The following is a 60,948-nucleotide window of genomic DNA, read 5'->3' on the forward strand; positions in this document are numbered from 1 at the left end:
TCACAGTACTCTTTATCAACTCCAATGACAACCTTCTTGCTTTTGGGCTAGTATCATCATCCATGGTCCTGCCAGAGGAAGTGACCTGCCCGATGTTACCATCGTTAAGGGACATCACTGCATTTATGACCACAGATTTCACAAGGAAACTCAGCAGTTCCCTGTTGTTTTCTCTTATTTTTTATTTTCATGGTTTGAAGTAATGATTTCAGTTCTTATTTCACCTCAAACATCTTAACCTCTTCCCCATTCCTGCTCTGAGCTCATGCCCTTGCCTCATGTTTTAATGAGAAAATGGTAATAATTCTCTATGATTCTTTAGGTTTCTCTCAAGCAAGCACTCCTATCCATCTGCATGTGTTATAGTGCATAGAGTTCTTGTTCATATCAGTTTATACAATAAGTGATTCAAGAGTTCCTGTTCATTCCCCCTTCACGTTTGCTCTGGTTCCCTCTCTGTCTCTCTGTCTCTCTCAACTTCCCAATAATTTGTCACCACTGTATCACTTTTTTTTCTGCCAAGACATCCCCAAGTTTTTTTTTTATCCTCACCTGAGGACATTTTTTTTGATATTTTGTTCAGATAGAGTGAGAGGGAGAGAGAGAGAGAGAAACATCGACGTGAAAGCGACACATCGAGTGGCTGCCACCCACTCGACCCAACGAGGGCTGGGGACAAACTGCAACCAAGGTACATGCCCTTAGCGGGAACCGAACCCAGGTCTCTCCGAACCGCAGGCCGACGCTCTAACTGCTGAGCCAAACCGGCCAGGGCTTTTTTTTTTTTTTTTTATGAGATCATTCTATCACGTAAACATGATCACATCCACTCCCTCCACAAAGAAACCGTCATTGGCTTATGTTCATTTCCAGCTTCAGCCTTGTTATCTCAAGAAAATTCTTCAGTGAAGAAGATTTACAGCCAAACACTAGAAGTCAGAGTCTCCATTTAGCATCTCAACATTCCTCCTAAACTCACTGCAGATTGACTTGGGTCCTGAGCACTCCACGGACTGTGCTCCCATTAAGGATGCCTATGGCGTCCATGTCACCACTCCAGATGTGCCTTGTCAGGTCTTATCTCGATATCTCTGTGATGTGGGACCAATTAGACAGACACCTTTTAAACACAGTTTCTAATGCCTTTGGATGTTAAAGTGTGCATACGAAAAACTCTTGGTTGTTTTTACAGCACAATAGGCCACTGCATCTCAGTCCAATTTATTGTGTTTTCCTCCTCCCAAGCCTCACATTGCTTAAACCGAACTCTTAATTCTTCCATCTCCTAATAAATCTGCCAGGCTCAGTATTCTGTGTCTGTTTGGAACATAAGCACTCAATTGTTAAATCTCCAAGTCTAATACATCCTTGAATATTCTTTCCATGATCATCCCTCCAAGTCAATGAGTTCTGTGTACAAAGTGTTAACCACACTTAGAATCATTTTTATCACTGTTACCTTTGTCCATGGCCCTTGTCTGGCTGCATATTTTCACTTACCTACCAAATACCTTATTTTTGCTTCTGATGCTGCCACCCAATCTATACTCTAGACATGAGCCAAATGGTCTTTTAGAAACACAAATCATACCAAGACATTATTCACTCAGCACACTCAAATGGCTTCCCAATTCCTAACTCAAGCTGACCAAATTCTCCTGGATCTGCCCTGTGTACCCCTCAGACATCATTGTCTTCTCACACAGTGTGATGGATGCACAGTGAATTTGTTTGATTTTGTGAACATGCCAAGCTCATGACCATTTCAGGCCTTTTGCATCCTCTGTTCCTTCTGTCTACTATGCCCTTCCTTTCATGCTTCCCACATGGGTCTCTTTGTGAATATTCTTATGTCAGTTTAGCTATTCAATTTTGAGAGAGGTCCTACCTGACCCACAGTGTGAAGCACGAACCTTCAAAACAACCTGTCTCACCAGGGACTGTCCTTGTTTATTTGTCCTTATTCATTTTTTTTTTTAAATACACTCCACATTAGTACCTATGCTACAGAAAACTACCAAGCTCTTTTAGTATTACATCTCTGCAGTCATGCCGTCCAAGAGAACCATAGTTGTGAGCCTCACATGTCACTTATGATTTTTTTTAAGTAAAAGAAATTAATTATTGTTTGTTAATTTTTACCCGAGAATATTTTTTTCATTGATTTTTAGAGAGAGTGGAAGGGGGAGGTAAGCAGGAGGAGAGAGAAACATTGATATGAGGGAGACACTTCGATTGGTTGTTTCCCGTATGTGCCAGGATAGGGACCAGGAATCAAAACTGAAACCCAGTTATGCGCCCTTGATTGGGATCCGAACCTCAGACCCTTCAGTCTGCGGACCGACCTTCTAACTACTGAGACATCCCAGCCAGGAGAACAAATTAATATTAATAATGTATTTTTTTAACTCAACATGTAAAGAATATTATTTGAACGTAACCAATCTAAGAATTGTCAATGAGATATTTTACATTCCTTTTTTATGCTAAGTTGAATATATCAAGTTCATTTTTGACTACAGTGCCCCTAGGTCAGACTAGCAAGAACTCAATAATCATATGTAGCAGTGGATTCTTACTGGAAAGCCCAGCTCTAGAGTCCACGAGGTATCTGCCACTGAATAGGTGGGCTAATAAAATTTTTTAAATGATCAAGCTTTGAACTCACCGTTAGCTGAGATCCTGTTCCTGTGTCCAGTTCCTGGCTTCCTGGGCAGTAACTCAGGCTGGAGGGTTTCAGCAGATGCTTTATTAAAGGACCTGGGGGAGGGACCGTGGGGCTCAACCAATCAGGGGACAGACACTCAGAGCTTTTTGCAAATTCCAGAGACTGTTCTAGATATGATGTCAGCTCACAGTTTTTAGAACCTTAATGTCTTAATACTCCCCTCACCTCATACCAGTTGTGGGAGACAGGAACTCAGTCCTCTCAATATTAAGGGTCAAGGATGATGGGTGTTGGGACCCTTTCTCTCTCAGAGATTCAGGGAAATGAAAGAAACAGGTGCTGAGGTGAGAAGATGGAGGTGAGCAATAAACACAGCTAATGGTTAAACAAAAACTTGTTTCTGGACTCAAACAATACTTTAGATACCATATGTCTATCTGGAATTAGGGTGAGATCCTACAATGTACAGGGCTTAGTGCTACAAGACTACCCCTTCTTCAGGTGCCACTTGGAGGCCATGGTTGCCAACTATACTAATGACTGACCTTCTATATATTGGGTTCTCCGGCTGCCTCCTCAGGTACAGTGATTTGCTGGGATGGCTCACAGAACTCAGAAAGGAATTTTTTTATGTTCAACAGCTCATTATTAAGAATACAACTCCCGAAAAGACAGAGCAAAGAGATGCATTGGGGAAGATATGAGGGGATATGTGTGCAGAGTTTTCATGTTTTCTCTGGGGGCCACCACACTCCCAACGTCTTGATGTGTTCAGCAACCTAGAAGCTCATCAAATCTTACATCAAGAGTTCAAATCTGTTCAAGAGTTTCTATATAGCTTCCCAACACTTGTTTCCTGACCTCATTGTGTTGAGCTTCTGAAATTCCTGAAGCTTTTATCACTTGGTCCCACTGAGACTACCTAGGGGACCACCCTCACTCACCTCATTAGCATACATCCTGGTGTGATCAAAAGGGAGAATCATGAATAAAAAGAGACTTCTATCATTCATGAAATTGCAAGTGTTTAGAAGCCCTGGCAAGAACTAGGGGCTAAGAACCAATATATATTTTTTGCACTTGAATACTTATTTTAAGTTCATGTTTTGCCAGCATATCAGGTTTTTATGCTACACAGTACATGAAATGTGTGATTATTTGCAGAAACCAAGAGAAAAGGCTGAGTACTATTGTAGATTGGTTTATTTCAAATCAAGATATCAGTCAACAGCTAGCCAGAGTACTTTATTTGAAACAGAAAATCAAAATGTGAGGTGTTCATAAAAATATAAACCACTTGACCCTTGGCCAGTTTGGCTCAGCGGTTGAACGTTGGCCTGCGGACCAGAGAGTTCTGGGTTTGGTTCCCGCTAGGGGCATGTACCGCCAAAATAAATAAATAAATAAATAAATAGATAAATAAACAGGGCCCAGTTCATTATTAATTGAGAATTCTTTTTTTGAATTTTATTTATTTTTTTAATATTGCTATTAGAGAGAGAAAGAGAGAGAGAGGAAGGGAGAGGGAGATAGAGATAGAAACATTGATGAGAGAGAACAGAGATTGGCTGCTCCCTCCATGCCCCCCACTGGGGATTTGGCCCACAACCAGGGAATCAAAGTGGCTGCCCCTTGGTGCTTGGGTTGAAGCTCAACCACTCTGCTACACTAGCCAGGCCAGAATTCATTTTTTTTTTTTTTATCCTCACCCAAGGATATTTTTCCATTTTTTGTACAGATAGAGTGGGAGGGAGAGAGAGGAAGGGAGAGAGAGAGAGAAACATCGACATGAAGAGACACATCGAGTGGCTGCCACCCGCACGACCAACCAGGGCCGGGGACAAACTGTAACCGAAGTACATGCCCTTAGCGGGAACCGAACCCGGGTCTCTCCGGACCGCAGGCCGACGCTCTAACCGCTGAGCCAAACCGGCCAGGGCCAGAATTCATTTTTTTAAAAAATATGTTTTATTAAATTTTTTTTTCAGAGAGAGAGGGAGAGAGAGATAGAAACATTGATGTGAGAGAGAAACATCGATTGGCTGCCTCCTGCACACCCCCTACTGGGGATTGAGCCCGCAACTCTGGCATGTGACCTAACCCAGAATCATACTGGGACCTCTCAGTCCATGGGCTGATGCTCAATCCACTGAGCCACACTGGTTGGCCAGAATTCCTTTTTTTTTTTTTTTACCATCAGTTAGAGTGGGAAGGAAGGAGAAAGAGAAAGACAGAGAGAAACTTCGATGTGATAGAACCACATCAACTGGTTGCCTCCTGCACACCCTGACCAGGGCTGGGACGAACCCCAACCAAGGTACGTGCCCTTGTCTGGGTCTCCAACCCGTGATTCATTGGTTCGCAGGCTGACGTTCTACCCACTGAACCAAACTGGCCAGTCACTTCCCAGCTTTTTTTTTTACATCTCTGGATGTAAAACCTGACATGGATGTTGGAGGAAAGGAAAAGAACAGGCCTGTCTTTAGATAAACATGAAATCAGAAATTCCACTCTAACCTAGTGAGATTAATTAGAATATACAAAATATATCATGACCCAGTGAAGTTTATTCTATGAACATAATGTAGTTTAGAAATTACAAATGAATATTGTTGCCCTGGCAGGTTTGGCTGAGCCTTTGGAGTGTCAGCCCAAGGACACAAGGGTTGCAAGTTTGATCCTTGGCCAGGTGGGTGTCCTGCAGGAGGAAACCAATAGATATGTCTGTCTCACATTGGTGTTTCTCTCTCTCTCTCTCTCTCCCACTTTATCTAAAAAGCAATGAAAAAATATCCTCAGATGAGGATTTTAAAAAAAAGAATATAGTTTATGACAGTGTAAGTAAATGTTAAAAATAATATGATCATCTTAATATCTGCAGAACATGCTTTTGATACACTGCAATAGTTATTTATGATTAAGGAAAGAAGAAAACCATTAGTAAGCTAGAAATAGGAAACTTCTGTGGTCAGATGAAAGACAGATAAAAACAATCTACAGGAAACATCTTACTTCATGTTGGAATACCAGTGTTTTCTCCTTAATATACTGTCTCATGTAAGCTTTACAGATTCCCCATCACTTTTTCTCTTCCCATCCCTGTATTCTTTCCCACTTCCACTTACCCCAGGGTGTCGCCTGAGGTGCCAAAACCAAAAATGACGGCAATTTCTGTCCCCCTAATCAGAGGGACCAAAGCATTTTTCATGATGAGTGTTTCAGTGTAGAGAAGAGTATTCACTGGTATGACCGCTGCCAGATTGTCTAGCCAGGTCCAGCTGGGTTCAGGCCAGAACAGAGACTGCTTCCCCAAAATCCTCTCAGAGATGGTCTAACCTCTCCCCTGTGTCCCAGGCATGGTTCCTGGAATGGGCCTTCAGCGTGCCCCTGGCAAGTATGTAAGGCACTTTCTTCTTATCAAAGATGGGTCTTTCTTCAGTACCCTAACCATCCTGCCCTGTCCTATAAACTAATCTCCTGCCATGTGGCATGGAGGAGATCTATGTTATCTTGCTACCTCCAAGGCTAGCCTTATCTATATGGTCCCTTAATAAACTCTTTCTGTGTTCTCTTAGCCAGGGAAATTATACCTAACAGTATGACCCAAGGTGAGTTGAAGCTGGAACAGGGAGAAGGGTCGGAGCAGGCAAAGCTCAAAAATGATCCTAATCCCCTCACATCTCCTGTAACTCGGCCCCTGTAGGAGAGGAAGCAGATTTGGTGGTTGTGTCACTGGTTGAGGCCAAGTCCTCGGTCTGGGCCCTCTCCAGACTGGCAGGCAGGGAGTGGATCAGTCTCTTTCGGAAGTCTCGACCCAGGAAGACATAGAGCATTGGGTTGAGGCAGCTGTTGAAGAAGGCCAGGGTGCTGGTTAGGTATACCAGGAGAGGAATGAGTTGATACTTTCCTTCAGAAATCTCTCTGGCATAGAGTGTGAACAGAAGAAGAAACAGTTGAAAGGGGAACCAGCAAATGAAGAAGGAGGCCACGACAGCAGTGAGGACCCGTAAGGGATGGTTGGAATTAGCCATGCCTTTGTTGCAGATTTTGGCAGCAATGAGCCCATAGCAGACGGTGATGATGGACATTGGCACAGTGAAGCCAGTGACAAACTCGTTGATCCCTATGATTGCAAATGAGGTGAAGATCCTCTGCAAGATCTGTTCTTCACTGATGTTACCCCAGAAGTGAGGGTTGAAACCACAGTATATATTGTCTTCTTCATCTCTTAATGTAGTAAAGAAGATGAGAACTGGCAAATTAAGGAGCAGTGAAAGAATCCAGGGTACGATGATCACTTTTTTAGCCAGCCTTACAGTGCGGTGGTTCTGGGCCCAGACTGGGTGCAGGACACAAACACAGCGGTCCAGAGCAATGAAAGCGATGAGGAAGACACTTCCAAACAGGTTTGTGTCGGTTGTGATGTGAAGTAACTTGCATAGGAACGAGCCATAAGGCCATTGTCCTCTCATGACATTTTCAACCATGAAGAATGGCATGGTGGCAGTGAAGAAGAAGTCAGCTAAGGCCAGGTTCAGGTAACACAAGGTGGTGACTGTGCGTGCCATCCGGAATCCAGCCACCCAGATCACCAGCTCGTTGCCCCCGATGCCGAGGACACAGGTGATGCCTTGCATCATCAGTGTGAAGATCTGTGGAGCAGTGTAGCCAGGTTCCATCTTGCCCACACCTGAAACATTTCAACAGGGATTCATCAGCTGTGAAACCATCTTACATCATTTCTATTCAGGCCAACATCAAATTGCCCTATAGCCTCCTCTCCAAACAGGACACCCACTCTATTGAACCTTGTGGCTAGTCACTACAAATTTGGCAGACTCTTGGCTGTCCCTTTGGGAAAGGACAGTTCTCCATATTTCCTTAATTATTACTATGCATTTCAACTATTAGGCTGATTACTTAACCAAGAAGGTGACAAGGCTCCTGTCCATGAGCAGAATCCTGAGCTCAGAGTATATAATCGATAGGAGGCATCTCAGCACAGTGAGGGATGCGCTACTCATAGGGTAACAGTTCTTCCCCCTGTGACTCAATGCATAATGGGGCAGGCTCTCCAATTCTGCCAGCCCCACGTTCTCACAGACTTTCAGTTCCTGTTCCTCCCCCTGTGAGGAAACTTGACCTATTGAATAATTAGTCTTTTAGGGTTTAGAGTGTGATTTGGGTTTATAGTTGAACAGTTACTGGTATTACATCCTGTGGAGTCTGTGCTGGAGGAAAGTTCAGGGAACAGGCCCTTCTCTGCATTCAACCCTTTGTTTTTCATTGTCTCTGTTTGATATGGAGCTTTTCTCTGTTTGAGATAGAAAGAATTTTCACCCATGGTGTAGTTTTCGCATCTGTGGTATAAAGAATATGAAAGTAATAATTTTAGTGAATATTGTGGGATTCTTATTAGAGACCATGCATCATTTTATCAAGCAGGGATCATGCGGTATGATGTGTGTGTGTGTGTGTGTGTGTGTATCTCCAGTGTGACTTATCTACAACTCTATATTTGTCATTATTTTCAAAAGAATAAATTTATGTTGAGAGCAATTTTGAGAGTTACAAAGTCAGTTATGTAATAAGTCATAGAGGAAGTACTTGTATACAGCTTGATCTTACTTCCAAGTCCTTCCTGTTTTGCACAACTGTGACAGACATTGCTGGATTCCCACCCAACATCCATTCCCACATTCTTCTCTGTGGACAACACCTCAATTATAGTTAGTTTCTCACTCTTCAGGAAAGATGTCCCTTTCCATCTTTGAGGGGAATATCCTGATAATTTCACTGGCAGCTGGAATTTGCTTTGATTTGCAAAGGAGTGTTTTAGCAGTGGGATATGATCAAATCCTGGACAGTAACACTAGGGGAAGATCACCCAGGAAGCTTTTGGCACAAATTTTCTTGCTGTTAAGAACGAGAATCCACAACAATCTAGTAGTGTCTTTCTCTGGACCAGGTCATATTATAACTATTATCTCCAGATTCAACCCAATGTCTGTGGGTCCATCTTGTCTATTCCAGTTGACAAAATGTTCTTATGCTGTCAGCTCTGATGTTTATCAAAAACATCTCAGGTGCCTGTTGAAATGCACATTCATGAATCCCATCCTAGAATCTCTTTGCATAAAATCTAGGGTAATTTTGTATGGCCTTATAATTGAAGAATCATCTTAGCCTAGTTTATTCTGCCTCTTGCAGATAAATAGTAATTTTTGAGCTCCCCTGTTCAAATATTATTGTGCTTTAATAATATTGCAAGATAGCCATTATGATCCCTCTTTCACCAGGGGGAAACCATGGTGCAAGGGCTGGAGCAGTTTATTCACTATCATGAGCCCAGCCAGTCAGTGTATACAACGAGCTTTGAGAACCTGAATGAACTCATCTAGAACCACTGCCTTCGCCCCCGTGAATGCTGCTTTTAAGGGTTCCCTTGCCTCAAGATTACCTGGAGAAGGTCCTACCCTTGTATAACAATTTTCCTCATTTCTTCTATTTTCTTTTTGTTCTTCTTTTCTCCCCATCTTCGCCAGTAACTTTTACCCAGTCGTCTATGTGATGTTGCCTAGTGTAGTTCAAGGTTTCTCATCTTGGCAACACTGACATTTGGGGTGGATAATTCCTTGTTTTGGGGGACTGTCCTGTACATGTACTTTGTAGAATGTTTATCGGCATCTCTGGCCTCCTTTTGCTAGATCCCAGTAGCAACCCCGTCCGGGTGTGACAACCCAAAGTGTCAAATGCCCCCTGGGAGAAAATCACCCCAGCTGAAGGCTATTGTTATAGTTTAGTGCTGGCCTCAGAGGTTAGGTCAATCTGTATTCTAATCTCCTCTCTGACACCCACCCAATACCAGTGTTTAGTTAGTGACATCTCTTCAAACTATAGTTTCTTCCTCTATAGGATGGGATGATTTTCTGGTGCTACTGTTTTTTAGGTGAGGATTAGATGAGAATGGACATGGAAGTCTTTTAGGCTAAACCGAGTGTCTTGAGTACATGGGGACTCTTGGTGCTCACCAGCCTTGGTCCTGTGTCCTGGGATTCAGTCCTGGTTTATACAGTGTAGAAGCTCAAGTTCAGGTCAAGCACTATGCTCATAATAATTGTAATTACTACTTAAGAACATTTTATATGTGCTAAGTCTTTTATTTTTTTTATTATTTTTATTTTTTTTAATCCTCATCCGAGGACATTTTTCCATTTTTTGTACAGACAGAGTGGGAGGAAGAGAGAGGAAGAGAGAGAGGGAAACATCGATGTGAAAGGGACACATCGAGTGGCCGCCACCCGCACGACCAACCAGGGCCGGGGACAAACTGCAACCGATGTACGTGCCCTTAGCGGGAACCAAACCCAGATCTCTCTGGACCGCAGGCGGACGCTCTAACCGCTGAGCCAAACTGGCCAGGGCTGTGCTAAGTCTTTTAATCCTCATCCAAACTCCTCTCCTATGGCTCTTGAGGATTTCATGTGTGAATATGCATAAATTACTAAAAATACTCTGTGACTTTTAAAATATGGAATCCTGGTAGTTATAATTAGTATAACCATTGTAGAGATGAGGAGGTGAAGACTTAAACTAGGTACATTAATTTTTTGTAAAGCCCCCAGTTAGACGTAGAGCCCGAATTTGCACTCAGGCAGATGGATTCCACCAGAATGTGCTCTTAACTTTCTCCCACCCCGTACTTCCTCCACAGGGTCTGATTCTCTCTGCCCCCAGTCAAAGACCTCAGTGGACATAATGAGCTCAGTAATATCTAAATTATTAGTTTAAAAATGTTGATGCAGTCCTGGCCGGCTTGGCTCAGCGGTTAGAGTGTCGGCCTGCGGTCCAGAGAGACCCGGGTTCGGTTCCCGCTAAGGGCATGTACCTCGGTTGCAGTTTGTCCCCGGCCCTGGTTGGGTCGTGCGGGAGGCAGCCACTCGATGCAGGGTGGGAGAGAACCTCTGAGTCACAGCTCGTATTTGGATGGATTGTGATTCGTGCTATTGGGTAGCTCATAAAAGATGCCAATTATAGTACAATTTATCAACTTGAATGACAACATCCTTGCTTTTGGACTAGTATCGGTCCTGCCAGAGGAAGTGACCTGCCCTATGTCACCGTTGTTAAGGGGCACCACTGAATTTATGACCACAGATTTTACATCGAAACTCAGTAGTTCCCTGTTATTTTTTCTTTTATTTCTTAATCATGTTTGCATTTTCATGGTTTGAAATAATTGCTTCAGTTATGCTTTCTCTTCTAACTTCTTAACTTCCTCCCCATTTCTGTTCTCAGCTGATGCCCTTGTCTCATATTTTAGTGAGAAAATGGTAATAATTCTTTGTGATTTTTTCAAACTTCTCTCAAGCAAACCCTCCTATCTATTTGCACCTGTTATAGTGAATAAGGTCTCTCGGGACCGCAGGCCGACGCTCTAACCGCTGAGCCAAACAGGCCAGGGCTCAATTCATTTTTAAAATATATTTTTATTGATTTTAGAGAGAGAGAGGAAGGTAGAGGGAAAGAAAGAGAGAGAAGCATCGATTGGCTCTTGCGTTCCCGCTACTGGGAATCAAGCCCGCACCCAGGCACGTGCCCTGCCTTTTTTATCCCCACCTGAGGACATTTTTCCATTTTTCGTTCCAATAGAGTGGAAGGGAGGGAGAAAGAGAGAAACATCAATGTGAAAGGGACACATCAACTGGTTGCCACCTGCATGACCCAACCAGGGCCGGGGACAAACTGCAACCGAGGTACGTGCCCTTAGCGGAAACTGAACCCGGGTCTCTCTGGACCGCAGACCAACGCTCTAACCGCTGAGCCAAACCGGCCAGGGCTGAACTGGTGACCATTTGATGCATGAAACAATGCTCAACCAATTGAACCACACCAGCCAGGGCACTAAATTCATTTTTGACTACAGCACCTCTCAGGTCAGACGAGCAAGAGGTCAGTAATCATATGGGGCAGGTGGATTCTTATAGAAAAGCCCAGCTCTAGAGTTCAGGATGTATCTGCCACAGAATAGATGTTCTAATAACAGTTTTTAAATTACCAGGCTTCCAACTTACGACTAGCTGAGATCCTGCTCCTGTGCCAATTCCTGGCTTCCTGTGGAATGACTAAGGCTGGAGGGCTTCAGCAGATGCTTTATTGAAGGACCTGGAGGAGGGACAATGGGGTTCAATCAATCAGGGGACAGACGCTCAGAGCTTCGTGCAGTTTCCATAAGGCACTCTCAATATATTGCCAGCATACTATCCTTAGACACTCAATGTCTGGGTATTTCCCTCACCTCCCACCTGCTGTGGGAGACAGCAGTTCAGTCCCCTAAATATGAAGGGTCAAGGATGCCAGGTGTCCTGGCCCTTTCTCTTTCAGAGATTCTGGGAAATGAAAGAAAACGAAAAGCCATTTACGCAGCACAGGGACTTGTCAGGTGTGTGCTTCAGGAAAACGAGGAAAGAAAAAGAACAGCCATAGAGTCCCGCACAGGGATAGATTTGAGGATGTTCCCAAGTGGAGGCAGAGATCTTAGAGTGGAGGGTGTCGCAAGAGAGCAAGGTGAAGCTGTTGAAGAGATGCCCAGCTCAGGAGCATGTGCTGGAGAGGAGGTGTAGCCTTGGAGGAGATTGTTCAGGTTTCGCCGACTGGCCTTGGAGACTGGGTGGCCGTGGGAAATGAATGAGGGAGGGAACCCACATTTCTTGATTGGGTTCCCAGTTAACTATTGCTACACAATAAAGCACCCAGAAACACAGCTATGTAAAACAGCTTTGTAGGGGGAAACTCCATTCTTCCCCATTGTGTGTTTCTTCCCGGATGTTTCTCCTTTACTTTTTACACAGAACGCTTTACTTAGGGTCACAAATGTGTGTGTGTTTCCCCTTCCCCACAACAACAAGCAAGTCTCTTCCACCAGCTGGGTGTCCTGCAGTTTAACTCAGTTTTGGAGATAGCATTAGATCCCACAGAGTAAGGGCTCAGTCCCAAAGACTGACAGCCCCTCCTCCACACACATACTGCAGATGTCAGTCACAAGTTCATGCTGTCCCGTGCTCCTGACCAACCAACTACAGATCAGAGGTTTCAATGACCCCCTCCCTAGGTTTAATTAGTTTTGCTAGAATGACAAGCAGGACTCAGGGAAACACACTTACCGTTTATTAAAAGATATTCAATGTTTATTTAATATAAATATAAATGTCATAAAATACAGATGAAGACATGCACGGGGCGAGGTCTGGGTATAGGCACTTCTGTCCCCATGCAGTTAGGGTGCATCACCCTCCTACTGTGGACACATTCTCCCACCTGGAAGCTTGGGAGAAGTTGTCTGCACAGTGAAGAGAGACGGTATAGCCTGGCTGGTGTGGCTCAGTGGTTGAGTGTCAACGCATGCACCAAGAGGTCTCCGGTTCGATTCCCAGTTGGGGCACATGCCCAGGTTGTGGGCCCGATCCCCAATGAGGGGCATGCAGGAGGCGGCCAATCGATGTTTTCTGTCATCAATGTTTCTATCTCTCCCTCTAAAATCAATAAAGAAAAAGTTTTTTTAAAAAAGAGAGGGAGACGGTGTAATAGTGCAGCAAGATGCTCCTTCTGCAGGAAGGACAATGAGCGAGTGGGAAGAACATGCACGGCTGTGGAGGAATCTCCAAGACACGATGTTGTGAGAAAGAAGCCAGGTGCAAAAGGAGATGTGCGGAAACGCGGTCACCTGTGCCTACTCGAGTTAGAGCAGTGCCTATCCGCGTGCGTGTGCGTGTGCATGTGTGCACATATGAGTATGTGTGTGTGTGCGCGTCTGTGAATATGTGCACGTGTGTGTGTGAATGTGTGCACATATGAGTATGTGTGTGAGTGCGTGCGTCTGTGAATGTGTGCACGTGTGCGTGTGAATGTGTGCACATATGAGTATGTGTGTGTGTGAGTGCGTGTGTCTGTGAATGTGTGCACATATGAGTATGTGTGTGTGAGTGCATCTGTGAATGTGTGCACGTGTGTGTGTGAATGTATGTGTGCACGTGTGTGCGTGTGTGTGTGTGACTGCAAGGGAGCAGGTGGGGATGTCCTGCTTCTTGATCTGGGGGCTGGTTCCATAGGTGTGTTAACCTTGGGAACATTGGCTGATGGGACATTTATATGTGCAGTGTTCTGTGTGTATATCGTACTTCAGTAAACATTTTACTCAGAGAGAAAGAAGAAAGAGGAAAGGGAAGGGAGACAGAGAGAGAGAAAGGTATTTGCTTGAATTATGGGTCTTAATTTCTCATTTTATGTGTTCAATTTAAGTCGAACCGCATTAAATTGCCGATATTTGGCTGCTCTTAACTGGCAAAAATGGCACTTTCGAATGGTTCATACCCCGAGGCCTTTGTTTACGTCACTTCCGGGGCCCAGAGCTGACTGAGTCGGAATATACGGGAGTGGTGCTCAGTAATCTGTATTTTTAGCTAGTGCACCCCGGCGACTGGGATGATTCTGTGCCCACGGACCCATCTGCAGAACACTTGGGTATGATGACAAGAGCAGAGGGTGGAGCTGGCTCCTGGTTGTGGGCTCTTGGGCACCTTCTCTCATCTCTCTGAGTCCCAGTTTGGGCATTTGTCATCACAGGGATCAGGGGAGCACGGGCCAGGATGGGGTCTGGATTGAAACCCACAGTGCTGTGCTGGCAACGGACAGGAAACCCTGGCCGCCTTCGTCCGCCTTCTCGCCTAATTGTGGTGGCGCCAGGGCCCTTGGGACCTGCAGCTCGGACCTCAGGAGGGGCCTCCTGGCCTCCCCTCCTCCGATTTCCTCTGTGTGGAGGCCCCACCTCATCTGTGCTGTGCTGTCACTCTGCTCCCCAAACTTTCCTGAGCTTCCTGCTAGGCCAAGCTCACCGAAGTGGCCTAGGGAGGGAGGGTCTTTGCACCCCACCCTTGTGACATGAGGAAGCTGGAGATCCAGTGGGTGGCCAGCATGCTGCAGCCATGCACATCCACACGGCAGTGGGCCCCCACTGCCTGCGAGGGGAGGCTACACCAAGGCAGGGAGGCGGCTTGCCTGAGGCCACCAGCCTTGGAAACCAGGAGAATCTGGCTCCAGAGCTCTGGCTCCTCCCAGCCCCCACCTGGCTGACTCCCCACAGCAGAGCTGAGGGGGCCAGGGTGGGTCAAGTGTCCCCCTGTTGCCGACTGAGTCAGTCATGGGGACCCTAATTTGCTGCTGGTTGAGGAACAGCTAACACCCAAAATTCCAGTGTGCCAGGCAGGCACTGTCTCCTAATCTGAAGGGCTACCCTGTGAGGGCCAGCTGGAGGTAGTCCCATTTCACACATGGAAAAAGAGAGGCTCAGGGGAATAAAACAGTAGAGCAAACGGTGCAGTAGGCAGATGATGTTATAGAGTGGTACACTGGAAACTGGTTTGGTTTTATTGACGAATGTCATGCCAATAAATTCAGGGGAAAGAAAGAAAAACCAGCTCCTTGCCAAGAACACGCAAGTAACCGGCACCTCCCGTCCCTTGGCAGTCCATTCTCGCAACCATCTTCTGACTCAGACTGTCGTGTGCCTCGCAGGGAGGCTTCTCAGGCCCTGGTCTGTGGTGAAGGCCCACGCAGGACTCAAGGTGGACCCCGGACCTCCAGCATGGGAGGAGGGGAGACACAGAGCCAAAGCATGTGTGCAAGAGAAATCTGGGTCTGCAAAATTTTCTGTCGGAGCTCAGAAGGTGGAGTCCAGGGGCCAGGCATCCTTGTCAGCACATGGGACTGCAGATCCCAGCCCCTCCTCCCTCAGACCCAGGAGTCCAGGCCCCCAGCCCCTCCTCCCTCAGACCCAGGAGTCCAGGCCCCCAGCCCTCCTCCCTCAGACCCAGGAGTCCAGGCCCCTAGCCCCTCCTTCCTCAGACCCAGGAGTCCAAGCTCCCAGCCCCTCCTCTCTCAGACCCAGGAGTCCAGGCCCCCAGCCCTCCTCCCTCAGACCCAGGAGTCTAGGTCCCCAGCCCCTCCTCCCTCAGACCCAGGAGTCCAAGCCCCAGCTCCTCCTCCCTCAGACCCAGGAGTCCAGGCCCCCAGCCCTCCTCCCTCAGACCCAGGAGTCCAGGCCCCCAGCCCTCCTCCCTCAGACCCAGGAGTCCAGGTCCCCAGCCCTCCTCCCTCAGACCCAGGAGTCCAGGCCCCCAGCCCCTCCTCCCTCAGACCCAGGAGTCCAGGCCCCCAGCCCCTCCTCCCTCAGACCCAGGAGTCCAGGCCCCCAGCCCTCCTCCCTCAGACCCAGGAGTCCAGGCCCCCAGCCCCTCCTCCCTCAGACCAGGAGTCCAAGCCCCCAGCCCCTCCTCCCTCAGACCAGGAGTCCAAGCCCCCAGCCCCTCCTCCCTCAGACCAGGAGTCCTGGCCCCCAGCCCCTCCTCCCTCAGACCCAGGAGTCCTGGCCCCCAGCCCCTCCTCCCTCAGACCCAGGAGTCCTGGCCCCCAGCCCCTCCTCCCTCAGACCCAGGAGTCCTGGCCCCCAGCCCCTCCTCCCTCAGACCCAGGAGTCCTGGCCCCCAGCCCCTCCTCCCTCAGACCCAGGAGTCCAAGCCCCCAGCCCCTCCTCCCTCAGACCCTAGGAGCAGCAGAGCCAGGTAAGGTCACTACAGGAGGAGGGAGCTGGGGTCTGAGGGAGGACGGGCTGGGATCTTCAGTCCCATGTGCTGACGAGGATGCCTGGCCCCTGCCTCTGGAGTCAGTCCATCCCTGGCTGAGCTGTGACAGGACATTTTGCAGACCCAGATTTCTCTTGCACTCATGCTGTGGCTCTGCCTCCCCTACTCCCTTGCTGAGGTCCGGGTTCCACCTTGAGTCCTGCATGGGCCTTCACCACAGACCAGGGCCTGAGGAGCCTCCATGGGAGGCACACGACAATCTAAGTCAGGAAATTTTTCTTTCTAGGCCTCAGTTTCCCTCTCTGGAAAATAAAACCACTCTTGTCTTGCTTTCCTGGGAAAGGCTAGAACTGGTAGCAAGGAAGCCTCTCTCTCCCTCTTCCTGGCTCTTTCTGTCTGTTGTCCTCTGGGGAAAAGGTAGGAGCGTGGAGGAAGCCGGGTGGAGGGACAGGGTTATGGGCAGAGACGGGGTCCTCCCCTCTCTGGCCCAGAGGTCTCTCAGCTCTCTCCAGAAGCAGAAGGTGGGTGTACCATTATTGCTGCCTCCCTTCCTCCCTCCTCCCTCTTTGGACTTTGGCAGAATCTTGGAGGCCTAGGTGTTTTCCAGAAGGTGGGTGTGTGGGAGGAACAGCCAGTGTAACTCCAGCCCGGCCAGAGCTCCACTGAGAGCCAAGCCTTTGAGTTCCTGGAAGTCTAGGGCGCGGTCTGCATCGAGATTGGGGATGTTGGCTGATCGGGGACTCCTGGCCCAGGTCCCACCTCCCTGGGAGCTCCTCACGCCATCCCTCTCAGGACTGGCCACTCAGGGGTGGCCACCGGGATGGTGGGTAGGGTCCAGGGCCCCCAGCTGCTGGGCTCTCTCCCTCCCACTCTTCTGTCTCCCCCCACCCCCTCCGCCCTCTTCCCAATCCTCCCCTTTCTCCCCCTCCTCCCTCCTCCCTCTTCTCTCTTTTTTCTCCTCTTCCTCCTTCCCCTCTCCACATACCATTCTGACCCACCGCCCCAACCTCACTCATTCATTTGACACATGTGCACGAGCACCTACTATGTACCGGGTACTGGTCCGGACCCTGAGGAAACATTGTCGTGAACGGAACAGGTGAAGACCGGTGCCTGGGCAGAGCTTGCTGGCTAACCAGGGAGATGCCACTGGACAAAACAGATAACAGATGGGCACGTTATACTTTACGTAGGAAGGCAGTGCTCTGGGCAAATGGGGAAGTGGAGGACAGTAGAGGGGATCAGGAGCCCGGGGTGGGGCAGGGTCCGTGTTAGGCAGGGGGGCTGGTGAGCCAGCCCACCATTCCCCCTCCGTCCGTGCCTCTCTCCTCTGTCTCAGTAGATACTCGGACCCAAGGCATTCCCCGCCTCCCAACTCTGGAGGACACCTTGCAGAGAAATCCTTCGCCTGGACTCAAGCATTTTTTTGTTTTGTTTTGTTAATCCTCACCAGAGGATATTTATTCCATTGGCTTTTAGAGAGAGTGGAAGGGAGGGAGGGAGAGGAAGAGAGAGAGAGAGAGAGGTTGAGAAAGAGAAACAGAAACATCAATGTGAGAGAGACACATCAATCAGCTGCCTCCCACATGCGCCCCGACCTGGGCTGGGGATCAAACCGGCAACCTAGGTACATGCCCTCGATCGGGAATCGAACCCATGACCTTCGGTGCTCGGGCCGACACTCTAACCACTGAACCACACCAGCCAGGGCTCAAGCATTTACCAAAACACAGACTTCCTCAAGTTACTTCCCTGGGCCCTTGCTCTCCTCGTTCGCCCTGGGGCGAGTCATCATTAAGACGATAAAACACATCTTGAAATGGTACAGACTTCATCACGACAGCTGGGTCCTCCCTGGCCGCCTGCTGTTCATCTCCCGTGTCCTTGCTACTCAGGGTCAACCTGGCTCTGCATGTCCATCCCTCCCAAGTGCTCCTCCTGTCCCACAGCTTCCAGGCTCAGACGGAGCTCACTCCAGCCCAGGGATGACCCTGGTATGACCTGCCACCCAGACGGCCTGGCCACAAGTCCCTAGCGTGTTCTTTCAGTGTGTCCCTCGCCAGTGCCAGAACTGTCCTGCCCCTCCCCCGCTCGAAGCCCTCCCGTGGCTCTCCAGCACCCCTGGGACAAAATCCTAGCCTCTGAATCTGCCATTCAAAACCCTGCTGGGGCCCTGGCCGGTTTGGCTCAGCAGTTAGAGCGTCGGCCTGCGGTCCAAAGAGACCCGGGTTTGGTTCCCGCTGAGGGCACGTACCTCGGTTGCAGTTTGTCCCCGGCCCTGGTTGGGTCCTGCTGGTGGCAGCCACTCGATGTGTCCCTTTCACGTCGATGTTTCTCTCTCTCTCTCTTCCTCTCTCTCCTCCCACTCTATCTGAACAAAAAATGGAAAAATGTTCTCGGGTGAGGATAAAAAAAAACACAAAAAAACCCAAAAAACCCTGCTGGGGGTGGACCTTGCTATGCACCCCACCCCCACACATCAATCTGCCCCTATTCTCCTGACTGGCCAGGACATTCCTTGCTTTGGATGGCCTTTCTGCATCACCACTCAACCCCCCTACCCCACACCCCTGCCCCTTACCCTGGCTAACTCTTCCAGCACAGCACTCCTCCAGGAAGCCCTCCGTGATTCTCCAGCGGGGTTGGTGCATTCTCAATCTGGTCTGTGGCCCTCTGTTTACACAGCTGTCTCCTCCACCAGACTGACATCTCCTCAAGTGTCAGGCCATGTCTGAGTCACCTCCCTGTGGCATCGGCCAGCTTGGGGCCCGGCCTGCTGGCCGTGCACGAGAGGTCCCTGCAGCGAGCAGTGTTCTTCCCTCTGCCTTGGCTACTCCTCTCCCCGCTCTCTGTCCTCTATCCTGGTAGCCTGGAAATCACACCCTGAGATTTTCTGATAATGATGGAAATCTTGGGAGGGCCACTGTGAACCCAGAACAGGGACTGGAGATCAGTCCCATTGCAGTGGGGGCTTCTGGGGGAGATGGCTGTTAGTGAGGGGAGCAGAGGCAGTGCCGCCACTACCAGTCCCTGCCTGCTGTGGGAGGGCCCAGTTTTCTCTACCCTTGTTTTTCAGCTCTGTCTTCTTTTCTTCCCACATTGGTCATCTCTTCCTGCAATGAATTCTGGGAGCCTGGGCTCCTGGGTCTGAGGGAGGAAGGGCTGGGGCCTGGACTCCTGGATTTGAGAAAGGAGGGGCTGGGTACTTGGATTCCTGGGTCTGAGGGAGGAGGGGCTGGGGCCTGGATTCCTGGGTCTGAAGGAGGAGGGGTCTGGGGCCTGTGCTCCTGGGTCTGAGGGAGGAGGGGCTGGGGGCCTGGACTCCTGGGTCTGAGGGAGGAGGGGCTGGGGGCCTGGACTCTGGGGTCTGAGGGAGGAGGGCTGGGGGCCTGGATTCCAGGATCTGAGGGAGGAGGCACTGGGGGCCTGGACTCCTGGGTCTGAGGGAGGAGGGGCTGGGGCCTGGATTCCTGGGTCTGAAGGAGGAGGGGTCTGGGGCCTGGACTCCGGGGTCTGAGGGAGGAGGGCTGGGGGCCTGGATTCCAGGATAGGGGCTGGGGGCCTGGACTCCTGGGTCTGAGGGAGGAGGGCTGGGGCCTGGACTCCTGGGTCTGAGGGAGGAGGGGCTGGGGGCCTGGACTCCTGGGTCTGAGGGAGGAGGGCTGGGGGCCTGGACTCCTGGGTCTGAGGGAGGAGGGGCTGGGGGCCTGGACTCCTGGGTCTGAGGGAGGAGGGGCTGGGGGCCTGGATTCCAGGATCTGAGGGAGGAGGGGCTGGGGCCTGGACTCCTGGGTCTGAGGGAGGAGGGGCTGGGGGCCTGGACTCCTGGGTCTGAGGGAGGAGGGGCTGGGGGCCTGGACTCCTGGGTCTGAGGGAGGGGCTGGGGGCCTGGACTCCTGGGTCTGAGGGAGGAGGGGCTGGGGGCCTGGATTCCAGGATCTGAGGGAGGAGGGGCTGGGGGCCTGGACTCCTGGGTCTGAGGGAGGAGGGGCTGGGGCCTGGACTCCGGGGTCTGAGGGAGGAGGGCTGGGGGCCTGGATTCCAGGATCTGAGGGAGGAGGGCTGGGGGCTGCACTCCTGGATCCTGGAGGAGGAAGCCATTGGGGTTTAAAGTCCTGGTCCCTCTTTTCTTATCCACACTCTGGTTTTAGAAACATCTGGTTTTATACAGCTGCTCCACCCTGGCAGGGCGGGGTGGGGGTTGGATAGTCAGATGCCCAGCTTCTGAGTGGAGCCTGGACTGCCCCAGCCCCACCCTGGGGTCGAGGAATCACTCTCGGCTCCTGCTCTGGGCTCAGCCCCCACTGGAGGATCCATCGCCCTGACACAGCCAGACACCAGGCGGTGGCCCAGGCTCCCAGCAACCGCGTCAGCACAGGCCCCCGTTGCTCTGGCGAGGAGGGCGGGGCTCCCCTTCCTCGGGCCCTGAACTGGCCTTCTCCCTGACAGCAGGGCTCAGGCAAAGGCCCAGCCTGGCCCTCGCCCTGCACACCCTGCCTCTCGGGGAAGCCCAGGGAGTGAGGGCTTGGCATCTTGCAGGGGAGAGTTCCGGACGGGCGGATGAGGTCCAGCAGCAGGGAGAGAGAACTTAGAGACAGAAAAACAGAGAGCAACAGTGAACGAGAAAGAGAGAGAGAGTCAGGGAGACAGTGGAACAAACAGAGACGGAGCCTCAGAAAGATACACAAAGATGCAGAGACAGAGGGAGGATAGAAACCAAGATAGATAGACTGATGGAAAGAATAGACAGCCACTGAGAGGGACAGACAGACACAAACTGGGAGACAGAGAGAGAGAGAGAGACTCTTATTCAGAGAGAAGGAAGTAGAAATATATAAGGAGAGACAAAGGCAGAGAAACCCTAGGGGACAGAGAGAGGCAATGGATGAGAAAGTCAGGAAGAGACATGTGAAAAGAAAGAGGCACTGAATAAGCAGAGTAAGAACATAGTGGAGACTGGGAGCCAGAAATGTAGACAGACAGACACAAACCCAGAGTATGCAGGGAAATGATAGATAGATAGATAGATAGATAGATACAGAGATAGATAGAGAGAGAGACAAACAGATAATGGAGAAAAACGGACAGGAACGCACAGGGAAAGTGAACCAGACAGATGGACAGAGAAACAGAGCCAGGAAGACAGAGAAAGAGACAGAGAGAAGGAGATGGAAAGGCACAGGCATAAAGAATCAGTCACAGCCCTGGCCTGTGTGGCGCAGCCGGTTGGAGCATGAAGGGTTGAGGTTTGATTCCCAGTCAGGGCACATACCCAGCTTGCGGGTTCGATCCCTCATCGGGGTGCCTACTGGAGGCAACTGATCAATATTTCTCTCACATCCATGTTTCTTTCTCTCTCTCCCCTCCCTTCCTCTCTCTCTCAAATCAATAAAAAAGTAAATAAAATTATCTTAAGAAAGGAATCCGTCACAGACACAGGGAGAGAGACAGTTATGGAGGAAGAGAAACACATCAGTTCATAGTAAAAGGAGAACGCAGAAAGAATTAGATACAGCCCTAGCCGGTTTGGCTCAGCGGTTGGAGCATCAGCCTGCGGTCCAGAGAGACCCGGGTTCGGTTCCCGCTAAGGGCACGTACCTTGGTTGCAGTTTGTCCCCGGCCCTGGTTAGTCGTGCGGGTGGCAGCCACTCGATGTGTCCCTTTCACATCGATGTTTCTCTCTCTCTCTCTTCCTCTCTCCCCCTCCCACTCTACCTGAACAAAAAATAGAAAAAATGTCCTCAGGTGAGGATAAAAAAAAAAAAGAATTAGATACAGACTTTTTAATATTTTTCGATCATAGACAGGAGGGCATGGAAACAATGGCATTCATCACTGAATCTGGTTCGGAGGGGCTGGGGGCTCAGATACCCCAGGGCCCCGACTGGCACCTTTAGACTGACTCAGTTTCCCCGGCAGCTCTCTGGGGCAGCTGACCGACAACTCTGAGATGACCCCCAAGCCCCCAGGGAGTGATCCCAGTGCCCCAGCCTCCCCCCGAGCCCCTGGCACATGCACACGCACGCCTGCACACGCACGCCTGCACACGCCCGCCTGCACACGCACTCGTCAGGGCGGCGCTGAGCGGACAGACGTTCACTCACAGCTCCACTTCCAGACAGCCTGCCTCACGGCCAGCGCACACCGTCACACCCACCACCACACGCGTGTGCTGGCTCTATTCCGTCTGCCAGTTCCCCGGACGAGTCCCTGGGGGACCCAGCCCAGGACCGATTCTGGGCTCGAAGGGGAGGGGCAGTGTAGGGGGGACCGTCGGTGGACGAGAAGGGGGAGGAGAGAGAAATGGGGATGAGGAAAGGCGGGTGGAGGAAGGAATGAAGAGAAACCCAGACAGGAGAGAGAGACAGGGAGATGCTGGGATGGAGAGAGACAGGACAGGAGCGGAGAGAGACGAGAAGAAAGGAGAGGGAAGGGGCGTGATGGGGGAGACCAAGGAGGACAGGGGCGGGCGCTGCTGATGCGGGGCTGGGCAGGAAGGCCCATCTGGGCGCAGGCGGTGGGGGCTACTGGCGGGAAGCGGGTGGAGCTGCCCGGCGGCCGTGACCTCAGAGCCCCTGGCCCAACTCAGCCCTGACGTCAGCCCCTCCTCCCGCCCCCGCCCGCGCTGGTCTTCAAATGACCCCCCCAAGCTCTGGGGCCGCAGAGAAACTCTGAGAGCAGCAGGAGAGCAGAGAGCCCAGCCGGACCCGCATCAATGAGACAGGTATGTGCATGAGAGAGTGTGTGTGTGTGTGTGGGGGGGGGGTGGGGGCTGAGGCCAGGGGCACCACTACTAGGCGTGTGACCACGTGTGCAGGGGAACCGCGTGCGCTAGAGATTTCCTGTGTGAGCTCAGGTGGGTGACAGCGACCGTCTTTGTGGGACAGTGACCACATGAGGCTGAGTGTGTGCGTCCCAACTGCGTGCGCCTGGCCACTGGACCTATAGCATGTGACATGTTCATGTTGCTATAAATCCGTGAGTGTCTGTGTGCGGGAAGAGGGGGGGGGGGTATTTTTTGACACGTGGTCCCGTATTTCTCCTTTTGTGTTCAATTTACATCGAACCAAATGAAATCCCCGATATTTGGCCACTCCTGGCCTGTAGAAATGGCGATTTCATATGGTTCAAACTCTACTTTTCCTAATTCTGTCCTGTTGTTTCAGACCCACAGGTAGGTGTCCGTGTGTGTCTGTTGAGTGGGTGTCTGTGTGCCTGTTGTCAGGTGGGCATCTCTTCTCAGTATTGGTCCTCTCTGCCAAGAGGTGTATGTCCCCAAGTTCACCTGTATGGCTGTCAGTGGGGTCTCAGGATCACTAAGTTCTGTCTTAGAACACGTGTCTGGGTCATCTTCTGGGACATCGGCGTTTGTGTGTCAGTCGTCATGTGTGATTATATGTGTGGGGGTATGTGTGTCCACGGCCGATACATGTCTGTTCATGCGTGTGGCTGGGATTAAAACCCTGCTGATGCCCATGGGTCTCTGTGATCCCCAGCAGAAATTTGGCCACCCCTAGAAACACAGGCAGGGCTCGGTTTGGGGTGAAGGGCACAGCAGGAGGATTCCAGAAGAAAGAATAAAAGTTGTCAGTGTTGAGCGCTTACTTGCAGGAGGCTAAAAGCTGCACCCTCACCCTGTCCTGTAGACACAGGACATAGACTACGCACACAATTTATAATTCTCTCGTAGCTACACGACCAGAAGTAAAAAGAAACAGGTGAAAGTGGTTTTAGTAATATATTTTATTGACCCCCATGTACCAGGGGTTGGCACACTTCTATACGAGGCCAGGTAGTTGATATCTGAAGCTTTGTGGGCTCTCCGGTCTCCTCCGCAACTGAACTTTGGCCTGGTGTGAAATCAGCCCCAGACAATGTGTACAGATGAGCGTGGTTGTGTGCTGATAAATACTTGATTTAAGGACACTGAAATGTCATGGACTTCATATAATTTTCATGTGCCACCAAATATTTTTCCTCTTGGCTTTTTCCAGCCTTTGAAAAACATGAACAGCAGGTGTTAGCTGCGGGCCGTAGTGAAAAAGGTGCATGCACTGGGCCACAGATATGTAGTGCATCGTAAAATATCTTCATTTTCGTATGTGATCAGTACAAAAACACGAACGGGACATTTTTACTTTCTTGTTTTCATACTCAGGCTTCAAGCTCCAGATGTGCAGCACATCTGCCACAGATGTTACATTTTCAGTGGGAGTACTCAGATTTTGTAAAATTTACAGTTGAAAAAGAACACAGATCCTGCTCGTTCCAAACACACGTAAGAGCTTTCCAATAACTGGACCGAGGATCATTGTTTATATTTAAATTCGTTTAAATACAATAAAATGAAAAATTCCATTCCTCAGTCATACTGGCTGCATTTCAAGGGCTCAGTAGCCGGCCGGTGACTCCTGTATTGGACAACACAGCTCTGTATTTAAAAAATTTTTTTATTTATGCCCTGGCTGGTTTGGCTCAGCAGTAGAGCATCGGCCTGAGGACCAATGAGTTGCGGTTTTCAATTCCGGTCAAGGGCACGTACCTCAGTTTCAGTTTGTCCCCAGCCCTGGTTGGAGTCGTGTGGGAGGCAACCAGTTGATGTGTCCCTCTCTTATCAGTGTTTCTCTCTCTCTCTCTCCTTTTCTTTCCCTCCCACTCTATCTGAAGATAAATAGTAAAATATCCTTGGGTGAAGATTAAAAGAAAAAAATTTTTTTAAATTTATTTACTGAGTTTTAGAGAGAGAGGAAGGGAGAGAGAGAGATTTGTTGTTCCACTTACTGATGCATTTGTTGGTTGATTCTTGTATGTGCCCTAACGAGGGATCGAACCCACAACCGTGGCAGATCAGGATGACGCTCTAACCAACTGGCAGGGCACAGCTCTATATCTTAATGACTCATTTAATTCATAATAAACCCACAAGGTGGAAACTGGTGACATAAGAGGCAGTTTAGCATAGAGGGGGACAATGGAGCCAGGCTGACGAAGGACCTTGGGCAAGAGGGTACACCTCTCTGTGCCTCAGTTTCCTCATCTGTAACAGGAGAGAGTAACAGTACCTACCTCACTAGAGCAGTGCTTGGTACGTGGAACAGGCTAAACCCCATTTTGCAGCCAATAAAACTGGAGGCACCCCTTCCCTCCAATTCTGGGCTTTTCCAGCCTCACATACTGGGCACCTGGCCCTGTCAGAGATGCGGGGAGAGGATAAGGTGAACTATGCCTTTGGGAAGTCAGAGAAATCTCCTCCACTTGTGGGCTTAGAGACCTTGAGCAACCTACACCTCCAGGCTCACCTGTTTGAGATTTTGCCATTGAAATGGTGGCAGTAAACACTATCTTGTCCTGCAGGGTTCTCCAGAGGAATAAATCCAGTATACAAGGTTGCAGCTTAGTGACTGGATTCTTAGGGTTCAAATCCTGGCTCCTCCGCTTTCCAGATGTGACCATGGGCAGGTTGCTGCACCTGTGTGACTCATCTGTAAAATGAGGATGATAGCTTTGGCCGGTGTGGCTCCGTGGTTAGAGTGGTCAGCCTGCACACTGGAAGGTCGTGGGTTTGATTCTCCATTAAGGGCACATACCTAGGGTGCAAGTTCAATCCCCAGCCCCAGTCAGGGTGTGTGGAGGAGGCAACCAGTCCATTTGTGTCTCTCACATTGATCTTTCTCTCTTCCCACTCCCTCCCTCCCTCCCTCCCTTCCACTCTCTCTAAAAATCAATGTAAAAAATGTCCTTGGGAGAGGATTAAAAATAGTGATGATGATAATTGTACCTGTTGTGAGGATTCAAATGTTAGTTCCTAAAAAAAGGCTTAGAGCAGCCCCTGGTACATACCATATTGTATTGTTCTTTTAGATGCCCAGTATGTTATTATTACCATTATTGTCTCAACAGTAAGGAACCTCTGATTATGAGAGGAATCATTATTTTATATGCCACCAAGAAAGGAGAAGACCCTTGTTAATTAAACTGTGACACTCCACTGAGTGTAACCCTCATGGATTTAAGGGCTGTTAAAAATGTGGGGAAAATGCATTAGAATCAGTTTAATAGGGCAGTCGGCCTTGATAACTGCCACAATTATTTTAACTAATGAAAAGAACAATACTCGGGATTTTTTTTTACAAAAGGGGAATGCTATCACTGGGTTGGGAGAAACCCAGGAGGCCACCCGTTCCGGAACGGACCCTTTCACCTTGTGATGTCCTCTCCCTGTTCCAGCAGGACGCGCCCAAACCCAGCGGGACAGCCCGCCACTGCTCCGGCCTGGCCCGGCGGGTGCTCACCATCGCCTTCGCGCTGCTCATCTTGGGCCTCATCACCTGGGCCTACGCCGCCGGCGTGCCGCTGGCCTCCGACCGCTACGGCCTCCTAGCCTTCGGCCTCTACGGGGCCTTCCTGTCCGCGCACCTGGTGGCGCAGAGCCTGTTCGCCTACCTGGAGCACCGGCGGGTGGCGGCGGCCTCGCGGCGCGCGGCCGCGCGCGGGCCCCTGGACGCGGCCTCGGCGCGCAGCGTGGCGCTGACCATCTCCGCGTACCAGGAGGACCCCGCGTACCTGCGCCAGTGCCTGGCGTCCGCCCGCGCGCTGCTGTACCCGCGCGCGCGGCTGCGCGTCCTCATGGTGGTGGACGGCAACCGTGCCGAGGACCTCTACATGGTCGACATGTTCCGGGAGATCTTCGCCGACGAGGACCCCGCCACCTACGTGTGGGACGGCAACTACCACCAGCCCTGGGAGCCGGCGGCGGCGGGCGCGGCGGGCGCGGGCGCCTACCGGGAGGTGGAGTCCGAGGACCCCGGGCGGCTGGCGGTGGAGGCGCTGGTGAGGACGCGCCGGTGCGTGTGCGTGGCGCAGCGCTGGGGCGGCAAGCGCGAGGTCATGTACACCGCCTTCAAGGCGCTCGGCGACTCGGTGGACTACGTGCAGGTGAGTGGAAGGCGCCCCACCCCACGGGACCCTCACACCCCGAATCCCGCTTCCCTGAGACCCTTGTTGGGTGTAGATGGCAACGAACCTCTTCATCCTTTATTAATTCAGCATTCGCCCTGCTCAGTTTGGCTCAGCGGTTAGAACGTTGGCCTGCGGACCAGAGAGTCCCGGGTTCGATTCCTGTCAAGGGCATGTACCTCGGTAGCGGTTTGTCCCCGGCACCAGTTGGGGTCCTGCGGATGGCAACCAATCTCTCTCTCTCTCTCTCTCTCTCTCCCTCCCTCCCTCCCTCTCTGAAGATAAAATGTAAAAGAAAATAATTCATCCGTTCAATGTATAATTTTTTCTTTCCCCATCCATCCATCCATCCATCCATCCATCCATCCAACCAATGAGAGATCATTCATTCCATTATTATTCATCATCCCGTGTAGGTTCCTTCCTTTCTTCATCCAGTGTAGAAATTCTTTCCTTCACGCATTCATGCATGCATTCATCTATCCCTCTAATATGGAGACCATTCGTTCATTCATTAAATTGAAGATTCCTTCATCCATTGTTAAGATTCTCTTGTTCATCTTTCTCCCATTTACCTATCTATTCAATTAGAGATTCGTGTGTTCATTTAATGATTCGCTCAGTCATTCAGTGTAGCGTTTCATTCGTCAGTGTCTTGCATTAGTTTTCTATTGCAGCATAACAAATGACCATACATTTTGCAACTGGAAACAAAACACATTATCTCAGTTTCCATGGGTCAGGAGTCAGGGTAAAGCTTAACTGTTCAGGGTATCATCAGGCCGCAATCATGGGTCTTATCTGAGGCTCAGGGGCCTCTTCCAAGCTCACATATTTGTTGGCAGAATTTTTTTTTCTTTCCCCCGAAGTCATAAAACTCATGGTAGCTTGCCTCTTCTAGTAACAGAAAGTCTCGGACTTCTAGACCCTCATTTATAGGGTTCACCTGACTAGGTCAGGCCCACCCTGGATAATCTCTTTCATTAATTAATGGTCAAGAGATTAGAGATCTTGCCCAGCTGGTGTGGCTAAGTTGGCTGAGCTTCGGCCTATGCACCAGGAGACTGTAGGTCCAATTCTCCGCCAGGGCACGTGCCCAGGTTTTGATCTCCAGTAGGGGGTATGCCGGAGGCAGCCAGTCGATGTTTCTATCTCTTGCTCCCTCTCCTTTCCTCTCTCTGAAAAGAAATTAGGAACCTTAATTACATTGCAACCCCCCTTCACCATTTCCACAAAAGGTTATATAACATGGGAGTTACGTCCCACTACTTTTGCCATATTCTGTGGGTTAGAGGAAAGTTACAGGTCTTGCCCAAACACCAGAGGGGAGGGTATTATACAACAGCACGGGTCTTGGGAGGGTAGGGGTCATCTTAAACTATGATTAGACATTGAAAATCACTAAAAAGTCAAGGTTATGTTCAAATTGGCTGTAGAGTGTCCCAGCTGCTCTCCACCCCTTGGTGCTCTCCCCTCGAGCACCAGCTCCATTCAGGGATCTAGCCTGATTCTGGCCCCTTCTACCCCACAGGTCTGTGACTCGGACACAAGGCTGGACCCCATGGCACTGCTGGAGTTGGTGCGGGTGCTGGATGATGATCCCCGGGTCGGGGCTGTTGGGGGGGATGTGCGGATCCTCAACCCTCGGGACTCCTGGGTTAGCTTCCTGAGCAGCCTGCGGTACTGGGTGGCCTTCAACGTGGAGCGGGCTTGTCAGAGCTACTTCCACTGCGTGTCCTGCATCAGTGGTCCCCTAGGTGAGCAGGGCTTGGGCTTGGGCAGGCTATGCATGGGATGCAAAGAAGGGGCACCAGAACGGGTTGAGGATGTGATTGAAATTGTGGACAAAGATGGGGTTTGGGCAGGAGTTGGAGGTAGGGATAAGATAAGAAGTTGGAGGTGGGGATGGTGTTTGGTGGTGGGAATGGGTTAAGAAAGGGTGTAGAGGACCACTGGGCTGGGGGTAGGGTTTTGGGAAGGGGATGAAATGGGTTTGGAGTCAAGGCCAAGGTTGGGGCCGGGTTTGGGGTTCGAGATGAGTTTTGGACAAGTATGAGTCGGGGGCAGGGCTGAGAATAGATATGGGATTGGGGAAAAGCTGGGGTGGGCTTGCTGTCCAAGTGGTATGGGTCAGGGACAGGATTGGGGGCAAGTCTGGAATGGGTGTGGGGCTGAGGACAGGATTGGGGCTGGAGTTGTGGTTAGCAATAGGGCTGAGAATGAGACTGAAGTGGTTAAGGATGGGGCTGGACTTGGAGAGGGGTTGGGTTGAGACAGGAGTGGGGATGGTGTTGGTGATAGCAGAGGCTGACACTCCTCCTCCCCCAACCTAGGCCTATACAGGAACAACCTCCTGCAGCAGTTTCTTGAGGCCTGGTACAACCAGAAGTTCCTGGGCACCCACTGCACTTTTGGGGATGACCGGCACCTCACCAACCGCATGCTCAGCATGGGCTATGCCACCAAGTAAGCAGAGGGGACCAGGTGGTCAAATGTGTGTGTGTGTCTGTAATTCTCCAAACCCAAAGCAACTTACAGGACAATGGGCTCTTCCAAGTGAGACATTAGAGGAAGAGACCATAAGGGGCAGGGGGTGCATTTGCATTGAACCATGTGACTCAATGGACTCTACCAAGTGAGTCAAGATGAGGGTGGGGCATCCCACCTAGAAGATGCAATATGAGATGGGTGAGATGACTTGCATGGAGCACACAGATGACCGCGTGGCAGCACAATTACTCTAAGTGAGGTGGGAAGGGAAAGAGAGAACTAATAGACTAGGATCTAACTAGTGAGGGAGCCAGCAAGCAGAACGAAAGGACAGGACAGCGCCTTCACCAGTAAATGCTTCGGGAAGAAGAGATGTGATTCCATGGGGCTTCGGGGAGTATGGGCTCGAGCAGGTGAGGTTCAGGGGAAAGTGATTTCTACAAAGCTAGACCCAGTAGAAGGGCCAGAAAGAACTGGCGGTAAACCAAACCCATGCATTCACCCGCTCAGCAGATGCATAGTGCCTACAGTGTTTTGAGCTCTGAGGATGTAGCAGTTAGCAAAAGACACAAATCCATGCTTATGCTGATTGAGGAGACAGACAGTTAACGTGAAAAGTGTAGAACGTATAGTATGGTAGACAATGATACATGTTATGGGGATAAATAAAGCCAGGAAGGGGGATAGGAAGTTGAGGGGTAGGGAATGAAATGCTAACTAGGGTGTCAGGAAAGTTCGGGATGAAGGCTGAAATCCGTGCCGCTGGAGCAATAGCCAGGGAGACAGGAGAGGAGGACAGAGTGAACAGGGAGTCCACTCGTGAAAGGCATGTGGGCCAGGGTGAGAACTTGGACCTAAAATGAGGGAGGGGAGACATGTTGCAAAAGGATCCCTCCCTCTAGCAGCTCTTCTGAGTATAGACTGGGGTGGGGGGCAGGGAGGCCATGAGGATGCCAAGTGACACAGGAAGGAGACTGGACACTGTTAAGCAATGCCCTTGGGGACAGAATAGTTTGATCCCTCCTAACAAACTGCTGGTGGCCACCTGATGATGCCCCATAAAAGGGATTCTCGCCTTGTGTGGGTGTGGCTGCAAACCCCCGCAGGGATTGATTAGTGATGTCTACCAAGGCCACAGGAAGGGAGGCTGATTGTTCCCTTGAGAAGCTCCAGGCATGGGCTGTTCTGGGGTAGGAACCAAGGCTGGCTTGTTCCTCACCACGGGGCCCGCCAATAACAGTAAGCCCAAGAGTATTCATCATGGATTAGTGACGGCATTAGTAATAGTGTCTGTAACCGTAATGGTATTAGTAATGGCGATAGTACTGTTAGTCATTGTGAAAACAGTAGTACATAGTAGCTAACGTTTATTGAACAAGTACTACATACTGGTTTTAAGCACTTGGCATTGAATCCTCACAGTCAGGCAGGACCCACTGTTCACCCCATTTATTTTTATTTATTTATTTATTTTTTAATCCTCCCCCGAGGACATTTTTCCATTTTTTGTTCAGGTAGAGTGGGAGGGAGAGAGAGGAACAGAGAGAGAGAGAGAAACATCGATGTGAAAGGGACACATCGAGTGGCTGCCACCCGCACAACCGACCAGGGCTGGGGACAAACTGCAACCGAGGTACGCGCCCTTAGCGGGAACCGAACCCAGGTCTCTCAGGACCGCAGGCCGACGCTCTAACCGCTGAGCCAAACTGGCCAGGGCTGTTCACCCCATTTAAAGTAATGGTAACACTGAGGCTCAGAGAGGTTGAGAATACTTGTCCAGGGGTCATGGGCGGTGGCCACGTCTGGTTCCGGATTCCTATCCCCAAGGAAAGCCGTGCTGATGCCACTTCCCTGTCCCCTGTCCAGGTACACCTCCCGGTCCCGCTGCTACTCGGAGACGCCGGCCTCCTTCCTGCGCTGGCTGAGCCAGCAGACACGCTGGTCCAAGTCGTACTTCCGCGAGTGGCTATACAACGCGCTGTGGTGGCACCGGCACCACGCGTGGATGACCTACGAGGCGGTGGTCTCGGGACTCTTCCCCTTCTTCGTGGCGGCCACGGTGCTGCGCCTTTTCTACGCTGGCCGCCCGTGGGCGCTGCTGTGGGTGCTGCTGTGCGTGCAGGGCGTGGCGCTGGCCAAGGCGGCCTTCGCGGCCTGGCTGCGGGGCTGTGCGCGCATGCTGCTGCTGTCGCTCTACGCGCCCCTCTACATGGGCGGCCTCCTGCCCGCCAAGTTCCTGGCGCTGGCCACCATGAACCAGAGCGGCTGGGGCACCTCGGGCCGGAGGAAGCTGGCCGCCAACTACGTCCCTGTGCTGCCGCTGGCCCTCTGGGCTCTGCTGCTGCTCGGTGGCCTGGTGCGCAGCGTGGTGCAGGAGGCCAGGGCAGACTGGAGCGGGCCGTCCAGGGCGGCCGAGGCCTACCACCTGGCGGCCGGGGCCGGCGCCTACGTGGGGTACTGGGTGCTCATGCTCACCCTCTACTGGGTGGGCGTGCGGAGGCTCTGCCGGCGGCGGGCAGGGGGCTACCGCGTCCAGGTGTGAGCCCAGGTGCGCGGGTGCCGGCCCAGGGGTATTCTGGGCAGACAAGAGACCTACCAGGCCCCAGGAGCCACGAACTTGCTGGGCGAATCCTCTGGGCCTCAGTTTCCCTCCTCTATGAAGGGAGGGAATAAACTGAAGATTCTTCAGCCTGGACTGTTCTGGGGCGGGGACTTGTGGGTCTCTGGGGAGGGGTATTTATTGATCAAGGTGTGGAGTTTTAGGGGGGTAGGGGCCCCTGCTTTCTCCCTGCTCGTATTTAATCTCCATTTGTACTGTGTGATTAGGATGTAATAAAGAATTTTATTTATTTTCTTTCAAACTTCTCCCTCCACTGCTTTTTTTTTGGAAAATGGAAGGGACTGTGTGGTTGAGAATTGGGGACTTCTGGCTAGGTTTTGGGTTCCAGCTGTTTGACATTAGGATACCCTCCTTCCTCGGGGCCTCAGTGCCCTTGAAGGAAAACAGGAATATTAACCCTATGAGTCAGGTTGTTGTGGGCGTGGAACTGCCCAGCTCCTTATTCATCAATACTTACAGAGCACCCGCCAAGTGCGGACACCGTTAGGCACTCCAGATGGTGTTTTCCTGGTCCACTCAGCTTACTCTCTAGGAAGGGTAACATACCTTCTCTCCTCAAACCCCACCACCTCCTCCCGCAGCGTCACCTTACCTCATTGAGAAAACAAGTGAGAAGAAAACCTTCCAAGTCCCCACCTTCATGATCCTCACTCATCTGCATCTGTGCCCACACAGGCCACCTTCCCGCATTACTGAGGGTGAACTGTCTGTGCTCCGTGCCAACCCCTTCCACTCGACATGTTTGTCTTTTTCATATATATATATACAGGGTGTCCCAAAAATATATAGGGTGTCTGCAGATTCTATTACATTTTGAAAATGCAATGTATTTTAATAAACACTGGCTTTATAATTATTTGAAGTTGTGTATACATTTTTTGGGGGAACACCATATATATTTTAGAGCGAGGAAGGGTGAGAGAAACATCAATCAGCTGCCTCCTGCATGCCCCCTACCGGGCATCAAGCCCACAACCAGGCATGTGGTCTGAGCAGTATCCAGCCAGCATACTTTGGAGCAATAGATGGCATTCAACCAACTGAGCCACATGGGTCTGGGCTCGATATGCTTTCTTCACTTGGTTTTCCGAATGCCAGTTGCCTTACTTTCCATTTTTCTTCTGGGTTCCTCTCAATGTTGCCTACTGCTTAACGTTAGAGAAATTTACCGTCTTCTTATCCATCTACACGCATTTCCTCTGTGCGTCCAGTGCTATGGCACCGAATGCCTCATTCGCACTTCATGCTTGGAGAAGGGACTCCGAAAAAAAATTTTTTTGGGGGGGTGCTTAATCTTCACCCAAGGATATTTTCCCATTGATTTTTAGAGAGGGGGGAGAGAGAGAGAAACATCGATGTGAGAGAGACTTATCAGTTGGTTGCTTCCCACATGACCGTGACCAGGAATGGGATCAAACCTGTAACTCAGGTACATGCCCTTAACTGGGAATCAAACCTGCGACCCTTCAGTCCTCAGGATGATGCTCTAACCACTGAACAAAACTGGCCAGGGTGGGACGCTGAAAAAAAATTTTTAAATGAGAACTCTATTCATTTTTTTAAAATGTTTTGTTTTTTTTTTTTAGAGAAAGATAGAACCATTGATGTGAGAGTAATACATAGGTTAGCTGCCTCCTGTATGCCCCCTACTGGAGATCAAGCCACAACCTGGGAATCGAACTGGGACCACTTAGTCCATGGGACAACAAAGCTCAGTCCACTGAGCCACAACAGGGTGGACTCTGAAATGTTTATCTTCAGATCAGACCTCACCCCTGAATTCCAGACTTCTATACCAAAACTACCTCCAAGACATTTCCGCTTGGATACCGAACTAGACTCAACTTCCGATCCGTCTTCCCATCCTCCTCTTTCATTCCGGTGAAACCTGCTCCTGCTGCAGTATTCCGATCTCAGTAAACAACTCCGGCCGCTCAGGCCAAACATGCTAGAGCCGCGCTGTTTACCACAGCAGCCACTACTACATGGGCGATGAAAAATTTTTTTGGCTAATCCTCACCTGAGGATATTTTTTCCACTGACTTTTAGAGAAAATGGAAAGGAGGGAAGGAGGGAGCGAGGGAGGAGGAGAGAGAGAGAAATGTTGATGTGAGAGAGACACATAGTTTCGTTGCCTTCCACATGTTCCCCAAAACTGTAACCCAGGTACATGCTCTTGAGACCGGGAATCAAACCCTCAACCCTTCAGTGCTCGGGTTGACGCTCTAACCAACCAGGGCGGGACCATTACTTTTTTTTTTTTTCATTTATTCAGTTTTTGATTCAGTCAGTCAAGAAGACATTTACCAAGCGCTTATTGAATCACACACACTTTGCCAGTTTCGCAAATAGTGAAACAGACGAAGAAGAGCCAGAGTCTGCCTTCCAGGAACTCTCAGTTAGGTAAACAGAGTGTGACCCATAGTTAAGGATCACCAGACATATGCCTCTATGGTTTCTGGTGTCACAGGGGGCACGATTTAGACATGTTATTAAAGCTCTACAAAATATTATAAATTTGTCCTGGCTGGTGTGGCTCAGGGCTTAGAGCGTTGGCCCATGGACTGAAGGGTCTTGGGTTTGATTCCCAGTCAAAGGCATGTACCTGGGTTGCAGATTCGATCCCTAGCCCAAGCTGGGGCACATGCCAGAGGCAACCAATCGATGTGTCTCTCTCAGGTCAATCTTTCTCTCTTTCTCTCTCCCTGCCCCTCCCTCTCTCTATAAAAATCAATGGAAAAAATATCCTCGGATGAGGATTAACAACAAAAATATTATAAATTCAGCTCCTTAGTTGCACTGGCCACATTTCACATGCTTCATGGCCACACAGGGCTAGAAGCTCCACACTGGATACCACATTTCCATGGCAAAAGGTTCTACCTCCCGGACATCGCTATTGTCCTGACCACTGATCCTTAGCCCTTCTCTCTCTCTCTTTTTTTTAATTAAATTTTTTAAACTTATTTTTATTTATTGATTTTAGAGAGAGAGGGAGAGATAGCAACATCGATGAGAGAGAACATTGACTGGCCGCCTCCTGCACGTTCCCCCACTGGGGACTGGGCTCACAACCTGGGCATGTGCCGACGCAGAATCGAACTGGCGACCTCTTGGTGCGTGGGCTGACGCTCACCCACTGAGCCACACCGGCGGAGCTTGCCCTTCTCTTTCCTTTCTCTGATACCCAACATCCTGATTTGCTAGCAAATCCTACTGGTTCTCCCTTCAGGACAAATCTGGAACCCCTGCTTCTTCCCTTCACTGTCACCTCTTTGTCCCTAAGCTGCATCTCTGTCCTGGATTAACGCTACTATTTTACGCCTGGATCACTGCCTCCCCACTTGCTCTCAGAAGTGCAAAGAACAGCACATACAAAGGCCTGCAGATGGGACTGAGCTGTGCATGTTCAAGGGACAAAAATAGGCCAGTGGGGCTAGAGGGGAAAGAGAAGGACAAGAGGGAGGTGGAGTCAGGCCGATAATTTCAGTGCTGAGTGCAGAGTTGTCATGGGAATTAAATGAGTTAACACATGTAAAGGCTGTTCAGGAGAAATCATAACTGAGTGAACTGGACAAAAAAGGGAGATTATTTTAGGCAGGAAATAGCACGAACCCTGGTCCTGGAGAGGGTGAGAAGAATCATGATGAGGGTGTCTTCTGCAGTTGGAAATGTCAAAGAAGAGGCTGCCAGAAATCTGGGGAGGGGTCAGAACTTGCACCTAAATCCCTCAACACAGGGCCTGCATTGTGACAGCTATAATATTAGTGTCATTATGGAGGCACAGTTCCCTGGGCATATTTGGGGTATGCTGCCCCTCTTCCTACATAAATTCCACTTTCAAAGATGACAGCATTTGTGGAGTTGAAATATATTCTTTATTCTAGGTGTGGAAAAGGACAAGTAACAGAAAGATACCATTGTTAGTTGCCACTGAAGTACCATCGAAAGAACATCCTGGGGAAATAAGGAGGCAGTTCTGTGTGGGGGAGATAAGTTGGAGAGCAGATATCTGAGTCGTGGAAGTCTGAGTCCCAAAGGTGGATGGGCCTGGACTCCTGGGTCTGAGGGAGGAGGGGCCAGGGGCCTGGACTCCTGGGTCTGGGGGAGGAGGGGCGGGGGCCTGGACTCCTGGGTCTGAGGGAGGAGGGGCCAGGGGCCTGGACTCCTGGGTCTGGGGGAGGAGGGGCGGGGGCCTGGACTCCTGGGTCTGAGGGAGGAGGGGCCGGGGGCCTGGACTCCTGGGTCTGAGGGAGGAGGGGCCGGGGGCCTGGACTCCTGGGTCTGGGGGAGGAGGGTCTGGGGGCCTGGACTCCTGGGTCTGGGGGAGGAGGGGCCGGGGGCCTGGGCTCCTGGGTCTGGGGGAGGAGGGTCTGGGGGCCTGGGCTCCTGGGTCTGGGGGAAGAGGGTCTGGGGGCCTGGGCTCCTGGGTCTGGGGGAGGAGGGTCTGGGGGCCTGGACTACCGGGTCTGGGGGCCTGGACTCCTGGTCTGAGGGAGGAGGGGCTGGGGCCTGGACTCCTGGGTCTGGGGAGGAGGGGCGGGGGGCCTGGGCTCCTGGGTCTGAGGGGGAGGAGGGGCCGGGGCCGGGCTTCCTGGGTCTGGGGGAGGAGGGGCGGGGGGCCTGGGCTCCTGGGTCTGAGGGAGGAGGGGCTGGGGGCCTGGGCTCCTGGGTCTGGGGGAGGAGGGTCTGGGGGCCTGGACTCCTGGGTCTGGGGGCCTGGACTCCTGGGTCTGGGGGCCTGGACTCCTGGTCTGAGGGAGGAGGGGCTGGGGGCCTGGACTCCTGGGTCTGGGGGCCTGGACTCCTGGTCTGAGGGAGGAGGGGCTGGGGGCCTGGACTCCTGGGTCTGGGGGAGGAGGGGCGGGGGCCTGGACTCCTGGGTCTGAGGGAGGAGGGGCTGGAGGCCTGGACTCAAGGGCTAGAAGGACGAGGGGGCTGGAGACCCGGGTCGGAGAAAGGAGAGAGCCAGGCGCTGGGATCCCGGGTACTCACCACGCCAGCAGGGTCACACCGGCTGAAGCTAAGGCTGCGGCGGTTGCCAGCAGGCCCAGGTTGCTGGGCGTCAGAGCCTCAGGGTTGGCCAGCAGCTCGCCCAGGCTCGGCCTCCAGGGTTCGATCATCTCCGCCTCCCGCGGAGCCCAGCGGAGCACCTCCCGAAACGCCAGCTGGAGCTCGGTCTCCCCGCGCGGGGTAGGACCAGTCACTGCGGGGACGCGCACGTCAGCCAGAGGCGAGCCCCGCCCCCGCGCAGCCCCGTCCCCCGCGCAGCCCCGCCCGCACCGTTCAGAAAGAAGTAGAGTCGCGCCAGGGGGAGCTGGTCGTGCGTGATCACGCAGGCGAAGGTCCCACGGTGCGTGGGCTGCACGGGCCGGATCCGCGCCAGGTTCCCCCGGGCCCGCGGCATGTCTCGGAAGTAGGATAGGTCCCGAGTCCGCACCTGCGGGACGCTCGGGCTGAAGCGGCGGGAGGAGCGGGACCACCCCAGGTCAGACTCTCTCCCCCCGGGCTCGCCACCCATACCGTGCCAGCCGCGCCCCCGAGCTAGACCCCGCCTTCTGGAGCCCCATTCCCCCGCCCTTACTCGCCGACCATTCATGCATAGCCCGGCCTCCTGAATCATGACTACGCCCCTAGGGACTTGTATTTGCTCACCCGCCCTGAATAATTATGCAGAATCCCCAAGTCCCGGTCCTGCAGACTTGACTCCTCCCCTAAATGCCCGGACCCTCCCCTGGCATGAAGCCTGAATTTAGATCGAGATCCCCCGAGCCCCACCCCTACGCCCTGACTCCACATCCTCTATGAAGCACAACCCGCCTCCTAAACCCTTCGCGCTGGCCCGGTCCCGACTCACACCTCCTCCTGCGAACTTCCAGGAATAGGTGATCTCCTGTTTGGGCAACTGGAAGTTCACCGTGCACGAGAACATGGCCTGATCACCCCGTTTCACCACCACGTCCTGAACTGGACACGGGGACGCGTCACCGCCTCGGCCCCGCCCTAGACCACGCCCCTCCCCCCCGCTCAGCGCCTCTGGTTCCTGCTCCTGCAGGCCCCGCCCTAGACCACGCCCCTCCCCCCCAGCTCAGCTCCTCGGGTTCCTGCTCCTGCAGGCCCCGCCCCTCACCTGGGCAGTCCAGCGGGAGGTCGCAGACTGTGGAGTAGCACCCCCGGCAGCGGAAACGCCGGGCGACCTCCTGGAGTCCTGTGGGCGGGAACGCTGGGTCTGGGCTCCACTTGCCTTCCCCAGCCCGGTCCCTTGGGCAAGTTAGGGTCTTGGAAGCCTCCCTGGGTTCCACTGGCCCGAGCCTGGGCCCCGCCTTCCCTGCGCTCATTGGTTGGCTCACCCCCGCCTTCTCTGCGCTCATTGGTGGGCTCTCACCACTCTTCGGCCTCGAGGATTTTTATTGGTTTGCTTTGGCTTTCGGACCCGCCCTTTATGCTGTTTGTGAGCAGCGCTGGTTTGACTTTCTCCAGGGTTCTTATTAGCCTCCGTCGGATCTGAGGCCCACCCTTGCTCTCCCACTCGAAGTCCCTTGTGTCGGCCCTGACCACGTCGCTTACCCCCGCAATTCTGAGCTTTGAATGAAGTGCTTACCGCAGGGAGGGATGCAGGGCTGGACTGCGGAGAGAGAGGAAGCATTACTACCCTGGAAGTGTAGGGAGGTGCCCGGAGCTCCGCTAGAGGATGTTACTGGGCTGGACGCTTCCCTCGGAGGGGGCGGGGCCAGGCCTGCTGTAGTCCACCTGGGGGCCGGCCTGCAGCATTCCACTTAGGGGTCAGGCCCGGGTTGCTTATGGCCATCTAAGGGCGGCAGGCCTGCTCTTTGCATAAGGAGGCGGGGCCAGCCCTGGTGTCTTCCACCGAGGGGGCTGGGCTAGACCCTTCCTAATTCTCAGAGGCCCAGTTAAAGAAGTGTGGCCAGGCCTGAAGTAAGTAGCCCATTTTCACAGTGCTCAAGGACATACCCAGACAGAGACCCAGGAAGAGGCCCGGGCTAATCTGGAACAGGAACATCCCCCCAAAGGGATCCTAGGTGGAGAGGAAACCTTCGAGTGAAGGGGCAGGGGCAGATGCCGAGTGGTTCACGGGAAGAAGAGTTGTGTCCCACCCAGGGGAAGCGGTTCGGAGATCCACCAGGAGATTGGTCTGAAGGGAGCGAATGGCAGTCTTAGGACTGTTTTTTATTTATTTTTATTTTTTATTATTGATTTTTTAGAGAGAGAGGAAGGGAGAGAAACATCGATGAGAGAGGCATCAACATCAATCAGCTGCCCCTTGCATGCTCCCCACTAGGGATGGAGCCTGCAACCTGGCGTATGCCCTGACCAGGAATTGAACCAGCGATCTCCACATCAGCCGGGGAAGACTGTTTTTTTTTTTAAAGTTGTGTTTATGTATCTGGGGAAAGGAGTTGGAGTCCATTTTACCTTCTTTAAGCTGTACAATGACCTCCCGTATTTTCTCTGCGGCATCAGGGAAGGCAACCTCAAAGGACCCTGGAGGGTAGACAGTAGAAAGTCTTGTGGTAAAGACTTTCCCCTCCTCCACCCCTTGGACTTCTGTAATGGTTTCTTGCCTCTTCCCTAGCCTTTTACCCCTGTGTCTCTGGTATATACACCATCTCCTCTCCTTACTTCCTCCCACTGCTTATGGAGAAGGCTGACAAATCCCCAATCTCCCTCTGCCGCCTGACCATTTCTCTGATGGAAGCCCTTCTTTATATCAGCCGTGTTATCTTGTTGAGGGGAAGGGGGAGGATCAAGATCAAATTCCTCACCAAGGCTTCTTAGGTCTGTCCTAGTTTCCGTCCACTCCCTATTCCATTCCTATTGTTCATTTTTCACTTTTCCTAAGTGGAAAAGAATATTCTCCAAGACCCCAGGGTCTTTGCACATGCTAGTTTCTGTTTCCAGTACATCTTTCCCATTCCTAGTCATCCTTCATGTCATGTCTTCCTTAGGCAGTGCATACATACATAGGCAGTGATGACTCATTAAGAGTTACAAAAGAATTTGAGAGTTCATAAGAGTTCACCCCTCATATCATCTACTAAAGAAGTTTGTCCTAACCACAAATTTAATTGAGTTCCCTATTTTTGTCTCTTAGTCCTCCCATTCATAGCTCTCATCAGTTTGCAATTATTTATTTTATATATATGCTATCATTTAAAGTCTGTCTCTTCAGTAAACATGACCTTCTTTAGTGCTGTGTCCCCAGAACCCAGGGGTGGGCGCAGAGTCTTAGAAAGTGCTCAGTAGTTACGTGCAGAACTCCAGTATCCAGCTGGGATCCAGCTGGGATGGAAATCACAACTGGTGGTGGCCTGTGGCCCAAATTCATCCCTTGGACGTGTTATATTTAGCCTGAAAAGTGTTAAAATAAAAAATGAACCAGTTGCCCTCCGTAACATTTTAGAAAGGCACGTAAAATGGTTGGCATGTTTTTTAAAAAATTGGAAGAGCTGTGACACAGAGACAGAATTTCCACGAGGCTACAATTAGCTGGAGCTTAGTTAGGGCACGTACCCGACACTTCTCCATAGTCCCCACCTTAACTCAGTTCTACTCTTCCTTCTTTCATGTTCTTGGTCCTTATGGATGTTTGAGTTTTGGCCATTGCAATGGCCTCCCAAACTGCAAGGTTTTGTGACTTTCCAAAGTGCATGGTTGGATTGATTTAGTGGGGGAAGTCGTTTTGGAAATCAGAAATGTGGAAGGGAGTGTTAGGCTAACTCTTCCTAACCCCCATTACTTGGAGATAAAGTCTTAAAGAGCTAATGAAGTTAAAATGAGGTCATTATGATCCATATGATGGATTTCCTCATAATTGGAGGAAATTTGAACTCACGAGCACGGAGGGAAGGCCACGTGAAGACACAGGGAGAGAGGGATGGTCAACAACCAAGGAGAGAGGTCACAGAAGAAACCAACCCTGCTGATACTGACACCTCGATCTTGGACTTCCATACTCCAGAACTGTGAAAACATTAGTTTCTCTTGTTTAAGACACACAGCCTGTGGTAGTTACAGTAGCTTCATACACAGAGATTGCCAGTTTCCTCCAAATATCTATTTCTCTTTAGTAACAGAAGGCTTTATTTCAGCCAGGAAAGCATCCCCAGCTAAGACTACACTTCCCAGCCTCCCTCACAGATAGCTGGGATCGTATGATCTAGTTATGGTCATGTGACTAAGTTTTGGCTATTGAGATACTGAGATACAAGTGGAAGTGTCTTGAGGGAGTAACAGGAAGTGGCCTTAAGGAGAAGTGGTGTTACCTTATTGATCCCTTCCCCGTCTTCCATCCTGCTGCCTAAAGCTTGGATTTGATGGCTGGAGCTCTGTCAGTTACATAGGATCACGAGGACAAAGGGTAACACCCTAGGATGACAGAGCAGAAAGCTGGAAGGACCTTGGGTTCCCAAGAAAATGGAGCTCTCATACTAGCCTTAAGTTACATGGGAGAAATAAACTTCCCACTTGCTTCAGCCATTGCAGGTTCCTCTGTGACTTAAAACCATACATAAAGGAAAAAAACAACAAAAAACAAACCATACATAAAGGGAGTGAAATGAGGATACTGGCAAGAGTGGCTGAAGTGATGATCACTGGGCATAAGCTGGAGAGAGGGGTACCGAGGCCAGGAAGTGGGTTCCAAATGAAGAGTCAAGGACTTAGAGGTCTCTTCTTGGCCACAGAACAGGCATGTGGTTTGGAGATGGCAGGATGATCAGGAGGATGTGGTCAGAGTGGGATGCTCAAATGAAAGGCCAAGATGTTGGAAGGAGTCATCCAAGAAATATCTATGGGCCAAACCAAGTGATTCATAGTGAGGCTGAATGTGGGATATACCAAGTAAGCCATGGGGTGGGGTGTTATGTATCTATTAAACCATGGGACATGGAGTTGAAATGTCCAGAGGCCAAGAGGCAGGGGGTTCTATCAAATGAACCACAAGAGGGCGCCGGCCGATGTTGTGAAATCTCTCCAAGAGATGCCTATGGGAGCTTCCCAGGTTTCCAAAGATCTGGGTTCGAGTTCTGACTCTTCCATTTATCACACCTCACTCACATCTGAGATATCCATCACAAGATCTCTCTATGTGACTTTGCCCAAGTGATTGAACCTTCCTGATCCTCACTTTCCTCCTTTCATAAAATGGAGACAATATCAGGGTCTACCCAAAGGGTTGGGGGACATTTAATGCCATACAACATAAAAGCATTCGCACCCCCACCCCCAGTGATGTGCCAGGTACCATTTAGTGACTGCATGAGACAGTATCTGTAACTGCTAGGAATGGTGCCTGGCACACAGTGAGTGTTACCGAACAGTCAACCTCTTACCATCCTCAAGTTTGAGATGGGGAAAATGAGGCATGGACAGGATTGTAACCTCCTCTCTACATCATATCTAAACCACTCCATGACTTACATGCACAGACAGTATCACCTGCTACCACTGAGAGCCACTTGAAGTCAGCATGTCCCTCTCTTGGGTCCTCCGTCTGGGAGAGACCTGGAAGCCAACCTTGCTTCTTCCTATTGCCCTCCCCCACATACCTCTGGTCCAGCTATCTCCTGGGTCCTGCTCCCTGTCCAGCTGTGCCCCAACTCCTTCATTTAGAAAATGGGGTTATAAACCCCTACCTCACAGGGCTGGAAAGAGGATAACCTTCAGGAGGGTAACTAACATAAATATATCTGTCCGGTAGACACAGCCTCCCCAATGTATGGGGCAGGTTTAGCACATGGTCAAATCCTTGACCTTCCTTCTTCTCCATCCTCATGTCCCACCTCCCTCAGCTCAGACTCACCTTGGTCCACCCGGACACTGCGATGGGCCTGAGCCACCAGCCTCCCTGCTCCTGCCCTTGTCCCCCGTGGCCTTTAGTCATATCCTGTCTCTTTCTCTTCCCTTAGGATCCTCCAGTGCCTTCCCCGTCTCAAGAACAAAAGCCAAAGTCGGTGCAAGGACCTAAGATAGCAGCAGCAGTGCCCTGGCCGGTTTGGCTCAGCGGTTAGAGCATCAGCCCGTGGACCAAAGTGTCTCAGGTTTGATTCTGGCCAAGGGCACGTACTTTGGTTGCAGTTCATCCCTGGCCCCAAGGGGTCGTGCAGGTGGCAACCAGTTGATGTGGCTCTATCACATCGATGTTTCTCTCTCTCTTACTCCCTCTCTCTCCACTGTATCTGAAGATAAGTGTAAAAATATCCTCAGGTGAGGATAAAAAAAAAAAAAAAAAGATAGCAGCAGCACCTAGATTTCTCTCTCTCTCTCTGGTTCTCTCTCTCCCTCCCACTCTACCTGAACAAAAAATGGAAAAATGTCCTCGGGTGAGGATAAAAAAAAAAAAAAAAAAAAAGAAATGTCCATTTCTGGGCCACACCTCAGACTCTGCATTTTAACAAGCTCCCAAAAGATTCTGAGGGTTCACATACGGGGGCTTAAGAATCACTGACCTATAAGGTCGTACAGGATGTGGACTCTTGCTGCCTCTCCAATTTTATCTCGTCTTGATGGGTCCCTCAATAATAACTCCACTCCAGCCCCACTGGCCCCAGGGCCTTTGTACTGGCTCTTCTTCTCTGCCTGGAATGCTTTTTCCCTAGATTGTCTTGTGTGGCTCTCACTGACACCTTGTTCAGGTCTTTGCTCAAGTGGACCTTCTCATTTGCACCTCTCCTGACCAACCTGTTTAAAATGATCACCCAACGGGGCCGATTCCCTTCCCCTTGTTTTCCTCCATAGCATGGTTCACCAACTGATACGCTATAGTATTTCATTGATTATGCTGATTGTCTGTCCCACCCCCTGCAATATAAGCAACCTGAGGGCAGGTGGTTCTGTTTCGGTCATAGCCACGTCCCTGGCGTGGTTCCTGACACATTAACTAAATCTCCGTGGAACATATTGCACCAGCTTCTCCCGGCCTCCAGTCAGTCCTCCATGTGGCCCCAGAGCTTTCTACACCCAGAGCTGACCCTGTCCTTCCCAGCTCACAGGACAGTCTCAAGATTCCCTTATTTTTCAGCTGAACAATGGACCATGTATCTACCTGCTTACTGGAGGTCCTCCAGGTCCCTCACAGTCACTATGTCCTATCCCAGGTCACCATCTACCCCACTGGTTTTTCTCCCAGGCCCCCATCTCCGGATGACCCACCACCCACCCAGACATGCAGCCAAACCACAGGCGTTGTCCTCTAAGCTTCCTCCCCTCCCTCGAACAGCCCATCAGACCCAAGCTTCATCCGACCTGCCCTTGACTCTCTCGGCACTGTCTCCTTCATCTCCATCTTCACAGTCCCCGCCCCAGCTCAGGTCTCCTTCACCCCAGCCTCCATTCTGACCCCACTCGAGACTGTCCCACACACAGCCCTAGAGGGGTCTTGTTCCCCTTTCTTCAGAATCTTCTGGGACAACATGGCCCTCAAGGGGAGAAAGGGCATTTCCTGGGGTCCTGCCCTGATCCCCCATCCCACAGTTCTTCAGGTTTGCCTGGGGGTGGGGGGGTCGCAGCTGAACTCTCCTGCATGCTGGACCCCTGAACACCCACTGGATGGATGGGAACCTCCCCACCTTTGGGGATTTTTGCCAAAATGCTTGGTGGGCAGAAGCAGGAAATAAGAAATAACGGCAGATGGAGAAGTAAGCTGTGAACCCTGGTGGGTGGGCTCAGTGATCAGAGCGCTGGCCCACACACCAAAGGGTCATTCATGGGTTCGATTCCCAGTTAAGGGCACGTACCAGGGTTGCAGGTTTGATCCCTGGGGCACGTGTGGGAGGCAACCAATTGATGTGTCTCTTTCACATCAAAGTTTCTCTCTCTCCCTCCCTCCCTTCCACTCCTCTCTCTAAAAATCAATGGAAAAATATCCTCAGGTGAGGATTAACAAAAAAAAAAAGGAGGTAAGCCATGAGTCCCGGGACCTCGAAGGGCTGGCTGCACAACAGAGCTTGGGCCTCCCTTCCTCCCCCTCCAGTTCCAGTCTCTGGCATGAGGACTATCTGTTCTATCCCAGGAAGATCTCCTGTTTGAGATGTCTCTGCAGGGCCCCTCCTTCTCACTGAGCCCGGAAGCCGTCCTGGGAGACAGGGAGACGCCGGGTAGTAAGTGGAGGTACAGAAGGAGGCAGCGGCATGTCCTGAATTTCACTGCCAGAAGAGCCACAGAGGCCAGAACTCACATCCACCTGACCCCAACTGGGCTGCAGGCTCTAGGTATTTCTGATTTTTTTGTTTTTTAATCCTCACCCGAGCACATTTTTCCATTTTTTGTTCAGGTAGAGTGGGAGGGAGAGAGAGAGAACCAGAGAGAGAGAGAGAAACATCGATGTGAAAGGGAAACATCGAGTGGCTGCCACCCGCACGACTGACCAGAGCCGGGGACAAACTGCAACCGAGGTACATGCCCTTAGCGGGAACCGAACCCGGGTCTCTCAGGACCGCAGGCCGATGCTTTAACCGCTGAGCCAAACCGGCCAGGGCTCTAGGTATTTCTGTACTGTCCCTTTACCTCCTGCCATCATGTTCCTGACAGGTAACTGCCCCATTCCAGGGGCACACCCCCCCTGCATATGCACTCATCTCTTGGGGACTCCAAGCCTCACCTCCCACTGTTGCTGTCCCCACCCCACTCACCCTGAGCAGTGGCCACCTCTTGGAGAGAGAGGGTCATCTGGGTGAAGGAGTCATGCAGGTGGCTTCTCTCATCATAGTCTGGGGGTGGGGGGGGGCAGAGGCTGAGGGAAGCAGCTTCCCTAACACATCACCTGTGTGGACATTCTGATTCTCTGCCCCTCCCCTGTCTAAATCCCCCCGCCCCGTCTTATCCTCCCCTCTGAGTCTCTGTCCCCTTCTCTCTCCTCCCCTGAGTTTCTGTCCCCCCCACGCCCGTCTCTATCCTCTCCTCTGAGTCTCTGTCCCCCTGTCTCTATCCTCCCCTGAGTCTCTGTCCCCCCTTCTCTATCCTCCTCTGAGTCTCTGTCCCCCATCTCTATCCTCCCCTCTGAGTCTGTCCCCCCGTCTCTATCTTCCCCTCTGAGTCTCTGTCCCCATCTCTATCCTCCTCTGAGTCTCTGTCCCCCCCATCTCTATCCTCCCCTCTGAGTCTGTCCCCCTGTCTCTATCTTCCCGAGTCTCTGTCCCCATCTCTATCCTCCCGAGTTTCTGTCCCCCCCCCCCGTCTCTATCCCCTCTGAGTCTCTGTCCCCCTGTCTCTATTCTCCCCTGAGTCTCTGTCCCCCCCTTCCCTATCCTCCCCTCTGATTCTCTGTCCCCATCCTATCCTCCCCTGAGTTTCTGTCCCCCCATCTCTATCCTCCCCTCTGAGTCTGTCCCCCCATCTCTATCCTCCCCTCTGAGTCTGTCCCCCAGTCTCTATCCTCTCCTCTGAGTCTGTCCCCGTCTCTATCCTCCCCTCTGAGTCTCTGTCCCCTTCTCTCTCCTCCCCTGAGTTTCTGTCCCCTCGTCTCTATCCTCCCCTGAGTTTCTGTCCCCTCTTCTCTATCCTCTCCTCTGAGTCTCTGTCCCCCTGTCTCTATTCTCCCCTGAGTCTCTGTCCCCCCTTCCCTATCCTCCCCTCTGATTCTCTGTCCCCATCTCTATCCTCCCCTGAGTCTCTGTCCCCCCGTCTCTATCCTCCCCTCTGAGTCTCTGTCCCATCTCTGTCTACCGGACTGTTAGCTCCATCCTCCTGGCTCTTTCCAGGCCCCTCTGGTCCCTCCGTCTGTATAACCCCAGGGCCCTGAGGATGGCGGTGGGGTCTCCTCACTGATTTCGGTGTCCAGCAGGCCCTTAAAGGCAGCCGTGAAGGCCTCCTCACACTTCTCAAGCTGCGGGCCTTCCAAGCCCACGAAGATCTGGCAGATGCGCAGGCGCTCACTGTAGGATGTGAAGCAGAGGAGACAGGCCCCGGCTGGGGCCCCGAAGATGACGAGGGCCACCAGGGTGCACGGGACAGCACTTGCTGCAGCCAGCTGGGCCATAGCAGAGGGTCTTGGGCTGGGAAGAAGCTGGTGATCTTTGTGAGGTCACTGTGGGATGGGGAGGGGCTTGTGGTCTGAGGTCAGAGGTCAGATTTCATTTGCAGGTCAAAAGTCAGGCTTGGGGTTTTTAGGGAGGAAGGATGTGAGGGGTCAGGGGTCAGGTGTCGGGCCTGCAATCTTCAGGCTGTGGTTGCGGTTGGGCCGGATGCCAGGCTCCCAAGAACCTCACCTGTGATCCTGGACGTCCTCACAGGTTAAAGGGTCTCAGGGACCCAGAGGCCGGCAGTATGGTGTGTGGTGGCCCGACAGGCCCTGGGGTGAGGTATGGGGTGGGTCAGGGACAGAGACGCCGCAGAGGCACTGTGAGTGCCCGAGGGACAGACAGACAGAGAGACATCAGAAAGCACAATGAGAGAGAAAGACGGAGCGTTCGAGAGGCCACGGTGCAGGGACACCCAGGAAACTCCAGAGACACACCCGAGACGGGGAGACAGAGAAAGCAGATGAGAGATTTCTTGATGGGAAAGTCTTTGAGGGGAGGGGAGGGGAAAATGAAGGAACAAGGAAGGACAGGAGAGACAGCCCTGCTCCTCCTCCCAGGGTCCCTGCAGCAGCCCCCTGAGCCCAGCGGGGTGGGGCAGGGGCTAGGGGTCCCCGCCGGGCGGGCGTCCTGTGCAGGGCGCAGCCTGGGGAAAGCTAGGAGGCCGTATAGTGATCTCCGTGGGTGTCCTCCTCAACTATACAACCTCCTACCTCAGCCCGGGGGGCGCGGCAGGTGGACAGACAGACGGATGGACGGACAGACGGGGGGCCAGGAGGGCCAGGGAGGGTGGGGAGGGCCGGGGAGGCCCCAGCTGCGATGGTGAGCCCCCGACACGGACCCACAGACACGAGCTTGTGTGCGGCGAAGGCCCCGCAAGGTCGGTTCTACGGGTGGGTGCCAGGACCCAGGAATCCGGGCCCCCGGCCCCCTCCTCCCCAAGGAACCCAGGAATCAGTCCCTTGGCCCATCCTCACGGGGGACCCAGGAGTTCAGGTCCCCAGCCTCTTCCTCCCCAGGGTCCCTGGAGTCCAGGCCCCAGTCCCTCCTCCCTCAGCCCTGTGAGTCCAGCCAGGCATGTCTCCCTGGGGAAGGCACAGACAGCCTGGCTTCCCGGATGCTGGGTCAGAGGAAACCTCACCTGCTTTTTGGAGTTTGGCCCCTTGGCCAAGAAGGCTCCCTACCCACCTGTCAGATTCGGGAATCCAGGATCAGGCCCAGGCGGGCCAGGGGATTTAAAAGCCTCTCTGGGTCTTTTCCCCCCTCTCGCAACCCTTCTTTTGGCCTCTCAGGAGGACAGCTAGGACACTGCCCCAGGCCTCTGCCATCTCGGCCCAGGGACCCAGGGACCCAGGTTCTATCAGCACGCCCCCACCCCCCATTTTGCAGGTGGGAAGGCTGAGCCCCAGAGCCCAGAGAGGTGCAGGGACTTGGCCCAAGCCAGCCGGTAAGTGGGGGGAGGGGGAGGCTTCCCAGGTGGGCGGCACCCAGCACCCACCCTCCCACCCCTGGGCTAAGAGTCTGTGCACCTGGGGGTCTCTCCCTCTGGCCAGTTCTCTGTCTTGCTCACTGCCCAGCTCCATCTCCATCTTTGCGGCTCTCTCGCACGTCCTGCTGCCGCTGGGCGGTCTCAGCTTGTCTCACCTGGTTCCCATCTCCTCCTGCATCTGTGTCTCTCCCTCTCCTCCGCGGTCCTCGCCTTCTCTCGCGCTCCTCCGCGGTCCTCGCCTTTCACTGACTCCCGCTTTCTTCTCTCTCTCCCTCTTCTCATTCTTTTTCTTTACCTTCCGTCTTTCTTCCTTCCTTTCTCCTCCTCCCTCCCTCTGTCTTTGTCCCTCTCATTCCCTCTCTCCCTCAATTTCCCAGTCTCACTCCCTCGCCCTCCTCCCCTCCCCCTTCTCTCCATCTCTCACCTCTGTCTCCTTCTCTCCCTCGGTCTCTGTCTCCCTCCTTTCCTCTCCCCCTTTCTCCTTCCCTCCCTCCTAGGTCTTTCTCCTCCCTCCCCCCCCTTCCCTTCTCTCTTGCTGTCTCCCTCCCTTCTCCTTCTCCCTCTCGGTCTTTCTCCTTCCTTCTCTCCCTCCCCCTCGCCGCTCCGAGCCAGGTCTGGAGCTGGGGGTGGGGTGGGGGTGGTTGGAGAAGGGGCCCAGGGCTGGGGTAGCGACCTGCTGAGGAGGGGGAGGAGAGGCGGGAAGGGGGCGGAGGAGGAAAGGGGGAGGCGGGGGGCCAGAGTCGGGTCTACGGTCCCAGCTCTTATCCCCCTTCCCTCCTTCCCAACCTCCCAGACCCTCAGGCGGGGGCGAGAGTCAGGCCAAGGTGGGGAGGAAGGGGAAGGGAGGAGGCTGCCCCCGCCCCCCCCCCCCCCAACAACCTGGCCCAGAGCCCAGGCCTGGGTTCCCAGCATGCCCCGGGGCTGCCTGGGGCCTGAGGAGGGGGATGAGAGGAGAGAGGAAGCTGAGAATCTTAAAGATTTCTAGGACCTGATCATCTCCCCACTTCCCCAACAAATTTCTCCTTGGGGAAACTGAGACCCAGAGAGAAGGGTCAGGACTTGTTCAAGGTCACTGGACAAAGCGTTGGTGGAGACTCTAACTCCTTGGGTCCAAAGGCCCGATTTGGGAAAGGGGTTGGCGCTGGCCTTCCCCCAGGTCTTGGTCCCCCTCCCCCTCTCTGCAGACCCTGGGGAGCCCCCAAGGGTCAGAGAGCAGACCCAAACAGTCTGGCACCATGGCAACCAGATGGCCCCGCCCCCTTAACCCCCGTAGGGATGGACTCCAGCTGGGGCTGAAGAGGAGGTGGGGACTCCTGGGTTCTGGGGAGGAAGGGGCTGGGGCCCGAACTCTGGGGTTTCGTGGAGGGTGGGGGCTGGAGTGTGGGCTCTCAAGTCTGTGAGAAGCTGGGAAGCCAGACTTCTGGGTCCTGGGGTGAAAAGGGCTAGGGGTTCGGATTCTGAAATTCTGAGGGAGGGGGTTGGGTTGCGGACTCCCAGGTTTAAGGGAGGAGGGGGCTGAGGCCTGGAATCCCAGGTCCCCAAGAGAGCCTGGATGCAGGGCCTCTCCTCCGCCAGACATCCCCTGCCCCCGCCGCTGACCCTGGCCTGTCTGGCAGCCCAGACAACCTCCCCCCTCCTCCGCGGCCCCCTCCCACTTGCACGGCTCACCCTTGACCCCTCAAAGCCCCGCAGCCTCTTCCCTGCCCCTCCCCCTCCCCTCCAGCCAGACATTAACCCTTCCACCGCCAGAGGCACCTCCAAAGCCAGACTCTCTCCCGGCACCTACCCCCGAGGGCGCGGGCGGGCATCTTGCCCCCTGTCTCCTTCAGCCCCGAACCCGGCTACTCCAGCCCATCTATCCTCCTAGTGGAATCCAAGGGGAGTTCCCCGCCCCCTCCTTCTCTGGACCCCGAATCCAGGCCCCTAGTCTCCTCCTCCAAGAATTCAGGAGCTTGGGTTCCCAACCTACCCCCGCCTTCCCCCCCACCACCAAGATCCCAGCCCTCCGGCTGCCTCCTCCCTCGGGGACCCCGGTGTCCGGCCCCGGGCCCATGCCCTCCCCTTCCGCAGACTCACGGCTCCGCGGCTCCCGCGTCGGAGGGAAGGGTCTCCCGGGCCGGCCCCGGGCCCCACGGCCGCCGACTGCTCTCCATCCTCCGCCCGCCTCCGCCGCCCGACGGCCTCTCCCCTGCCTCAGCGCCCTCGCCATCCTCCTCCCGACTCCCCCGGGCGCCGAGGCCCGGCTCCCCGCCCGGGACCCCGCGGCCCAGCCCCCTCCCCAGGGGGCCCTCGCCCCGGCCCCTCCCGCCGCCTGGCCCAGCGCGCCTGGCTTCCCCCTGCCCCGCAGCTGGCCCCGGTCCAGGGGAAAAAATTCCATCCAGCCCGGAGGAGGAGCGGGCGGGGGAGGGCGCGGGCGGGAGGCCGGCCGGGGAGCGTGACGCAGGGAGGAGGGAAGGGACAAAAGGGGCCGGGAGGCGGCGGGCCCGCGGCGCTCCCACCGCTCCCTCCCTCCGCCTCCCCGGGCCCTGCCTGTCCCTCCCGTCTCGGCTTCTCGTCCCCTCCACCTCTCCTCCCTTCCTTCTCTCGGCCAGGCTCCCAGTCCCGTGCGTTCTTCTCTCTCTCTCCACCCCACATCTCCCCATCAGGGTCTGCTCTCTCCTCTCTCTCCCTGCCTCCCCCTCCCTCCCCCTCCGCTGAGGTCTCCCCCACCCATCCACCCACTAGGGACCCTAAGGTGAATCAGACCCACATCTGCCCTTGCAGACGGAGCTCAGTCTGATGGAAGAGACAGACCCAGACGCAGACAGTTCCAATCCAAGGGCGCTGGGGTATGACCGAGGGAGAGGCCAGCAGCAGCGGTGGGAGCCCAGGGCGGGAGGAATCCTTTCAGCTGGAGACAGCCCCGAGGACCAGCGGAGGAGGCAGAGCTGTGGCATGACCTCCAGGAACAGGGAGAAGTTAGATCTGAATGGCCGAAAGAGAGGGCGGCGGTAAGGGCGTTCCAGGCAGAGGGCACAGCTTAAGCAGAGGCCCGGAGGCAGGAAACCAGGGGCGAGTCTGGGAGAACAGCACAGCAGTCAAGGCTGACTGGAGCCTTAGAGGACAGGCGCCCAGGAGCAGAGACGATGAGGCCGACGTGGTGGGCGGGGCGGGCTGGGAAGCGCTTTGGAGGCCAGACTGGGGACTTTTTCCTGAGATTGAACAGGAGCCCTGGAGGGTTATGAGCAAGGGGAGGGGCAGATCTGGGAGTCAGAAAGACCCCTCTGGGCCCTGTGGGGAATGCGTGGAGCGGGATAGACTGGTGGAGGCTGGCAAACTGGGGAGGAGGATGCCTGAACTGGGGCTGGGACCCTGGGGACAGAGAGGAGGGGGTGGGGCAGTGAATATGTGGAGACTAGAGGGACGGATCACTGACAGGCCCTGGGAGGGAAGACGTGAAGAAGACAACCAGGAGTCTGGTCCAGGATTTGAAAGGACAAGAGTTATCCCCAGTGGGGAACCAGGAGGAAGAAGAGGGTACAGGAGAGGGAAGACGCTATGAATAGCTTGGAACCTCTGGCCATTAGGGGCCCCGGGGACATTTAGGGAAGACATTCAGGCAGTTATACAGTTCTGAGGTTCCAACAGTGAAAAATGCATTTCCCTCCCACCCTGTACCCTGGCCACCCAGTTCTCTCTGGGGACAGCTTATGTTTACCAATTTCTTGTGTATCTTTGCAGAGGAATTCTATACATGTCTACACATATATTATACCACCCTCTTCCTTTTTTGTGCCCGGATTAGATCACATTCTACACTTTCCTTTTCTAACACTATATCATGACTCATGCTTGCAGAGTTACAGTACCTTGTTCATTTTAGTGACTGTATAGTATTCCATTGTGTAAATGTATTTATACTTATTCAGTTAGACTTTTTTACATAAAGAAACTAATGCTTATGCATATGCAAGTCACTGGGGGATTTATTTGTTTTTTTACTGATTTCTTCCAATGTTCTTAAGCCTCTGATCTAGATATGCTAACGGGTCTCTTAAAATCTATTATCACTTACTAATGATAGGAATAATAGTGACAAACATATAATTTATTGAACATGTACTTGGGGACAGGCCCTGGGCTGGATATTTGTTACACATTTTATCATTCGATCATCATAGCAATCTTATTCTCAGGAACAATTTTTGTCTCCGTGTAAAGAACTATTGTGAATAGTGAGTTCCCCAAGCTCACACAGTGAGTGGCAGAGCCAGGATTCAAACCCAGGCCTCTCCGGTCCCAAGTTCCATGTTCTGTTTTTGAAGGTGAGCTGCCTCTGCCAAAATGTACAGCTGACTGGAGACTGATATTGGACACATGTTGGACTTGTCACACACACAAATTCATACATGATAAAAAGGACCTTTGTCCGATCCTGCACCTTGGCTTGATGTCCAGAATTACAGTCACTCTACATTCACCCCAGATGCCCCATAGTCAGGCCAGGATGATAACTGTCCCACCTGCATGTCCTGTTTATGTAAAACTCTGTGCATGTACATAAAGAAATTAGGATAAAGAGCTAGCTCGCTATTTCTCTGATCCCCTTATACTGTGATTCTCGATGTCTGGGACTGTCTGGGAATTCACTGAGGGCTCGATCCAGGTCTGAGTCATCTTGGTGTCCTCATTATCACCCAGCATAGGGTGTGGCTCAGTGTAGGGGCTGAGGGAAATGGAGAGATGGATGAATAACATACGGTTTATGGATTAGGATGGGACTTGCATAAGCCTCTGGAATAAGAAAATATAATTCCGGTCAGTTCCTGAAATAAGGCTTCCATTCCCATTAGTGAGTCACAGGAAACAACGCTTCCATCATTTTCTGCTTTGTATGCGGGGTTCACAAGTCTCTTGGTACCTAAGACTCATCAACTGCAAGTCCCACAAATTTCTGAGACTCAAGAGCCTCCATTCTCATGAGCCCCTGAGACTCAGGAGCCATTATTCATTCCCATCAGCCTCTGTGACTGAGGGTCCACCATTCCCATCAGCCCTTGAGATTCAGGATCTACCCTTCCCATCAATGTCTGCAACTCAAGATCCACTTTCCCATCAGCCCCAGTAAATAAGATCCTCCATTCTTATCAGCTCCTGCAAGAAGGATCTACCATCCCCCTCAACCCCGGAGACACTGGGGTCACCATTCTAGAACATCAGACACTTGCACACAAGTACCACTGTTCTTGTCAGTTCTGATACCCAACCCCCATAATTCCCGTACCCCTAAGATACGGGAACCATCATTCCCATCAAGTCCTGAGACACAAGTCCCACCGTTTTTTTGTCCCTTGGAACAGTGAGCCAATGTAAAAATAGAAGCATCCGGCCCTTCACAAGGCCATCCCCACGTTCCTGGGGCAGGAGCTGTTAGCCAGGAAGGTAGGTCTGCGTCAAGGACTCACTGATAGTCTAGAGAAGGAAGCATCAAGGCATGAGGAATACCAGAGAAGTAGAGAATCCTTTCATGTGAGGGTTCAACCCCAAGCCCCAGATAATTCTACAGCACCACTTAATCCCCACAGGTGCCATAATCCTCAGACTAGCAGAGCATCCAAAATACCAGATGATCCAAATGCAACAGACGCTGCCATTGTGCCATTAAATAATCCCAAACAGCACCCTGGCCAGTGTGGCTCGGTGGTTAGAGTGCCAGCCTGCCCACCAATGGGTCAAGGGTTTGATTCCCCATCAAGGGAAGGTACCTGGGTTGCAGGTTCGATCCCTACCCCGGTCTGGGCACATGCAGAAGGCAACCAATTGATGTGTTTCTCTCATGTCGACGTTTTTCTCTCTCCCTCCCTCCCTCCCCTCCCCTCCCTCCCTTCTACTCTCTCTAAAAAAAATTAATGGAAAATCCTCCAGTGAGGATTAACCAAATAAAAATAATAATAAATAATACCAAGTGGCAACTTGCACTGGTGAACTTGTAGGAATTGGGACAAGGCTCTCTTTGTCTCTCTGATGGTGAATGAGGAGAAGACAAATATTCCCATTTCCTGGACAGGCTGGTTGGAAAAACAGGTGTGATTTGGGGGGATGGCTTCTCTGCAGCCTGTCTCTTTCCCTCTTTTTTTTTTTTAAATCTTCACCGGAGGACATTGTTCCATTTTTGTTCAGATAGAGTGGGAGGGGGGGAGAGAGAGAGAGAGAGAGAGGGAGAGGGGGAGAGAGAGAGAGAGAGAGAGAGAGAGAGAGAGAGAGAGAGAGAAACATCCATGTGAAAGGGGCACATTGAGTGGCTGCCTCCGGTACGACCCAACCAGGGCTGGGGACAAACTGCAACCAAGGTACGTGCCCTTAGCGGGAACTGAACCCTGGTCTCTCTGGTCCGTGGGCCAGTGCTCTTCTGCTGAGCCAAACCGGCCAGGCCTCATTCCCTCTTGGCCACATCTTCTGTTTATCTAAATAGCCAAGGGCCTTCAGGCGCTCTGCTTTTCACATCCAAGATTTTGTTTTCTTATCTTGACATTTTATTATTGTTTTTTCTTTATTGAATTTTTAGAGAGAGAGGAAGGGAGAGGGAGAGACAGATAGAAACATTGATGAGAGAGACACAGCGATTGGCTGCCTCCGGCATGACCTCACCAGGGCCAGGGATCGAACTTGCAACTCAGGTACATGCCCTTGACCAGGAATCGAACCAATGACCCTTCGGTGTGTGGGCCAGGGCTCTAACCACTGAGCAACACTGGCCAGGGCACATGTTGAGATTTTTTTTTATCCTCACTCAAGTACATTTTTCCATTTTTTTTGTTCAGATAGAGTGGGAGGAAGAGAGAGAGAGAGAAACATCGGTGTGAAAGGAACACATCAAGCAGCCGCCACCCAAACGACCCAACAAGGCCGGGGACAAAAACTGCAATCGAGGTACATGCCCCTAGTGGGAACTGAACCCAGGTCTCTCTGGACCGCAGGCTGACACTCCAACCGCTGAGCCAAACCGGCCAGGGCTACACGCGTTGAGATCTTAATAGTCACGTTCAAATGTCAGCATCCTAGTGTAACTTGGAGTGAAAATCTTGTATGTGTGTGTTCAAGTTTAAAATTTTATCAGTCAGTTGAAGTATAAGTGTGTGTGTGTGTGTGTGTGTGTGTGCATATGTGTGTGTGTATAATTATATAATTACAGGGGTAAGAGGCTGAAATAATTAATGATGACTGTGAAAGCCTGTAGGCTGCAGGGGGTGTTTCAGGAAAAGATCTCTGAAACAAATTAGAGTTCAGGAAATGAATTGGGGAGTGTTCTCAGGCTTAGCACTTGGAAGGGAGTGAAGGAGGCAGATTGGGCAGGGGGAGAAGTCCAACTATTATGCAGTCATTTCAAAGGCTGCAGCCAGCCCTACAGGGAGCTCTGGAGCTAGGTGCTCTGGGGAGGGGTCTCAAACTAGGGGGAAAGGAACTGGACACAATTTTCTCCTCTTGGGACTGACGCATGTTTGTAAAAATGTAAATAACAACGTGAGGCAAAACAGCAAAGATTAGATTAGATAGAAATTCATACACGCGCACACACATATATTTAGAGAAAGGACAGGGCAGAGGGAGAGAGAGAGAGAGACAGAGAGAGATAGAGAGAGATAGACATTGACTGGTGATTGAACCCCAAATCTAGTTATGTGCCCTGACTGGGAATCAGGGCTGCAGCATTTTGGTGAGTGGGATGATGCTCGACCACTGAACAACAGCGACCAGGGCCAGAGGTAATTTTTTTTTTTTTTTTCCTCACCGGAGGACATTTTTCCAATTTTTGTACAGATAGAGTGAGAGGGAGAGAGAGAGAGAGAAACATCGACGTGAAAGGGACACATCGAGTGGCTGCCACCTGCACGACCAACCAGGGCCAGGGACAAACTGCAACCGAAGTACGCGCCCTTAGCGGGAACCGAACCCGGGTCTCTCCGGACCGCAGGCCGACGCTCTAACCGCTGAGCCAAACCAGCCAGGGCAAGAGGTAATTTTTTTATGGCAGGCAGCCTTCTTTGTAGAACGATTTGGTGTTCACTCATGCTAGCATTCATGCTATTAAAGAAAATAATCTTTAATAACTGTATTTGATATTTTGGTTATTGAATTCCATTTAGGTTAGGCATCTTTTTGAGTATTATTGGAAAATTGTTCACATTAGTGAAGATCAGCATCTTGCTGACTTAAATTTCTTGAAGTGGAAATAAAATGCTCTAAGATCATGTATGACAACGTTTATGATAAATCATCTCTGATCCAGGCCTGCTAATGAATGCAAAAAGCATGAAAAAAATAAGAGTGGAAAGTGAGGTGACCCAAACACATTTTGTTGTCATTGATCAAACTTTAAAACAACGTATTTTATATGGATGACTTTAAAATGTAAATTCTTTGCCTAGCCGGTGTGCCTCAATGGTTGAGTGTTGACCCATGCACCAAGAGGTCACCGGTTTGATTCCAGGTCAGGGCACATGTCCAGGTTGTGGGCCTGATCCCCAATGGGGGACATACAGGACGCAGCCAATTGATGTTCTCCCTCATCGATCTTTCTATCTCTCTCTCTCCTGCTTCCTTTCTCTCTCTCTAAGATCAATAAAGAAAAACAAACAAAAAAACAACAATAACAAAAAATAAATAAAATATAAGTTCTTTTTAGTCTAGAGTCTATGAAAGCCAAAACCTTAAATCAAAACTGCCATATCAACTGCAAAATACTGTCCAGCATTTTCAGAAGGGGACAATGAATGATTTTCAAAATTTGCCCAAGTTATTATTCATAAAAGTTCTTTATAGAACACATGTTTTGAAAAATTATTCTGGATTCTATTAAACGGTGCATGGGCCCGGCCAGTGTGGCTCAGTGGTTGAGCGTCGACCCATGCACCAAGAGGTCGCTGGTTTGATCCCTGGTCAGGGCGCACGCCCAGGTTGTGGGCCAGATCCCCAATAGGGGGCATGCAGGAGGCAGCCAATCGATGTTCTCTCTCATCGATGTTTCCATCTCTTTCTCCCTCTCTCAATAAACAATAAAGAAAAAAAGCTGTGCATGGTATTATTGTACATGCTACCTCTGTATCTTGTACACAAAACATTTGGATAGGAAAAAACAATCGAGTGTCTTTTATCTGATTTACAATGAATTTCTACTTCTATTTGGTTGCTCAGACATAGATGGATTTTACACATCGTTAACAACATAGTGGATATGGTTTGTGAAGTGTATGGAGAATAGAAAATCAGTAGTCATTCATAATGGGATGAGAATGGCAAAGGCTCTGAGTGAATTAGAAATGGCAAGCCTATTGTGATTTGTTCACACTCTTTAGTTGTGTTTCCAAAAATAATTAGAGCTCAGTAACAGGTAAATGAATTGCTGGCCATAAGTATAAAGATGGTGAGCGACATGTTTATCATACTTCTTCAGCCAAAATTAAACTTAGGACACACAAGAGATTTTGGAACTGTACTCATACAAGCTATTCAAACAAAATGGCAAAGAAGCATTTCCATATTCAAAGGGCTACTTGAATGAAAAGAAAAGGAACTTTACAGTGTCCTCTGCAGATAACAATACTAACATCAGGAATTACTGACAACTGAGAGTTGCTTGCAGAAACAGTGATTGGTTTATGTGATGAACCTACAGAAGAAGTAGCCAAACAAATGTGCTGAGAGAACAGAGGTATTTTGTACATGATACATGCTATAGAAACGTCGCTATCATCCTCCTCCTACCACGGTGCTGGAAGTAGAGATGGAAATTCAGACATCATTTTTGTAGTGTAGGTGGCCTCCCAGAATGGCTCCCACGAATCTCCATTCTTGGTATTCATCCCCCTGTATCATCCAACTCCCCTTGAATGTGGGCTGGACCTAGGGACTTGCTTATCATCACTAAAATATGGCAAAAGTGATGAGCTGTCACTCAAGTCCAAGATTAGGTTACATGTAACCTGGACTTCTGTCTTGCTGGAAAACCCTGCTTATTGTTTTCTCCAATTAATAGAGTAAGTAGCCAGATTGTGAGCTTCTGTGTTAGAACAGCCCCTGTGGCAAGAACCTCAGGGTATGCTCCACCCAACAGTTGGACAAACCAATGAATGAGCGTGGATGTGGGCCATTCCCCAGTGGAGCCTTCAGATGAGGCTGCAGACCTTGCACCCACAGCTTGATTATAGCCTAGTGAGAAGTTGTGAAAGAGAAGACCAAGATGAGCCATGATCAAATTCCTGACCTATAGAAACTATGAGACACTAAAAGTGAAGCTGCTTAGTTTAGGTGATAATTTGTTGTGTAGCAATAGATAACAAATATGATATCAATATCCTGAAAGTCAATGGTCTTGCTCTATTGTCATAGTTCTCATTCAATGTTTAAGGCCATTCTTCCTGAGTGGTTATGTACAATGGCAAATGCATGCAAAATCTTAGGGAAAAAAAACAAAGAAGAAGAAATGGCAGGACTTTCTCATTTTTGATCGTGGCAGATTAGTTTCATTAGATCAACCCTTCTGCTGAAAACACTGAAAAGTGCTGGATGAAATAGTGAAAAAAAGTCTTTACAAAATCCTGAAAGATATGACAAGCTAGTGAGGAATTTCCCCAATGACGTTTGGAATTAACACACAGAGAAATAAGCAGAGCACTCCAAGCTGCTTTTGACCGATGAGCATTTGCTTATTCTCGTTATTGAAATGAACTTTAGTTTTCAACAGGTTTCTGGAATGAGGGGAACAGAAATAAAAGTGGTGTCAAACCAGAACCATGGCAAATTGAAAAGTAAACTTAGACCCACTCTGGAGGAAGACACTTCAATCACAGAAGGAAGTTGACCTCGAGCGGTAGGGCTGAGATACACAAAGCAAGGGAGTGGTAAATGCATACATAGATGCACCAGTCAGGAGCTCAGTAGGAGACTGAGACGCTGTCAGGAGTCTAATAACACATGAACTAATGAAGAGACGAGTTTCAGAGGTGCTGCTGCAGGATTAATAGTAAGAGATGGTGAAGGATCCAAGGACAAGCAAGAGTGAGAAGCCATTACCACCCCCAGACCTGATGGAGCAAGGGGTGGAGGATGGTGCCTGAAGCCAGTAAGAGCTGTAGCCTTGGAGCATAGGTGCATGAGTCAGGGTTATCTACAGAAACAGAACCAGTAGGATATAGATACAGAAGAAGAGATTTATTATAGGAATTGGGTCACATAATTGTGCAGGCTGAGAAATCCCATGATTGGTTCCATGAAGCCAGATGATAATAATATTTACAAAAATATAAAAACAATGCTACTTTTTTTCATTGACTTTTGTCTTAAAAAAAACAAATTTTTTGTTAAATATAGTCTTTGTTTTTAAATGTTATTTTAAATGAACGAATGCCTAAACATTTGCCATTTTCTCAGTTTTAATTTCTAATAAGGCAAATATTGATAGATATAGCTTGCATAAGCAAAAGAACTTTGGGACACTCAATACTTTATTTATAGTGTAAAGGGGTTCTGAGACCCCCAAGTTTGCAAACTGCTACCTTAGAGATACTTATACACAGTTATACCAGATGCATGTGCAAGAATGTTCCCAGCAGCATAGCCCCAATCTGGAAGAAATGCAAAAGTCCACGTAGAGTCAGATGGATAAATAAATTGTGGTACACCCACACAATGGAATAGTATGCAGCAATGAAAAGAAACTATCACTACATGATGACACAGCCAATTCTCCCAAACACAATGTTGGAGAAAACAAAAAGACACCAAAGAATACACAAAGTCTTGTTCCAAAACGATTTAATCTTAATAACTGTGAAAAGAAAAGTACTAAGTGACAGCACTAAAAAGAAGAGTGAGGGCCAGGTTATAGGTGTTGCTTACTTCTGGAAGGATGGAGGAATTACTGTTAGGGAAGCTGCTTGAGGGGATTCCGAAATATTATATATTTCATTTCTTGACCTATATGACAACAAGAGTGTTTACTTTAAATTTATAATATGTGCACGAAAACATTTGTTTTATGAATCTTTCTCTATGTATGTTATATTTCACAAAAACTA

The 60,948-nt window shown here is 51.3% G+C and overlaps 4 protein-coding genes across 5 annotated transcripts in view; 1 reads left to right on the plus strand and 3 right to left on the minus strand.

Moving 5' to 3' along the window:
* Positions 1–2,705, minus strand: part of LOC118638328 (N-formyl peptide receptor 2-like) — an 8,471-nt gene extending 5,766 nt beyond the window's left edge. The window contains exon 1 of the mRNA XM_036274068.1: positions 2,669–2,705. The gene's annotated coding sequence lies outside the window, so the exon portion shown is untranslated. The remainder of the gene's footprint in view (positions 1–2,668) is intronic.
* A 3,637-nt stretch (positions 2,706–6,342) lies between these two features.
* LOC118638330 (N-formyl peptide receptor 2-like) lies at positions 6,343–7,347 on the minus strand. Its single transcript, XM_036274070.1, has one exon. The coding sequence runs from the start codon at positions 7,345–7,347 to the stop codon at positions 6,343–6,345; it is 1,005 nt and encodes a 334-aa protein (XP_036129963.1).
* A 15,625-nt stretch (positions 7,348–22,972) lies between these two features.
* Positions 22,973–32,605, plus strand: HAS1 (hyaluronan synthase 1). 2 transcript variants are annotated; one of them, XM_036274017.1, is made up of 5 exons: positions 22,973–23,029; positions 26,533–27,240; positions 28,793–29,018; positions 29,595–29,727; positions 31,618–32,605. In XM_036274017.1, the coding sequence occupies exons 1-5, from the start codon at positions 23,021–23,023 to the stop codon at positions 32,291–32,293; spliced, it is 1,752 nt and encodes a 583-aa protein (XP_036129910.1). In that variant the 5' UTR covers positions 22,973–23,020; the 3' UTR covers positions 32,294–32,605. The 2 variants fall into 2 exon arrangements, with proteins under 2 accessions (XP_036129910.1, XP_036129911.1); XM_036274018.1 differs by having other exon boundaries at positions 26,536–27,240.
* Positions 32,606–36,258: 3,653 nt separating this feature from the next.
* Positions 36,259–47,366, minus strand: SPACA6 (sperm acrosome associated 6). The gene is made up of 9 exons (XM_036274075.1): positions 47,153–47,366; positions 46,021–46,098; positions 39,806–39,874; positions 38,973–38,996; positions 38,502–38,579; positions 38,229–38,338; positions 37,655–37,811; positions 37,367–37,577; positions 36,259–36,328 (listed from the first exon to the last, which is right to left on the minus strand). The coding sequence occupies exons 1-9, from the start codon at positions 47,364–47,366 to the stop codon at positions 36,295–36,297; spliced, it is 975 nt and encodes a 324-aa protein (XP_036129968.1). The 3' UTR covers positions 36,259–36,294.
* Between the last annotated feature and the right edge of the window lie 13,582 nt (positions 47,367–60,948).

The sequence above is a fragment of the Molossus molossus genome, unplaced genomic scaffold, assembly GCF_014108415.1.
Source record: "Molossus molossus isolate mMolMol1 unplaced genomic scaffold, mMolMol1.p scaffold_m16_p_21, whole genome shotgun sequence".
Lineage (NCBI taxonomy): Eukaryota > Metazoa > Chordata > Mammalia > Chiroptera > Molossidae > Molossus > Molossus molossus.

What these genes read in the sequence shown, in the direction of transcription:
- LOC118638330 (XM_036274070.1), bottom strand. Translation starts at nt 7,347, where the DNA reads ATGGAACCTGGCTACACTGCTCCACAGATCTTCACACTGATGATGCAA.
- HAS1 (XM_036274017.1), top strand. An exon ending in CTGCATCAGTGGTCCCCTAG is followed by an intron (nt 29,019 to 29,594) that starts GTGAGCAGGGCT and finishes CCCCCAACCTAG; the next exon opens with GCCTATACAGGAACAACCTC. An exon ending in AGCATGGGCTATGCCACCAA is followed by an intron (nt 29,728 to 31,617) that starts GTAAGCAGAGGG and finishes TCCCCTGTCCAG; the next exon opens with GTACACCTCCCGGTCCCGCT.
- SPACA6 (XM_036274075.1), bottom strand. Translation starts at nt 47,366, where the DNA reads ATGGCCCAGCTGGCTGCAGCAAGTGCTGTCCCGTGCACCCTGGTGGCC. An exon ending in GCCCTGCATCCCTCCCTGCG is followed by an intron (nt 38,580 to 38,972) that starts GTAAGCACTTCA and finishes TCCCGCCCACAG; the next exon opens with GACTCCAGGAGGTCGCCCGG. An exon ending in GGAAGTTCGCAGGAGGAGGT is followed by an intron (nt 37,812 to 38,228) that starts GTGAGTCGGGAC and finishes AGCGTCCCGCAG; the next exon opens with GTGCGGACTCGGGACCTATC.